Source organism: Quercus suber, unplaced genomic scaffold, assembly GCF_002906115.3.
Source record: "Quercus suber isolate HL8 unplaced genomic scaffold, Cork oak 2.0 scaffold_1006, whole genome shotgun sequence".
In the NCBI taxonomy this organism is placed as follows: domain Eukaryota; kingdom Viridiplantae; phylum Streptophyta; class Magnoliopsida; order Fagales; family Fagaceae; genus Quercus; species Quercus suber.
The window spans coordinates 22,065-94,153 of NW_027070421.1; the positions used below are offsets into that span (position 1 = coordinate 22,065).

Below are 72,089 nucleotides of genomic sequence, written 5' to 3' on the forward strand. Positions count from 1 at the left end.
AATTTTTAAATTTATATCCACCAATCATAATTTTGAAATTCAAACGGTAAATTCAAACTTAACTGTCATTTTTTTTTAAAATTTTGACCCAATGATTATAATTTTGAAAATGTTTGGGGGTCCATTATAGGATTTTCCAACACCAACCTTCAAGATAAGGAGCAATATCAGCCTCAAGAACAATCTTGGTATTTCAAGAACGCAATTCTTACAGCAACACAATTCTTAAAGCAATGCAATTCTTACAACATAATCTACTCCAAATCCAACAGAATTAAGCTATATTTGTTTACAAAAGCTCTCAGTAATTTCCACATTACTGGCAAGGTATATTAGTTTATGAAAACAATCTGATATTTATATGAGCTAAAAAATGATTATGTAAAAATGAAATGAATATTTATTACGTCCACATGGGGTAGAAATGCACTATTTAGTATTTTCTATCTTCTCTTCCCCTTTCATCAACCCCTTGTGTTGCCTCCCTCCTCTTGCCCCCCCCCTTTGTCTCTTTCACTATCTTTTTGCACAACTAGAGTTTTTCACCAAAATGGTGAGTCTCTGCTCAACACAATAAAACCTTGTTAAACAATATGGGCAATCGAGCTATCTTCTCATATACAATTTTAAACAAATAAAACTACACAACAAAGAACTATTTATGTCAAGCTAATCATTGCAGCAGTCACCAAAGGCAATGCTCCTATCTTCAACAGCATTGGTGGAGGCAAAAGTCAAGATCAAAGCTGCTTTGGCCCCTGCCTAAGTTGCTAAGTGCAAAAGGTAACAGCCTCTTCATCCCTTCCAATCAAAAAATCATACACTAAGGCAAACCAGTACATCCCAAGGACCAAGCTATCTCCATACCTTGAGAAATTAGCGACAATTAGCCCCTCTGGATTCTAATACCATACTTCTCAGTTCTCACCTAATCATCAATAATAATAATGTAAACTCGATCTCAAGGTAAACACAAAGACATAAATAACAAACTGAAACAATCTTATGTTTTTTCCTTTTTTTTTAAAGTATCTTCAAAGTTCTTAACCTGGAAAACTATAATTACCCTCTTCACATTCACTACTGCACATGAAATCTAATGTCTTGTTGAAAGAGCTGCCTCCACAACAGACCTTGAGAAATTAGCGACAATTAGCCCCTCTGGATTCTAATACCATACTTCTCAGTTCTCACCTAATCATCAATAATAATAATGTAAACTCGATCTCAAGGTAAACACAAAGACATAAATAACAAACTGAAACAATCTTATGTTTTTTCCTTTTTTTTTAAAGTATCTTCAAAGTTCAACCTTGAGAAATTAGCGACAATTAGCCCCTCTGGATTCTAATACCATACTTCTCAGTTCTCACCTAATCATCAATAATAATAATGTAAACTCGATCTCAAGGTAAACACAAAGACATAAATAACAAACTGAAACAATCTTATGTTTTTTCCTTTTTTTTTAAAGTATCTTCAAAGTTCTTAACCTGGAAAACTATAATTACCCTCTTCACATTCACTACTGCACATGAAATCTAATGTCTTGTTGAAAGAGCTGCCTCCACAACAGACCTTGAGAAATTAGCGACAATTAGCCCCTCTGGATTCTAATACCATACTTCTCAGTTCTCACCTAATCATCAATAATAATAATGTAAACTCGATCTCAAGGTAAACACAAAGACATAAATAACAAACTGAAACAATCTTATGTTTTTTCCTTTTTTTTTAAAGTATCTTCAAAGTTCGTAACTTGGAAAACTATAATTACCCTCTTCACATTCACTACTGCACATGAAATCTAATGTCTTGTTGAAAGAGCTGCCTCCACAACATAAGGTTAAAAATAAACTGATATTACAATCAAAGATTGACTCATTAGAAGCATAATAAAACAACCTTGGAATCAAAATATACTCTCTAAGCATGTGATTGGATGAAGAAATGGTTAAACACACAAACCAGTTAGTTAAAGAGTTGCCCTATCACATACCATTAAATTTACATTCAAATAGCATATAGAATCGATAAAATCAGTACATGTTATTTCATAAGTAATCAAGTAAGAGACTAAAAGAACTGCAATAGTAAAGCCAATCTTCATCAATGGCTTCAATTGCAAGAATCCAGCCAACATACAAGTATAAGTACAACCAGACATACGCAAACCATAAACCATGGCAGTAAGTACAAGTACAGCCACCTTCAACAAGCAAAACAAGCAAAGAGAATGACAAATTATTCAAGTGCTATTATCTTTGCACAAATTATCTTGTATAGAATGACAAAAATAGAGTCATTGCTTCACCTAAAACAAAATGACAAGAACAGAATCACAAATTAAATTGAATAATCAAGTGTTATGGTCCATGCACGATACAAAATTTACAACACTACTATTTTCCTTGTACAAGTGAAGACTACAAAAATATATCTAACATGATTAGAAATTGAACAATCATGCTCCCTACACAAGTAAATACTACAAAACAGATGTCTAACATCAAATCATTTATGTCAACCATGTGCTAGTATCATTGCACTATACAAAAAATTACTTGATTAGATATTGTCAATAATAATATTCAAATTATGATGGAAATTTAGAACTTAACCTCTCCAAGATTTCTAAACGACATAGACGAATATATTCTTTTTGCTTAGGATCCATGGTTCTTGTATCTTTCATCATAATTTCATCTTCCACTTTCCTCTTTTCTACTTCATTCTTCTCTTCCTTTATGCAAATCAACTCTCTTCGTTCTTCGGATGCAATGCACATTAACTCTTTTTGTTCTTTTAATGCAATGTGCATACTTTCATTTTTCTCATCATGCATTCTCTTCTTTTCTTCCTTGATTTCATCCAATTAGGAGGAAAGTATTGAGACCACATCATCGCAATTCTTTCTTTTCTTTAATTTCTCCTTTTCGACCTTCTTGCCTATGGGTCTCTTCAAGGTTTTGCTAGAGTTCGTCTTATCATTATCTTCATCTAGATTTATTAAGCTTGCAAAAGTATGACAAGATTGTGTGACTAGCTGTCTTCTGCAAACCTTCACATTATCTCTTAGATTCAATCACTTAGCTTCATTCATCAAAATTCTCCAACAATGTTCCAATTGAAATGCATTTTTGCTATTACTTTTATACATAATTTTTACATCATTAATCTACAAAAGTATAAAATTGAAAATAATGAGAATCATAAAACTAAAAGTGCAGTGATATGTACAATATATATTAGATGTTGAGTCGAAATACCTTGTCATGCTCAGTTTTACCACTTTCATTCCGGTTCTCAATTTGAGCCAAGTATCCACAAAACTTGTTAGTCTCCCTTTGAATTGTTAACCACCGACTATTTAAAGAAACCTTAGAACGGTTAAATTTCTTGTCATTGTGGAAGGTGGGTCAAATTCTATCCCACAATGTTGTGTTTTTTGGTCTGTCGATGTCATGGCATCTAAGCTAACATTGAGCCATGCCGACTCTAGCTTAATGTTTTCATCTACGGTGAAGTTGTTTCTCCGTTGACTTCTTTTAGTAGTTGATTTTTTTTTTTTTTTTTGCAATGGGGAGTGTAGATTGTCCCATTTCAACTTGGGGTAGAGATTGATGAACATTCACATCTGAATGTGGAATAGACATCAAAATACTATTATCAAAAGACTCAAAACCTTGTTCCTTGCCTTGTAAAATGTCAAGGAAGAAGAGATTTTGCAAGTCCATCACCTAACAAACAACAAAGTAATTCAGTAACAACACTAATAAGCAACAAAATTGGAGTTGAAATTTATCTACTAGATAATGCAAGGGAAAAGAATTGACAGAGGTAGGTAAGTTACTAGGACTTCTAAACCAATCAAAACATACTCATCAGGGTGTGAACCATTGCTCCACAAGCAAAGACATACTAGGCAGTTCTTTCATGGCCAACAAACAGTATATGTTTCTCAAGTATATCCCAAAAAAACATCCAAAATCAATGTAAAACCTTTAACATCAGGTTGAAGTAGTTTATAACTAAGTAATATGAGACTCCACCAAATGTCAATGCTAGCCATACATTCAAGAACCATTCCTTCCTACAGTGACAGGACATGAAGAAGGAAAATGAATTTTTTTTAAAATAAAATAAAAGAAAGCAATATGACCTGATTATCCACCTATTTCCATATTGGAAGAAACACCAATATTAGCGTATAAATAGCACTTGGATTAGCTTCTTTCTGTTGGCTTATTTGCCTATGTACAAATTTTTAAAGCATTTTTTTTAAAGTACAATTACACTTTTATGAACTTTCAAAAAATCAGTAAATAATCTTTTAACGCACTAATGTGCCTAAGATCCAGTATCGTAGAATTGGAGACTTCCAGTAGAACTTTATGCAAAAAGCCAAGTGCAAATAAATTTCCAACCTAAATAGTAAGACTCCCAAACAGTCCTTCAAGAATTCAAACCGAGTTAAATTCTGAAACATAAGGTCCAAATGTGAATTGTCCACATCCCAATCTTCAATAAAGACTAGCCTAAGTGACAACTGCTGTATAGAGTACTCCATACATTGAAGACCCAATAATTTATTTTGAAGGAAAAGTTATCTTCAGATTTTTTACTACATTCTATTCAAGCTTTTTTAGACAAGCAAGATTAATATCTAACACAAGAATGGATTTTATATAACTTAATCTATTATAGCATAAGCAAACACACCCCAATCCCTCGAGAGGCCCAATGAAAGAAACCTTGTTTCATGCCCTCACTTGAAACAAGAAACTCCCAAGAAACCCTAAAAAAAAAAAAAAGGTTTAGAGAAACTCCCAAAAATCTTGCTTGAAACCTTTTTTTTTTTTTTTTTTTTCCCTAAAATCTCAATGAGAAAACTCATACATTTTTAGAGAAATTTGCCCCAAAGTCTGTTAATAGAGATACTTCCAAGTTGATACACCCTCCTCACGGGGGCTGTAAAACCCCTAAATCGGTCACATTATTTCCCGTGGTGATGTGAATGAGCAAGAGTTGTCGAGAAGCAGACGAAGAGAGAAGATGAGAGGAAGAACTCAAGAATGAAACAGGGAGAGACTATTGAGAGGCGTTGGTGTTGCTCAGGTGAGAGGAGAGAGGGAAATAAGAGTGAAATATGTTTTTTATAGTATATGAAGATAATATTAAAATAATAGCTAAAAAAACTCCAGTAACCGTGCATATATGCATAGTTATTGTAGCAATTGTGCATAAATGCACAATTTTACATCCACTAATGTGGGTGTTTTTTTTTTTTTTTTGTCAAAATGTGTAAAATGAGTAACTTTTTCTATTTTGCAAGACTTTACACGTACTGATGTGATTGCTCTAGTACTAGTGTACATGTTGACTTGGATGCTAACAATTGCTACACACCAAACATGGAAAATAAAACTTCAAAAGGGGAGGAGGTAGTAAGGAATCCAACATACTGAAAAACATTCAATGCAACAAACAAGTGTCAAATGAAAGAAGGTTGCTTGAAGGGACAAGCTAAGCGAGATGATTCAGACAATCAAAAACTACACTGAGATGTCGAACAAGAAGTGGATGGCTAGGCATGGAAATACAATGGGTACCTCTGAGAATTGTGCTCAATTTATAGTTGGTGATGACAAGCTTTCATAGTGTTATAACGATTCTTAATCAGTATGAATACCTTGATAATATGACATACATTAAGATTAGTGAAGAACTCCAAAGGTGTGAGTCTAGGATTTTGTTCATTAACATGCTAAATGGTAGGAGGAGGGCTTAGATGAATTACATTGCTTGGAAATGAGATTGAGATCATTTGTTGTTGTAGTGTGGTGTTTTATGAGGAATTTGCAGACCATGTATAGGTCTTAAACAATCATCGTGTATTGTGGTGTATCAATTATGGTGTGTGGTTAAAGTAGCTTTTACGTTTCTTAAATTATTTAAACTTGTTGTTATGTGTAATGAAGTTAATGTGTAATTAAGAGTTTACGCGTAATTGGAAATTGTTGTTAGTATTGTTGTTTTGTTTCCGTATTACATTATATCAATTTTCCTTTATTAATGCATATTGATATGTAATGGTTGCAAGTTTAACACACTATCTTGCATGTCCACCAAGGATGACAAGGATGAACACTTTAACTTTGGTTGAATTAGCTTTCAACTCTTAACTCTAATTCTAAAACAGACTACGACTAGTCAAATACAAACACTAACAGCAACAATGATGAAGAATTCGATTTGATCGAGCTTTACATTTATGCTTGAATTCAATATGTATATTGTCATTATGATAAAAAAAAACCAATGCGTATTAGTATGCTGTTTGCAAGTGATTATATGGATGAAATCAATAATGGTTTTTCAAGTGTTTGTCATGAGATATTACACATGTCCTTACCATTATTTCTTCACTTAATCGATGAGTTGAAACAACATAGGTTATTGAAGGAAGGTTGTGGACGTGTGTGTGCAAGAGTCTGTTGTCATGTTTTTGTATATGTCATAATACTCCCATGAGATGTGTCATAGATCATTTTCAACATTCTATTAAAATGGTATGCCACTGATTTCATAAGGTATTATGGGTTGTTCATACCTATGGAAAACATGTTATTAAGCCAAATGATAATGCACAAGGTCTCCCTGTACATGTTCATGTAAACAAGTACTTTCCATGGTTTGAGGTATGATTGTTTATTATTATTTATGTCATAAAGATGATCAATATGTATATTATTATCTGAAATTGTGTTATATCATGTTTTAGAAATGTGTAGCAGCTATTGATGGCACACATGTTAGTGTCAGGCTTCTTTCAAACAAACTAAGTGCATTTAGGAGTAGAAAGAGTGTCATAACAATCAATGTGATATGTGCTTGTGACTAGGACATGCAGTTCACATATGCCCATGCTAGATGGGAGGGCAATACAAATGACTCGAGGGTGCTTAGTGAGGCTATCAGTAATCTGAAACACAGATTTCCATGGTCTCCAACAGGTTTATGAATAATATATATTATTATCTTGTAATGTGATGGTGATATATTCACTTGTTTGTATTCAACATTTTTTGTACATGGAACTAACTTGTAATGTGACTTGAACTCACATTTACAACCATGTAAATAAACTTATAATGTAACTTGACCATGTTATTGGTAGTGGTGGAGCTAGGAATATTTTATAAGGGGGCAAGCTAAAGAGTAAATACAATAAAGTTCTTAAGTAAAAAAAAAAAAAAAAAATTCATAAATTAACTTTAACTCAACAAAGTTGTGACCTATATTTTTCATTGTACTAAAATCATTTTTAATTTATTCTAAGCTAAATTTTTAGTAATATATATAGTTAAAAAATTACTCATATCTTATTTTCCATCTTGTACACTAAGATGATCCCATATTGGTCGTTAATACACAACACTAGTATGAAGAGTCAAGCATAAACTACTATCTATAGTGAGATAAACAAACAATTAAGCAAAAATATATATAACTTGGATAGAGGAAAATCTTAATATAATTAATTCTTCTTTGGCTTTGTGGATGCCTGAGGACCGAGGATGAGTTTGAAGAGTTGCAGGTAGCTTGTGGGGATATCACAGTCCATGGGCCCGAGGAGGAAAGCCGCCCGAGGAAAGGAAGAGATGAGTCAAAGTACTTAAGGCATTCCAAGTAGGAGCGAGTCACCTTCACATTAAATGGTGGGCAACAGCTTTATCAGCTGCATTGATGAGGAAGTGACCTGAACAGTGCAAGTCACAGCTAAACAAACTCCTTCCACCACCTTCTTCAGATGTAGAAAGAGACAAGTGTCATGAGAGGAAACTAGTTAGGTAGGGCTGGATGGTTGAGATATAAAGAAAGGAAAAGTATATAAGAAAATGGGGGGTTTACAGAAAAAGGGGATTGAGACAGTAGTGTAAAAAAGAAACAAGAAGAGCATTGAGAGAAGAGAGTGAACAATATAACTTTTTGTAGAATCTTAACCTCCTCAAGCAAACTTGTGGAGGGATATGCTCATCTATTCTATAACATTAGCTCTTTCCTCTTTATTTTTATCCTTGGGCAAAGCCCTCTCTTGTTGTTCGTTTCTTTCTCTTACAAATTTCATTGATTTGGGCTAAGGTTGAACTATACAACCCACTGTTCTAAGTGGGCTTGAATTGCAAGATTTTTTGGTCCTTATAGGCTCAAAATTTATTGTTTTTATCTTCTTCTTAATAAAAATTACGAATTTCTTATCAAAAAAAAAATTATCATACAATACATGACACTATTATATATTTTTATATATATATTATATAACATTCACTCTCAATAACACATTCACTCATGACTCAACAAAACGGTAATATTATTAATATATTATATAAAGTTATAAACAAAAATATAAAGAAATCACAGCCTCAAGATTTTTATTTTTATTTTAATTTTATTGAGATTGTCAGACTCACAAATGAAGCTTAGCCAAATGAAACTTGGCCAAATTAAAATTGCTAAAGTACAACATACAGGGTTCCTGAAAAAAAAAAAAGTACAACATACAGTTGTATAGCACATTGTAGTAAACCTATTACACTAGTTTACTCTTTAGTAGTATGTTACTTGGTGTTCACAAGTTAAATACCAAGTGAGAGAGAGAGAGAGAGTTTGAGAGAGAGATACCAGTGGTACTGTGACAGAGCTTGGAGTTGATGGATGACCACAGATTCATGGCGAGGTGACTAGCGGCGTGATGGGTTAAGTGCACAACACACACTAACTTAGATTTTTTTTTTTTTTTTTTTTTTGGGAAAAAAATTGTTCTTTGGTGATTTGGAATGTATTAAAAAGGAGAATTTTGGATTTTTTTTTTTCTTTTGGTACTTGAAAGGCCATGATGGGCTACAAAATGGGCTATCCTGGTGGTAATTTTTTTGGGGGTCTATTTTGTATCAATTCAATTTATGGGTTTTTTTTTTTTTTTTTTTTGCACTAATTATTATTTTTGTGATTTTTAGAACTACTTGAAAATTTTGAGGGACCACTTATAAATGCTTAAGGTCCAAATTTTAGATTTTGAGGGACCAAATTCCGAAATTTGAGAGGGGGCTAGTTAGTTATATTTTGTATAAATTCTAATTGTAGCACCCATACTAATGGAAATTGGAAAAGCTAGGGGGGGGCCATGCCCCCACCCCACTAGCGCCGCCTCTGGTGATTTGTATTGAGCATGATGTAACTAAACTAATTATCCACTTAATATTTACTATGACAATGGAATATGTTTATTTAGTATTATTTCTACAAATCTCTTGAGTTGTATTACTATTTGTATATCAATAAAACATTAACATCATGTAATAAACCATGTGTTATAGAGCTAGAGATTTACATCTGATGTAATAAACCATGTGTTATAGAGATAGAGATTTACACCTGATGTAATTAAACCATGTGTTATTAATTTTACATATCTCCATTTTCATCAAAACTCATTTATATCAATCACCAAAATAACATCAAAACACATATATACCAATAACCTAATTAGCAAAACACATATCCATGTTTATACAAATGCATATATAATATCACCAATATAAATAATAAGCCCATTCGGCCAACGTAGGCAGTCATATCCATGTTCATACAAATACATATATACTATCATCATCATAAATAAAAAAACCACTCGGCCAATGTAGGCAGTGATCTTACTAAGTTAGTGTTTACACATTAGTTTTAGCATAATTCTACAGTCATTGTGGTAGGTTCAATTGTCTTCGGTCCAACTTTGCCAAATGAGCCAACAAAGAAAAGTAGCACAAGGAAGAAGACCCATGACATAACTAGTGCAACTTTCCACTTTATCTCTTTCTCTCGAGCCATTCTTTCTCATCTGATTCGCAACCCCCAACTCATTCGATAGCCTATTCAGCTGTTGGATGATCCTTCTAGTAAGTTCACTGCCACGCACGTAAGTTTTTGGATCCATCCACTCAAAGAAGCCACAAGTCGTACCAAACTGAGAAAATAATAATAGCAAAATTTCAGCTTAGAGCTAAAATAATATAGAAAATAATCTCACTATGAAAATCTATTGGTACCTTATATTGGTTACAACCCCAAAATCTCCTCACAAAATTATGTATGGTCCAAGATGTTCTCATTACAGAAGTTTCACAGCTGCAGATATGCCCAATTGCACTCGAGTAAAAACTACTTGAGAAAGACATTGTAAGGATGTTTTAGGCCTCCTTCAAATATTGTTCCAACATATTAAAAATTTAAAATGGCTAAGAACCAACAATAAATTACTCAATGCTTATATATATATATATATATATACTTATTTATTTATTATCCCACAAAAGTCCTAACAAAGAATGAAAAATGTATCATATTTTTTGTTAAATCATTTAAAAGTTAGAACAAGTACACCTGCCAACACTCTGAAATGAAGCATCATAACAAATAAAATTGTATGTTAACATCACTAATCTAGTAGCATGTACATAACCATGGAAGAAGCATTTGACATTACAAAGAGAATACCCTAGGCACTCAAAAATTTGAACTGCAGCAGAGAGATGAGAGACGAGAGCAGCTTGTCTGAGTCGATCTAGCCTAGAGCTGAGAGCTGAGAGCTGAGAGATGTGAGTGCTCTGCTATTCTTGGGTAGAGATGAGAGATGTGAGTGCTCTACTCGGTTTTAACAATTGAGACTTTGTTACCGTTCTGACTGCATAGTAATTGACGTGACCCGTGCAGCTGAAAAAAAAAAACACTTCTTTTTCCTAAAAGAGGGAACATTAGCCAAAACGGAGAAAAGTGCATTTCATACTCAAATTATGAACTCAAAATAGGTTTCCAAACAAACTCAAATATGAAAATTGGTCCTTTTTTTTAATATTTAGATTCTTAAAATGAATACAGAAAAGTGAAAATGAAAAGTGAATACACCATTTTTAGAACCAAGCATCATCTAAGAGATTTTAGTTTTCTCTTATAGTGTTTATTTTGAGGATGGTAGAGTAAAGAGATAACAAACTCTTTTATTTGGTTGAAAAAAAAAAAGATGAAAAATGTAATTTGTATTACACTTATATCCCTATTACATAATAATTTTTTTTTAGATAACATTAATTTTTTTAACAATATATAAAATAGATACACACAATTTATTATATATATTTTTGGATAAACACAAAAATTTAAAAAATTTAAAAAAATACAGTGTCAATAAAAAAATAAACAACACATTGAAAAAGAATAAAAGGATAAGTATGACTAACTCAATTAACCACAACCATATCCAATAAAACCGAGACATATCCTTCAATTAAAAAAAATAATGGAGAACAAAAAAAGAAGTAGAAGCAAAGAACAGACAAAAAATAAGGAAGTAGAATCAATGATAGAAAAAAGAAAGAAGGATAACAAATCAGGTGTTGTAACAGTAAGGGACCTAATGGTCTTTCACATTCTTTCCAAGTTTTCTCTCAAATTTTGAAATATTGTGATTTGGTGGGCCCGGGAGAAAATACATTAGACCACTAATTTTCCCTTCCAACAAAATAAGTCAAAACTAAGTTTTTTCCCTACTTTCTCTCCCATTTTCCGTCCTCTCAGTTTTCACCTTAACCAAAAAGGATCAGCTAATGTGAGAGTTTCAACTCAAGCACCTCTTTCTTAATTAAGTTTTTTTTTTTTTTTTCCTAAATTCCTCTCTCTCTCTCTCTGTGATCGTGAACCTCATTGAACGAGTCTACCATTTTACAAGGATTGATATAGCTTTTAGATTCCAAGATGAACTGTGATTTGGATGTGGATTGACATGCTTCTGTGTTTGATTTGGTTGTGTGGAAATGGAAATGCGAAACTACATAGTAAATCCCTAAAGTTTATTTGCTGAGCACAATTGGTTCCTAAACTTTTAAGTGAGTGCTATTGGTCTCTAAAGTTTTAAAAATGAGTATTATTGATCCTTTTATTAACTTCTGTTAGTTTTGCACAATTGGTTCCTAAACTTTTAAGTGAGTGTTATTGGTCTCTAAAGTTTTAAAAATGAGCATTATTGATCCCTTTGTTAACTTCTATTAGTTTTTTTTGCTTATGTGTCAAATGGAACAATGATGTGTCTTTTTTTAATGACATGGCAACTGTTTTCAGTATAAAAAAATTACTTGCCAACAAACACACCNTTAAACATAATAATTTTTTTTAGATAACATTAATTTTTTTAACAATATATAAAATAGATACACACAATTTATTATATATATTTTTGGATAAACACAAAAATTTAAAAAATTTAAAAAAATACAGTGTCAATAAATAAAAAAATAAACAACACATTGAAAAAGAATAAAAGGATAAGTATGACTAACTCAATTAACCACAACCATATCCAATAAAACCGAGACATATCCTTCAATTAAAAAAAATAATGGAGAACAAAAAAAGAAGTAGAAGCAAAGAACAGACAAAAAATAAGGAAGTAGAATCAATGATAGAAAAAAGAAAGAAGGATAACAAATCAGGTGTTGTAACAGTAAGGGACCTAATGGTCTTTCACATTCTTTCCAAGTTTTCTCTCAAATTTTGAAATATTGTGATTTGGTGGGCCCGGGAGAAAATACATTAGACCACTAATTTTCCCTTCCAACAAAATAAGTCAAAACTAAGTTTTTTCCCTACTTTCTCTCCCATTTTCCGTCCTCTCAGTTTTCACCTTAACCAAAAAGGATCAGCTAATGTGAGAGTTTCAACTCAAGCACCTCTTTCTTAATTAAGTTTTTTTTTTTTTTTTCCTAAATTCCTCTCTCTCTCTCTCTGTGATCGTGAACCTCATTGAACGAGTCTACCATTTTACAAGGATTGATATAGCTTTTAGATTCCAAGATGAACTGTGATTTGGATGTGGATTGACATGCTTCTGTGTTTGATTTGGTTGTGTGGAAATGGAAATGCGAAACTACATAGTAAATCCCTAAAGTTTATTTGCTGAGCACAATTGGTTCCTAAACTTTTAAGTGAGTGCTATTGGTCTCTAAAGTTTTAAAAATGAGTATTATTGATCCTTTTATTAACTTCTGTTAGTTTTGCACAATTGGTTCCTAAACTTTTAAGTGAGTGTTATTGGTCTCTAAAGTTTTAAAAATGAGCATTATTGATCCCTTTGTTAACTTCTATTAGTTTTTTTTGCTTATGTGTCAAATGGAACAATGATGTGTCTTTTTTTAATGACATGGCAACTGTTTTCAGTATTAAAAAATTACTTGCCAACAAACACACCACCCTCAGGTCAGCCATTGTCTCCGACGCACCTCTGGCTCAAGCCAGCACTTAGTCCCCCTCCTCGGCTCACCTCCCCAAGTGCTCCTTCTCGTTGTGGAAACATCCTGCGACCTCATATGGATTATCTCTAGTAAGTCTCATCAAACAAACTCAATAATTTCTTCAAATGGTACCCAGAGTCCAATCTCGAGATAGATGGTGGAAAATCCATTTTTCAATAACCCCAGTTGCAACAAAATAGATGGTGGAAACCAAGAGGTGGGTCTATTAGAGAACACATTTAAGCTCACGAAACCACAAAACAAAGAGGTTGGTCTTGCTTTATTTATTTATTTATTTTGGGCTACCTTGGTCTTACTCTGTTAGTTTTTTTTTTGCTTATGTGTCAAATGGAACAATGATGTGTCTTTTTTTTAATGACATGGAAACTGTTTTCAGTATTAAAAAATTACTTGCCAACAAACATACCACCCTCAGGTCAGTCATTGTCTCTGGCGCACCTCTAGCTCAAGCCAGCACTTAGTCCCCCTCCTCGGCTCACCTCCCCAAGCGCTCCTTCTCGTTGTGGAAACCTCCTGCGACCTCATATGGATTATCTCTAATAAGTCTCATCAAACAAACTCAATAATTTCTTCAAATGGTACCTAGACTCCAATCTCAAGATAGATGGTGGAAAACCCATTTTTCAATAACCCCAATTGCAACAAAATAGATGGTGGAAACCAAGAGGTGGGTCTGTTAGAGAACACATTTAAGCTCACGAAACCACAAAACAAAGAGGTTGGTCTTGCTCTATTTTTTTTTTTTTTTGGGCTACCTTGGTCTTGCTCCTAATTGATGGTGTCTAGTTTAGTATATTGAAAAATAGCAATATTAATAGACGTTATAGAACAAGATTCGAAGGAATAGGAAATGATTGGGTTTTTGGCTTTTATTTTTAGGGCCAAACGAAGAAATGTGTGGTAAGCAAAATTGGGGTTATAGGGATTGGGTCCAGACACTGCCGATGTAGGTGACAAGGAGGACGGGTTGGGGTGGAAACCCAAGGAGGAGGGAGATGAAAGTATTGTCTAGATCTAGCAATGGCACTTGAGACTATGGCGGGCTTGAAGCAGTGGCAGTTTGAGGAGAGAGCTTGGCATGAGGTGAGTGGTGTGTTTGCTGACATGTAATTTTTTAATACTAAAAATAGTTGTCATGTCATTATAAAAAGACACATCATTATTCTGTTAAACACATAGGCAAAAAAATTAACGGAAGTTAACAATGTAAGGTTGAATTTAATCAACCATCTTGTTGGCTTTATTCCGTGCCAAATTTGCTTGTATTTTAGCATTTAGTAACCCTGTATTTAGGTGGGAATCTTGTAAGGGTAGTGAGTGAGAGAGTGTGAAGAAATACTCAAGATTGTGCAAAGAAATAGGGACTCGCGATTGGATCTCGCAGGTGGCTTGCGGCTTGCAAGTCGCTAGAAGTTGCACACGTGCCAAGCATGCCAAAAGCTGAAGAGACGCGCTAGCTGTCGCACTAAGGACAAAAGTCCCAGGCTGACCAGGCCGTTAGCTCGCGGCTTGAACTCGTGACTCAACCAAGTCGCGAGGCCAGGTCACCAACTTGCCCTATTTGGCAAAAACTGACATTTCACATTCCACTCTCACCCTAGTATAAATACCCCTCATTCTCACGAAATGTAGAGAGTTTCCAGAGAGAATTTTAAGGGAGAAACCCTAGAGAAAACAAGATTGCCTCATCCACAATCTTCACCCAAGAGACTCTTCAAATTCCTCTACTCTTTTCCTCACCATTGATACATCCTTGAGAGATTCTTGACCAAATTATTTTCTCACCATACCCACGTCTGTAAGAAGGTTCTTTTGGTGCTAAGGGAAGCAGTTTGGAAGGGACCAATGACTATTAGTTGATGTTATGGTTTATAGTAGAATCTGGTAAGCTAGAAAAGAAAAAGGTTCGGCACAACCTCGTTGGAGCAGGAAGCTTAGAGGGGCTTAGGTACCTGAGTAGATTAGGCTTGGAGGGCCTATTGCTGTTCATGTATCCCAACTACATTTTCTAGTGGATTATTTACCACTTGGAGGGCGGTGGATAGGTTTTACACCGAGGACTTCGGTTTCCTCTTCGATAACACATCGTGTGTTTTCCTTGTGTTTGCATCTCTCTTCTCTTTATCTTTACCATTTAATTATTGCTGTGATTGTGATTATTTATGGTTTAGATTGTTTATCGATTCTGGTATAAGTTTGTTTTCATCTTCCGCACATTTATTGTTTGATATAAAGCTTGAATTGGTAATTTGTTGTTTGGGGGTCTAAACGTTCATAGTGTTTTCAACGCTATTTGAACTTTCAAACAAAGGGATTGATAATGTTTATTTTTAAAACTTTAAGGACCAATAGCACTCACTTAAAACTTTAGAGACCAATTGCACTCAGTAGGTAAACTTTAGGGACTTGCATTGTAGTTTTTGCCAAATGGAAAATACTAGGTTGTAGAAGAAAGAAAGGAGAAACAATATTTAAATGAGATATATATTACAGAAAAAATAATCACCTATTAATTTGAAAAGTGATTAGCTAAAATACAAAAAGTAATTTCTTATTCTACAATTAAGAGAAAATTTTGGATAAACCAATGTGAATGCTCTATGCTCTTATATGCTAGTGATAACCAAAAAAAAAAATATACATATATATACACACACACACATTTCTCTCCATAGCTAACATCAGTTTATTCAAAAAATAAAAAATAAAAGAGATAACATATTTTTTTGTTTATCTAGAGATAATGTCAATTTATTCAAAGCAAAATAAAAGAGGAATAGCTTCAAGGAAACACAATATAATTGTGCAACAACTGCATCAATTATATTGTGATTTCGGACTAGCAAAAGTGCATTCACATGAATGAGAAAATAAAATATTCACAAGAGACAACAATATTTAATGTGGTTTGGCCAACTTCATGCCTACATCCACAAGCAATGCCAACCAAAAATCCACTATCAACGATATGGATTACAAAGACATTAATCAACACTCACAAACCTCACCAACATGAACTCACAAACCCAAGGCCTCAAAACACCCAATAACTTTCTCACAATCACAAACAAACAAACTCTCAACACAAAACTACAAGTAATCTTTCAACCCCAAATAATCTAACAACTACTCTTCAAAGAAATCCAGTCATGTTCTTTTAGGAGTTTTTCCACTCTCTCCATGTGGGAGGAACATTGGGCAAAATCCACCAAACCCTTTGTAACAATGCATATTTATAAGACTTCAATTCTATTTCTTGATGGATATCGAATACTCATTACTTCTTTAATAAGGAATACTTTTCCTTCTATGTCAAAGAGAATCCTTGTCTTCCACACCACAGAAAAACCTTTCCTTCTGTGCCAAAGAAACTTAAACCAAAACTAATTAGGAATTTGAGACAATATTTAACAATACTCCTTTCTCTTTGCAGCTAATGTCAGTTTATTCAAAAAATAAATAAAACAGAAAACATCTTTTTGTTTATCTAGAGATAATGTCGATTTATTCAAAGCAAAGTAAAAGAGGAATGGCTTCAAGGAAACACAGTAAAGACTATGAATGAGCAAGTGTATATTCTTCCAAAAATATCCCCAATTTATTTTATTAATAAATATCAATAAAACAATCCTTTTAAAATTTAATATAAAAATTAAAATTTGAGAGAGAGAGAGAGAGAGAGAGAGAAAGGTGTTTGTTTAAAGGAAAAACTAAGGAAATGTATGAAAAAACTTGAACAATAAAAATTTCATAACAAACTACAACACCAAATAGTTAGAACAAATTAAACAAGTTTTTCTTTCAAACTTTCTCACCAACCACCCAAACACAGTTCAAAGCCATACAAAATAAAATTGTCTTTCAATTTCTCACAATTTCCATCCAACCAAATGAATACAACCCATTCAAAACCTTTTTTTTTTTTTTTTGGTAATAAATTTTAACTTATGTTGAAGTTTGTGAGCCCTAACCCAACCTCAAGCAAATGCCTCCTTTGTTCTCTAATTTGGCCACCACATGAATGGCAAGCCATGAACCACCGAAAGGCCAATTGTGGTGGTCAAGAGTCTCATTACTACCCGATCAGTTTATGTTAATGACAAATATGATTTGGTTTTTGATTTGCAGAGCGTGAGTTTGGAAGTGTGGTTGTTTGGTTGGGTTTTGGCTGGTTGGTGATGGCATGGGTATATGGGTTGTGGGTGAAGCCAATTTTTGTAGGGAAAGGATCCCCTCTTATTGAATCCTCAAATTCCCTCTTATTTTTAGCCTGTTGTGAAATACGTGACATTTATTTGATTTTTAAATGCTACATATCTGACATCTAAATAAATATTTGAGGATTCAATGAGAAGATCTTATCCCTGTATGAGGTCTTGGACATGTACAATTGATTTGGGGAGTAATTTATTATGTGACAAAGTAGTAATGAGAGGAGGTGCACATTGTAGATAAAGAGAGGAAGTGGAGAAGATGGATTTTTTTACATTTCTAGACCCTTTTTTTCTTTATAAATTAAATTAAATTATTTATTTTTAAAAAAATTATATAATTAAATTTGAAAATAAATATTTTATTATAAAATGAGTCAAGTGTAGTGCGCATGATCATTTTTTTTTTTGTCAATTATAAGCAACATAAATTTAAAAGGGATCAATTTTGAATTTTTCAAATAGTTTAAAAATGATTTTATTTTTTTACTTTTTTTTATACATAGGTTTTTTTTTTTTTGAGAAAGTTTTTATACATAGGTTAAAAAAGGAATAATGACACTTAATTAAGAGTATGTTGTGGGGGGGGGGGGTGTTTGCAATTGAACTAAATTCAAGGGGTCTTTTTCATTTTGGCTAGCAAAAGGAATAGGTTAATATGGCCCTAATGTCTTCTATAATACCCAAAAAATAGAATGCCAATGAGTATAGTGAGACACCAATAGAGTATAACACAAAAATAGCACCACTTTTGTGAATAATCTAAGATTAGCCTTATTCTTGCACCATTTATACATGCAAATAAAGCAATTCAAGTTTCTACATATAGAAGATCACCATGATCAATTGATACTGTACCGAAGGCCATTTTGAGTTTATTAGAGGAATGAAATATTTCTATACCGGTGTATCGTCTTGATGTTACCATTGTTTATATATAATATATATATATTATATTTATATAACCCAAATATTAGCACAAGTACATTAACCCAATATATTAGCTTAAATAATATATTTATTTTATAGTATATGTTCTTTTAAGTCTATATTTGTTCTTATTACTATTTCTTAATATTGTACTAGTCAAAACACTTAAAAAGACCTCAACACAACCAGTATGGTTCAATATTTTTTCCAATACGTTTCAAAAGAGTACTAGTACTAGTTTAATGACTTGTATAGTACATACCCAATGTGTCTTTTACAAGATCTAGATGACTCTCACGCCATTGTGTGTGCTTTAAAGGTTTTAATGGTGTTTCTTTCTATCTCCATAGGGTCAATACAACTTGGCTCATGGATTTGCTCATTTCATCAAGAGGAATGTTGAGAGCTTGGTTGTCATTGAACAACATCCTTACCCATTAAGAGGCTTATATAGGAACTATGTTATGATAGGTCAGCCTAAGAGAGACCAAACTACTTGAGCTACAAATCTTGAATTTATTATCTCTTTTTTTTTTTTTTTTTTTTTTTTTTTTTTTGTTGGTAAACATGAATTTATTATCTCTCGACTTGGAAGAATATTCAAACTGACCTTCTCCATACGAAGAGTTTTGATCGATCTAAAAAATAAAAAGTTTAGTCGATCTTGAAATTAGTCTTTCTACCGTTTGTTCTATTATGGCCTCAACAAATCACTATCTAATGTGAAACGCTGAACTTGGTCCCCTCTAAAAGCTAATTTAGATGAGATTATTATTATTATTATTATTATCATCATTATTTTGTAACCTATTAATAGGAGAATTTACCATAAGGTGATAGATTTCTAAATTCTATCCCTCCCTATCATTTGGGATTTGGCACATACACTTCTTATTATCTTAAAAGGAAGTGTTGTTGATTATATGGACCATATTAGATCTAAATTCTAGTCTCTATATTTTGAAAATGATTGTATATAATTTCTACCCCTTCACTTTAAACAATCGAGTGATTTTCACAATATTGCTTTACCGTTGTGTTTGGTTTGACAGAAAATGTTGGCCAACCGAAAATTGCTTTCTCGTTGATTATAAAAGAAATGCACTTATTAAGAAAATTAGTTTACGCTTTTATTTTCCATAAACCATTTTCCAACTCACCCAAAATTTATCAACAGAACCTCCACCCTCTATCCATGGAACCAAACACAATTACATATCCAAAGTAAGGAGTAACATTGTAAGAACTAGGTAGAATTATGAGATATAGAACCATTGCAAGAACTTCAACCGGAACATGGTTTGAACTTCCCAAGGAGCAATGACTCGTCGGTTTATGGACCTGCAAAGGGGAACAAGCTTATTAATTTGGTTGGTCTAATAAGTAAGATTAGCCAAAGGCACTCCAAAAATTAAGTTAGCAAAAGAATTATGTGATGAAACCTTACAAATTAACCATAAACAAAAGTGCATAACTTTCCATTTCTTGCTCAAAATGCCGTTTAAGAGAAGGAATATTTATTTATTTTTAGTTCACTCTAGTTAACACGCGCTCAAAGTGGTTGGTCTGATTTCCTTAATTACCCAGTTCAGGTAAGCGGGGCCCACACAGTAACTGGGTTAAAAAAACACAACCTCTATCTATCAATGCTCATCATCGGTGATCACCAGACACCAACAACAGCCGAGTCGAAAATAACAAGATAGATCGAACGAGAAAGCAATGTTTTGGATAACAACCAGAGAAAATCGAGTCATGGGATTTTGTCCCAAATCCACATCATTCACTCACTCACACCCAAACCCAACAACAAAAAAAAGAAAAAAAACAAAGGCAACAGTACTCATTTCATTTGATGTTGTTGTTGTTGTTGTTGTTATTGTAATAACATCCGCATGTGTTGGGATTTGGATGTTTTTAGAGTTTGTGGAATCAAACAAGAAATGGGATTTGTTCCTTTTTTACTATATTCATTCATTATTTCCTTAATTTATAAGTCAGATTCTATCTGTTTATTTTTTGGTTGGGTTATCACTTTACTAGTTCGTCAAAAAAGATGGATCAAATAATTCAAACAACTCTCATTCCCAATACATACGCTAATAATAATTACTATAATAATATGTCCTCATTGTAACTGTAGTTAAAAACTGACACTTTTTTTTTCTTTAATTAATTGCGCGACTTAGTTTTTTTATGTACATGATTTTTCAATTTTTTTTAAAAGCAGTGAGTGAGAGAGCGAATTGGATTTTTATTAGAGAGAGAGAGAGAGAGAGACATACCCTTTGCGGTTTCGTTGAGATTTCTTTATTATTCTTCTTATCATTATTATTATTATTATTAGTCCTAACCTTAGGGTTCCTTTACTTTATACTTTACTTTTTTTCTTCATTCGATTTTTGTGTTAGGTCTCTGATCTCTCTCTCTCTCTCTCTCTAATCTCAATTCTTTGAAAGTTCTGATTCAATGATTTTTTGTTTATTTTTTTGGATGTAATGATTAAATTGTGAGAAACAAGGTGGTGGGTTGGGCATTTTTTTTTTTGAATTTTTGTTGTGGTTTGGGCAATTGGGTATGCACATACATGATGTTTCATGCGGCACAAGGGCAAGGGCTTTCAAAAAATCAGTGTAGTTTGCTAGCAGTTGTGTGTGGAAAAGTCTCTGTTTCTGATAAGAAGCAAAAGCTGAAACAAGTGGTTTCAGTTTCAGATAATAAACCCAGATACCCTTTTCCGGACCTTGCTTATTCTGGTCGTCTCCAGGTATGTAATTTCATCCATTCTTCTAAATTTCCTGTTTCTGATAATGGGTATTCTTTATTTTTTTTTTAAAGAAGCATTGTGTGTGTGTGTGTGTGTGTTTTTGACTAGTTTGTTGAGGATTCATATGCCAAAATTGTTGAACTAAGGCTTAGTTACATAGTAAATAATATAATATAATGTTTGCAACTGAAGAATGAATGCAATGCAGGTTCAAGTTCTGAGCAATCCTAGTACTGATGAGTTCAGGAGAGTTGTTGAATCAACGGAGCCCAATTTTGTTTATCTGCAAGGTGAGCAGCAACCAGGTGCATTTAGTGAAGAAATTGGGTCTCTTGTATGGGGAGACGTTGATTTGTCCACCCCAGAAGCCTTGTGCAGACTATTTGGTTCCACATTGCCCACCATTGTGAGTTTCTACTTCTTTATCATTCATTCTATGATTGTATTTGTCAGTTCTAATCTAATCTGCTATACTTTCTAACTTCAACTTCTTTATCATTAGTTTTATGGATTGTATTCATCAGCTCTAACCTAATCTACTATACTTTTAAACTTCAACTTGAGTTCGGTGGATTATGTTTGAACTCGTGTAGCTTATCAAGACATTGTATTGGGGCCATGTAGATCAGATTAGAAATTGATTGTTAGTTTATGAATTTGACAAGTTTCTGATACCACTTGCTATAATTAGTTTGTGAGGGAGTCAATGAGATAGAATATGAAGGCATGGCAAACGGGCAGAGTTGGGTCAGATCAGGGGTGCCCTCTTTGCGGCAAGGAAAACCAGTGTGGGAGGGGTCAGGGCTGGGGCTGGTTATAGGTATTTTGCCATCCCTAATGAAGTAGTTTCAACATTAATGATGTGGAGATGAAACAAAAAAAAGTAGAGACAGGAGAGAGAGAGAGAGAGAGAGAGAGAGAGAGAGAGATTACAAGTGTTTTTGGGGATGATAATAGAATATGTAAAAAAAAAATTATAAATAGGATAGGCATAAAAGTATTAGATTATATATATGTAAATAATTTAAATATATATTAAATAAAAACATATATATACACATTCAGGGTGAGGCTGGATGGGGAGAGCAAGACCTATTCCTGTTTCGTCACCTTTTCAGGGCAAGGAAAATCCTTGTGGTTTGCCATCCCTCTTGTGATGGTTCAAATTAAGATCCATAAATTCTAAGTCGCATTTTTGTATCCAATCATCTTATTTGCTACCACAAGATTGATTGTAGTTTTTTTTCCCTAACCAATTAAGTCTAATAATTTCTTTGTGTGTGTGATGCAATTTTTTTGTGTTTATTTGACACAATTATTTATAGTACCCCCTCTCAAATGATTGTGCAGGTTTATTTAGAAATACCCAATGGTCAAAAATTAGCAGAGGCACTTCATTCTAAGGTTTGTAGGCAATTCAATTGTCGTACTACTACTACTACTGATATTGTCAACTTGGGGGAAAGAGAGATGGTCTGTTGGGATTTGAAAGTTGGAACCTCTACCATACGCACTTTTAATGCCATTTCAATTAAGGTTTTTTTTTTTTTAAATTTCAGTGTTTTTCTTTTGCAGGGAGTTCCTTACATCATATACTGGAAAAATGCATTTTCATGTTATGCAGCATGCCATTTTCGCCACTCACTTTTGTCAGTGGTACAAAGGTATAATCATCTACGATTCTATGTTTTCATTGAAGATAAACACAATATGGCTTATGTATCCTTAGTGCGATATAAGTATAATGAATGAGTAAATCAGCAATGAGGTAAGGATAGTACTTGGATTCAAAGGATTTTTCAATTGTTTGTGTGTTTTGGTCTATGGACTGAATTTAGTTGATCTTGACCAGTGAATCCATAATTAGGTTTATCCATCTCCTGGAAAATGTCTAAAATTTTTCCTGGTATGCCAATATGACCTGTGTAATCTTAGGCTCTATTTTGCATTGCAGTTCATGCAGTCATACATGGGATGCATTCCAGCTTGCTCTTGCATCTTTTAGGCTGTATTGTGTACGAAACAGCAATGTGTTACCTTCTAATAGCCAGAAGACTAATGGTAAGCCAGGACCTTGCTTGCTTGGGGACCCTCCCATGATTGATGTTGCTCCAGCGGAGGTAGATGTGCAGGAGGAAGAAAGCTCTTCTGGGACTCTTTCTGCTATCAAGATATATGATGATGATGTGACCATGCGGTTTCTTGTTTGTGGAGTTCCATGCACACTGGTAAGCGTGGTTTCATAGTTTCCACTTACATGTTTTACTTGTCACTTGGCTCAAATGCATTCTGAATATATCCTTGGGTATGTGTTTACAAATGGTTTTCCTCCAGGATGCATGCTTATTAGGATCTTTGGAGGATGGACTTAATGCTCTCTTAAGCATAGAAGTAAGTATCCCGCACCAATATTTTATTTTTTTCCAAAGTCCTATATCTTGCATCTTCACTTTTTCAGACTTCATGTTATTATGGCTTTGCATTAGGCTGGTTAGACCCTCACTCCCCAGACACCCCCACACCCCCCCCTCCCCCCCAAAAAAAAAAAAAACCAACAGAAACCCAACCAGATTGCAAGAAAGAAGAACACAGAAGACCTATAGAAGTAAAATGATCTTGACACCAAAAGATTCTTGCCTTTTAATAGCCAGTCATCAATTGGAAGCGGGCAAGATGGTGATGAATTGTGATTGGTCTAAACCTTCGACCAGCGACTTATTGTGACCCGCCCAAAATGCCCATACAGACTAAGACCTTATTCATACAGCGAAGAAAGGCCGAGCGGAAGGGGCAGTTAGCTGGCTGCTTCTTGGCCACGTCCCCCTGCTTATATATACGAGATACTTGATCTAAATTATCAAATAGGAAATTGCATACCATTAACCGATATACGTATAGGAACATGGGTACATGATATTGAATGTCATCCAGGTCTCACGAGCTGGGCAAAATTAATCATCCCCAAAAATTTTACGCGAAACTACACTATTGATCCCTCAAGTTTGCCTAATAAGCACTATTGGTCCCTCAAGTTTAAAAAATGAGCGCAATTGGTCATTCTATTAACCGCAGTTAATTTAAGTGCCTATTTGGCTAACAGATGAATGATATGGCAAATTTTGACTGATGTGGCATCAAATTTAATATAAAAAAAATTCAAATTCAAATCTGACTCAAAAAAACCCATCAATCCATTAGAAGCCAACCCATTTCAAACTAATCCATTAGCAAACAAATTTTCCAGATCAAACTCAAAATTGCTAACGCTCCTTGCTTTTTTGTTGAAATTCTCTTGTTTATATGGGTGGACTGAAATTTTCAAATGTGGTTTTGTTAAAATTGCTAACCCTAATCATTGCTTTGTTTGAATTGGCTGAAATAATTTCCTAATCGTGGATCGAATGGTTTGAATGGGGAACGAAAATGGGACCAAATGTAGAAGACCCCGGATAAAAAAAATCTTAAAAGTTGTGCATCATTCCCTTAATATCTTGATTTTAGGGCTGGCATTTTTTAGTTTGATTTGGGAATACTCATTTGTTAACAGGTCAATTTGAAATGGGTTGGTTTTTTTTTGAGTTAAATTTGGGTTTTTTTTTTTAATATTAAATTTGATGCCACATCATTCCTCCGTTAGCCACGTAGGCGCTTAAACTATCTGCGGTTAATAGAAGGACCAATCGTGCTCATTTTTTAAACTTTAGGGACTATTAGTGCTTATTAGGAAAACTTGAGGGACCAATAGTGTAGTTTTACCAAAATTTCATGTTTAATTCATCAGGTGCTCCTATCATATGTAGTTGGTAATCTCCAAATACCATACAAAGTTAAATTAGTACAGTTATAACAAGTCATTACCAATATACAATTTGATTCTTATATATGTGTCTTTAATATTATAGTATATGTTGGTTTGATGTCAATGCCATTGTTCAGTTTGCATTTGCCAAGTAGCCTATCATCATATGTATTTCTAGGATTATATATTATTATACCATTTCTATTTATAAAATAAATAAATATATATATATATATATGTATTATAGCATTTCTTTTTTCCAACTGTACCTTCTTTAACGTTGCTAGATGCATATGTCTTTATTTTCTCTTAAATTTTCCTTTTCTTGTTTCCTTTCAAATCTCACCTTTTGCCCCTTATTTTTCAGATCCGTGGGAGTAAACTTCATAATCGGGCAAGGTATTAAATAAAGTAGACCGGTTACGCAGCTTGAACCCCTTGTTCTACAGTATTATAACATACATCTGTTTGGTTGAGAGAGATGTTTTTAGTGACTAACAATCTCAACCCACATACTGCATTTTATTCAGTGCTATGAAATTGGTTTTTCACTTTTTATGTTATATCTTATTAGTTAATTAATTAGTTTCTTACTTGCATCAAATTTTATTGAGCATTTTCAGATACTGATGGATTATTATTTGCAGTGCTCCACCTCCTCCTTTACAAGCAGGGACATTTTCTCGTGGTGTTGTGACTATGCGGTGTGATTTATCAACCTGCAGTTCTGCCCACATATCACTTTTAGTGTCTGGTAGTGCACAAACTTGTTTTAATGATCAGGCAAGGAGAATTTCTTTTGACAAAAGTTGGGTCGTGTTTATATGTTTCCATTTGTGGGCTCTTCAAGTTCACAAGTACACATGAATTTATTATGTAACTTTTTTTATTATTATTATTATTGGATCTTCTCAGATTTTGGAGAATCATATAAAGAATGAGCTCATTGAGAAAAGTCAGCTAGTCCATGCACTGCCCAGCTCTGAGGAAACTAAACTTCCTCTGTCTGAGCCACGAAAGTCCACCTCAATAGCCTGTGGAGCAAGTGTTTTTGAAGTCTGCATGAAGGTTCCCACATGGGCTTCACAGGTTACGTTTCTGCTAAGCTTTTGATTTTAACATAGTTATTTCATGTTGATTTTAACATAGTTAATTTCTTTGTTTTTTCCTTTTTGATAAGTAAAAGATTTCATTCAATAAAAAAGAATACATACATCGGATGATTATAATACATTAGCATAGTTAGTTTCCTTAGTGAGGGTATGCTCCTGGCCATGGTAAAATATATTCTCGTTAATTGTTAGCCAAGATATTGGTGTCTATTGATTTTTATTTTATTAATGTAGATTGCAAAATCTTGAGTGTTTTTTGGTTTCATAGCTATTTTTATGGGTTTGTTTAAGTGGCACAGTGAAGATGCCACCTAGGCTGCTCTAGCCTTATTACATAGTAAAAGGTACTGGGTTCAAATCAATCTTCATGCTGGCTCACTATCATTCCAGAAAAATAAAAAAAGAAGATAAGCCTAAAGTGGTGCATGTGATAGTTAAATGAAAGTGTTCCCTTCATGATGTTTGAGAAAATAGTATTTGTTTGCCTTATATTTTCTGCATTTGTGGCTTAATCAAGCATTTATCTCTTGCTAATATCTACATAAGCCCCAAAATGTAAGAATTTGATTATATAATCTGTGGTTAAATGAAAAAGGATGTGGACTTGATAACTAAGGAGTTTTACATTCGATATACTTGATTTAAGCACATGCCATGATGTGAGTTAATTCTTTTTACTGATATGACATTTTTCTTGGAATGCTTTCTGCAGGTTTTGAGGCAGCTGGCACCAGATGTTTCCTACCGCAGCTTAGTTATGTTGGGCATTGCCAGCATTGAAGGCTTGTCAGTGGCTTCATTTCAAAATGATGATGCTGAACGCCTTCTTTTCTTTTGTACGAAGCAGGGAAAAGTAATCCATCCAAAGAATTCTATTTTTGCTGTGTCTCCCAGCTGGTTGATGCCTCCTCCACCTAGTCAAAAGAGATCTAAACCATGCCAAGAAACAAAACCTGTCACCTTTACTAGCCTGGAAAGGAAAAATGGAGATAAACGTAATGGTAGACAAAAAATGAATATTGCTGCAATGAGGCCAATCCCACAAAGTCATCGTCAGAAGATGCTTCCTTTTTCTGGAATTTCTGAGCCTGAGAGATTAGATGGAGACCGAGGAAAAAAAAACTTTCCAGTTGCCCCGGCAAAGCATAGTATGCCTGGCCCTACTGTTGTCACACACCGGAAATCAAGCTCTTTTCAGGCCCAGCAGATAATTTCTCTAAATCCTCTTCCCTTGAAAAAACATGGCTGTGGCAGATCTCCAATTCAAGTATGCTTGGAGGTTAGTCATTTGGTCTCCAGTTCCAAGAGTGTGGTTAGGCATTGCTTTCCATGTCACTATTGAAGTGGTTTAATATTTCATTTTCTTGGGTTAGAGAACCATTTTCTTTTAAAGTCACACACACATGTCAAGTTATTAAATGTTCTTAAGTTTTATATAAAATTTACTCATTGATCAAAACATTGTGTCATAAAACTTCTTTTACTCAGCAATATATTCCTGTCCTGGAATAAAAAGTCATTTCCTGATCTTTAATGTGTATCCAATGCTTATGTACAAGCGTTCAAGAAGTATCAGGTTTTTAAGTACTTGTGATAGTCATATTACTTATAAAAATATTATTAAAATTTGATTTTTCCCTTAAAATTTTCTATACATTTATGAGGTATATTATATACCCCATATCAGTAAGGATTCCTTGTAGAACTTATGAAGTATCTGTAGAAGTATCTGTGCTGCATAGGTTTAGTCTTTACAACAATAACAACAAAACTTTAGTTTCAAAATGTTGGGGTCAACTATGGATTCTCAACAGGCTAATCAGGGTTGGCCAAATGTATTAACCCGGATGCCAATGTTGCCTGTTGCTTACTGCTCACTATTTGTTACATCCTGGATTCAATCTAGTGCTTAGTTAGTAGGGGATGCTCCAACTTGTGTATGTAAAGGTTCCATTCGTAATAAAATGACTAAATTTTAGCTGAACGTCAACCTATCGCAACACATTACCTTTTTCCAGGCTATCTCAACTTTTAATATAAGTTGCATTCTTGTGAATTTATGTTTGGACATAGACAAAGAGTGTGTGTTATCTCTATTGTGACTTGTAAAACTAATTGGCAAACATGTCTGAGTTCTTGGGACTGCCATAATAGTATCAGTAATTAAAAATATAACACGCATGCTATATGGCCAGATTGTGCTCATAATTGCAAAAACAAAGCCATATGATTCTTAGCTGATGATTTAATCAATAGTTTCACTGTCAGTTCCTTGTGTAATTCCAATCAGCTTCGGTTTTATATTTTTGCACAATGTTTTTTGGAGCCAAAACCTACTAGTTTGAATAGATTTTGGCAGTAAGATCTTGTAAGTGAATTAGCTATTTGTGCAAATGAATGTTCTACCTTGAATCAAAATGTTGGATCTCTCGATATACTTGATGCAATTTATGTGCAAGGAGTTGTAATACTTATATGTCAACTTTCTTATCCTGGCAGGAGGAATTTTTGAGGGATGTAATGCAGTTTCTGACCCTTCGTGGACATACTCGTCTCATTCCTCAAGGTGGGTTAGCTGAGTTCCCTGATGCTGTTCTCAATGCTAAGCGTCTTGACCTTTTCAACTTGTATAGAGAAGTAAGTTCTTTACCTTATTAAAGGTTATTGAAAATATGCCAAGAATTAGCTTTTAAAAAGTTGGTCCCTCAGGTGGTTTCACGAGGAGGCTTTCATGTTGGGAATGGCATCAATTGGAAAGGACAAGTTTTCTCAAAGATGCGTAATCACACATTGACCAATAGAATGACTGTATGGTTTTTCAACTTTCATTGTTTTCCTCTTTTATTCTTGAGATGCTTTATGTTGCATGATATGCAATTGAAGGTTAGACCTTAATTGCAAAATTAATATTATGTCACATTGCGTAGTAAATGCCTTTTGTGATTGCAAGCTTATCTAATTGGGAACATTTGAAGTATCTGGGAGATGGTGTTTTCTAATGATTTTTTACTATTTTTTTTCAAAATATTGTTGACACAAATTTATTTTCAATATTTTCTGTTGAGCTTTATGACTTAACTTGAGGGGGCTAGATAGGCTGAAAGTAACTCTGGCAGTTTAAAAAAAAATAAAAAAATTTGCGATATTCTCTTGGGATCGGTTTCATATGATGTTATTGTTTCCTACTTCAAATTTCATTAGCCTGTTGTAAATTACAAGGATTTTGGAAAACTTTTGGAGGACTCAAGTTGTATTTCTGCTGATAATTAGGGTGTGGGGAATACACTAAAAAGGCATTACGAAACTTATCTTCTAGAATATGAATTGGCTCATGATGATGTAGATGGAGAATGCTGCTTGTTGTGTCACAGGTCTCTCTCTCTCTCTCTCTCTCTCTCTCTCTCTCTGTGTTGCTGTTTACTGTATGCATGCACACAAAACTGAATGCCTTACTAAACAATTTGAGTCTGCATGATATAACAGTAGTGCAGCCGGTGATTGGGTGAATTGCGGAATATGTGGCGAGTGGGCTCACTTTGGCTGTGATAGGCGGCAGGGGCTTGGTGCTTTTAAGGTATGATTGCCTCATTTGATTTCTTATACAAAATTTGGGTGAATGCTGTGGTAATTTACATGAACCCTTAGTAAGATTTCTTTTAATTTAATGGTGCCATGAAGTGCAAATTTACCTTAGCTTTTGGTTTCCTTCCATTTGGCTTTCCCTATTTGATCCATCTGCATGAAGATACAGACAGCATGAGTAGATTCAAAAATGTATATTTGATGTCTTGATGTCTTTATGATGATTGGCAGGACTACGCTAAAACGGATGGGCTGGAGTACATTTGTCCGCACTGCAGCATCACAAATTTCAAGAAAAAATCTCAGAAAATAACTAATGGATATTAATAGATGCCGGGAAGACATCTCAGGAAATTGCTAGTGAATATTGATGAGCCTTAGCCCACAACCTGCATGCCCTCCCCATGCTCTTTTTGCTCTAGAAAATCCCCCTAACCCTCTCCCAAATATAATCTGAGGGAAGGTGGGTGTAGGAATGTAATTATCATTTTATATTCCCATTGTTTTTAATTATAGATAGATTATGCTCAACACAAGCCCCTTAAATTTTCCCATTGTTCCTCTGTACCCTGCAGAAGGAGTCTCAAAATAGAATTGTAGATGTCAGTTTATGCAAATTAATTCAATAACATAGTTTTGTAGCTGTATGATATTGAAACAGTCGAATAATTTCCTGTGTTAAGGTGTACTCCCTATTGTTACAAATCATTTTTCCCCATTGGGCTAGGTACGCTGTCTATATATAATACAGCCCGCTATTTAGTCTTAGCAACGACAGTTCTATCACATTTTAGATTTCATTTTCATGTGACTTAGAACTTTGCTAAATTTGTGTAACTTGATCGTGATAACAATTTGATATGTATCCGATATGACATCAAGAGACTTGATAAGTTATCATAACTTTCACATGTATTCTCCTTATTTATTTCTCTACTAGTGTGGAAAATACTGAAGGCTATATTGGTGTATAAATTAATCAAGTGGTTATTGCTTGCTTAGCATTTTCAGGTCCAAACCTGTCAATGGAAGCCATATCCTTGAAGTCACGTACAAAGTTTATAGTTATCACTTTGATCCAATTGCCCTGCAGAGTTCAATTGTAGATGTGATGGCTGAAGTTGCTCTCGGTTTGGCTCATATTAAGGCTTGTAAAGAAAAACCAAATGCCAGCTGATCTGCAACATGTAACCTGGTACCAATCTGGCGAGGGTCTTTGGAGACCTTCCATAACACATGCCGATACAACTTATAGAGCACATGCTCTTGGGCATTTTGACATTAATCCACAACAAAGTGAAATAGACATTTTACTGTTTAAAATATAACAACATTAACCTTATTATTCACCTAGATTGAAACGTCTAAATAGTTCTGTTCATGGTATTTACATTCATCTTTACCTTATGTACAAGTTCTTTAAACCTCATCTTTTTTGAAGTATTAGAAAGAAATGCAACTTATAATATACAGGTAGTAGCCCACAAAATCTGTTGTGCCATCTCTAGACTCAACAAATACCTGTCAAAACCAATGAGCATATGGTTAAGGAATTCTATCAAACACTTTATGAGTAACCCACAGCCAATTCAAATGTAAGATTTTCAATTCTTCACTTACCTTTAACCAGAGTCTAGATTGATTGTTCTTCCAAGAAATTGACTCCAATTTCAGGAACAAATCGAAAACTGGCTTGATGAGCAAAATAAAAAATCGTGCAAACACCTCAATTTCTTTAAGGCTCAGGTCCTTATATCCAATTTTGGAGAATACGCATCAATTCAAATATAAAACCACTTCCAAATTCCAATGATAAAGTCACGTGAAAAGAGTTCCAAATTATCAACTATTGCCACTCACCCTAATATTCTTAGTGATTCTTTGCAGGAATCAAGCAATGATGCTTGGATAAATACCACTAATAAGTGGGATAATAATAATATTTATACTTATATCACTAGTAAGTAGATTATTATGGCTCCTTCGACTGAGAGGAAAAATAAGGGAAAAGCTCCTGCACAGGACTATTCTCAAAATAAAAGGTTCCCAGTGGAACAACCTTTTAATATGCATGAAGGCACATGTCTGACATGTGAACAAAAAGACAACATGGTGGCTCAAAGAATCTACGTACAAATATTCTAGTAGCCATAGTTGTTATAATGCTCCTACCCCTACATGCTCCATTATTTGTTCTTTTTGCTTTTTGTCATCTCCAAGTCAGAAACTCTTCTTTTGACTATGCCAAAATTGCTGGAGATTTCAAGACAAAAAGTGGGAAAAATTTATATATATATATATATATATAAGTAACGTGAAAAGTGAATAACGTGCACAAATTGTAGAATCAAACTTTTACATGTAATATTTTTTGAAATGCATATTAAGCTATTAGAAAATCTTCATTTAACCAAAAAAAAAAAACTATTTGTGTGGGCTCCACCTTTTTTAACTTAAAGGTGACTTCTTAGCAAATATTTGAGCCAAACACATTGTTAGGTAAGTCAAGAGAAATAGAAAATAAAAAATGAGATATGGGTTAGAGATTTGAGTGACAGGCATTGAATTTGAAAAACTGAGTTTTGACTTTTGAGCAATGCTCAAACCAAACACCCCTAAGCATCTTCACACTCTTATTATGTCATTAGTAGACAACTCTACTTTTACACAAATTATTTTTCAAACAAAATAGACCAATGAAAATGAACTCATCCAAATACACTAGACAAACCATTTGATAAGTACTAAGTAATATTTGAACTTAAAATATTTGATTCATGCCAACTAAATTTAATTCTTATCATTCTGTTGCATATATACGTGTAGAAGTCCCAATGAATCTTAGTATATTTACATCATATTATACTTACCGGTTTGACAATCACAGATGAATAGGATTAAGATAGAAATAATAGACTAAGTTGCCTGTGGCATTAAGTATATCCCTTTATACAGATAGAAGACAAAACAATCCGAAATAACTTTTTTGCAGAATCCAAACATGTCTGAAAAGTGATCTACACCAATGCTCATGGGGATGCTTCACATGCATCAAAAAGATGCCAAATTGCAAACAATTGGAATTATCACCATAGACTGGAGCCTTTGGTCTGCTCACCATCCCAAGAAGAATATCTGATGTGGTGAGATAAGGATCACCATAAAAACGTAAATTGGTATCCATCCTTGTTGCAGCAACATTCCCTTCCAATGACACTCCCACAAATGCACCTGCCATAGTTTGCAAGTGTCAGCAGTTATCAACTTTCAGGCTACCGCAAAACTACTTTAAAATGCACAAATCATACTAGAATGCGGAAAAGTACAGAAAACAACATCCTTGAGTAGCACTACCTTGCAAAATGAATATTTATTTATTTATTTATTTTAGGCTGATCTCTAAAACTAAAGATTTTGGTATCTTCCTCTAGTCTCTTCACTATTTGCATTTATTTTAGGCTCTCAATCTTTAAAAAATCCTTACGCTTCCAATTTAGTTCAAAACTTTAAGATGTTGACTACTATTAAAACAATCAAGAAGATTTAATCTTAAAAGAATCAAAGATATAAACCAAACACAAAACAACAAGAATAAATTAAGTAATGCTGTTTTGGTCGCATAGGAGAATACAAGATAATCCACAATCTATTGAAATTAGAAATATGATGTTTTTTTTTTTTTTTTTTTTTTTTGATAGGAAAATTAGAAATTTGATATATATCTTGCCTCCCTCACCTGAAAGAAATTGTCCAAAAATAATCCACAATCTATTGAAATTAGAAATATGATGTTTTTTTTTTTTTTTTTTTTTTTTGATAGGAAAATTAGAAATATGATATATATCTTGCCTCCCTCACCTGAAAGAAATTGTCCTAACAGAACCATGCCTTCCCCCACCCACCCCACTACCAAATGCCAGCAGAGAAACATGTGGACATCTAATTGTTGTAATTCTACCATAAATCACTAGAATACAGGTAGATTAGTATCGGCTAATGTGCTAGCATCCACTTAAGATATTTTTCACAAAAATTTCCTTTAGTTTTAAGTCCAACAATTCATGCAACCAATGCCCAACCTTAATCAACTGGATTAAGGTTTAGTAAAGTCACTAATTGATATGAAGCCATAAACAGGAAACATATGAGGAAGTGAATTCCAATGTTCCCACAATTTTTCTCCCTTTTCAAGAGATTGCAAAATCAACAAATAGCAGAAAATGATTGAACAAAAGAAGCCTACGGCATGCTTTCAATAGCCCAAAGAACAATCCTTAGCCATTTGGATGTCAACTGTCAGTAGATTCCAAAGATTTGAACAAGATTTTAGGAACATTCGGTGTTGCTTTTCTCTCTCCCCCTTGTTTTTCTCTCTTACACTTGTTTGATCATTGTATTTTATATTGATTGTACTTCTCTCTTAGTACACCACCAGTGTGCTAGGTTTGCTTTTTTCTAATAAATTTTTTCCTTTATCAAAAAAAAAAAAAAAAAAAGATTTTAGGAACATTGAGATCACAGCCAATGATACTATAATAAAAGGTTCGGAGTCTGTAACCTCTATAGATCTTCATTTTTTATTTTCATGTTAAGCCATCATACACAATAACACGTTAAATACATGTATGATTCTAATTATTCACGTAACCAAAAGTTACAGACACACACAAAACTTTAATCATGACACAATACCTTTGCTACAACTGTATGTATAGCACATTCCAGAACCTCTATCTCCAGCACGAAAATCTGCTTCCAACACTCTCCCTACAGGTCTTGCTGCAGCACTACAACCAGCACCAAGAGAAAAATGCATGCGACTACAAAATGTCTTCACATCTTTTGATTCATGAAGCACAATTATGAAGTCCATGAGCTCTCCTCCAATCTGGGAACACATAATAAGTACAATTATTAGCTGAAACGTAAATTGAGGAAGTCTTGATAAACAATTAGAATTTCACAAATAGTTAAAAGGAATTATTGCCAAACTCGTGCTTATCCTAGATTTTTTTTTTTTTTTTTTTTTTTTTAAGCCTTCTACCTAAGATTGACACTTACAGACATTATAGTAGTAATAATAACAAAAAGAAATGAACACTAGAAGTAACACGACAATTTTGTTGTTACTTGAGCACCCCATCCTAAACCAAAAGAGAATATGGCCGATGGGGCAGACCATGATCCATCTGACCTTCAAGAAATGACCAAGCCTGTGCCAAGTTTGTAAGCAAGTAGAACACCAGCTTTAGCTACAGTCAAAATTGCCAGGACTTTTGCTTCTTTCAAAATTGCTAAGGGTATCGACTTGTCAGGATTCAACCTAGCAACCTGTCAATTCCAATCAAAACTATAAAGTCAGGAAAAAAAAAGAGAAAAAAAAAAAAGAAAAGGAGAACCGCTTTACAAAGGACTGCATATTTAGAATGTTGATGCAAAATATGAATTTCTAAAATACCATTATAGTCTAGTTGACATGTAGGTGAAAAGAAGCAAAGAGTAAACAGAGAAACAAAGCTCCAAAATAGAATCTATGACCTAGCAAGAACTACCCATTAGAATTTACAATCCTATCTCTTTGACATTACAAAGCAGGAAAGAGATGTTAGTTTTACAAAGATAAAACAAGTTGACATGTAAAAACAAGCTGAGATGCAAATGAAAATCACACCTGGCAATAGCTTCTCAAAGTATTGGAGGCCTTGTTTGTATATCTCATGTTTCATAGACAAACCAAGTGGAAGATTCAACCATCCTCTTGTGCAAGTCCAATCTATCACATCATGCTTTGCTACTTGCACGGCATTGCTGATGGAGTTAATAAGAACACCCTGTAATGGATCAAGCCTATAATAGCAGGCATCACAGACCCCCTGGGGATCCCTCTCCCTGAACTTAACAGGTAACAAACACCTCCCCTTGGTACATGCTCTGCAGAAAACTCCTCCACAAAACCGACAATGATGTCTGCCACAAGTAAGTGCAGTGAAAGGAGCAGTGCACTGCATGCAAACTGTAGTAGAACTATCCGGCAGCCAGTTAGGAGGCTCAGCCTCCAATACGTCGTTGTAAATACTATAATTAACCCCACTTGATCCAGTGGGCTCAAGGAGTGGTGGGGCACTAGGTATGTAAACAGAGGAGTTCAAGAAGGTATCACCATTCTTTGCGGACCCAAGAAATCAAACATTTGAAGTAGGGAGTAGCGACTACTGATTTGAAATGAAACTCGGAAGTTTGCTCCGGCCAGTCACCGTGGCAAATATACCATTGAGCACATTCTTCAAGTTAACCTCAGGATGATGCATACTATTATTATTATTATTATAAGGTTGCACCGAATTACGAGTGTCATCGCCTGACTCATATCCTTCTCCATCAACAGCAAAATGATTATCATAAAACGTGTGATCCCCCAGTGGAGAGGACTTGAGTTTGAGCCCCATGGAGAGTCAGTGTAGTCATCAACATAGTGGAATCGGGCCTTATTATTATCATTTTCAACACCCTTAGAAAGTGAAGAATAAGAAACTCTGCCTGTATCAAAGTTTGCCATGGCCCATAGGTCCCATACACACGCTTTTCTTTTTCTACAATTATAGGCAACCCCACCAGACAGAGCTCAGCAAAGGCCTAAGCAAAGCACTGAAATTTGAACATAGATGCCCCTCTCAGCTACAAATATAAGACAAATTATACAAAAATTAACAGTAAAAACAAAGCAAACCCATTAAATTCATTAACCCGATTATTCAGATTAGCTTGGCAACCATATCAAAGTCCTAGCCTAGGATTGGAATTATAAATTAAAATTTCCATAACATTGGTGCCCATCTCAGCTACAAATACAAGACAGATTCAACAATAAACAAACCCCATTTAGAATCTAATTTCTTTCGTTCTACACTTTCGAGAGTACTATTTTGGTTCCTCACACGCTAAGCCTGAGTCCTTGCTCCTTGCTCTTAGGTCTAGGCCCACTTTAATGCTTCCTGGACTACACTTTAAGGGCCCATTCCAAGGCTTAAAAAAAAACACACTATTGCTATTGCTCCGTTGCTAGGGTCCGGGTCCTGGGTCTGGGCCGACATCTATACCGGGCCGGGATGCCCAGCAAATGGAAAACGGTCACATATAAGCCCAATCAGCAAATACTGGTTCTTTAAACCCCTAAACCCCTAAATTGATTTCTGCCGTTTATTCTTTTTTTATAAAAAAAAATAAAATAGATTCAGCCGCTTATCTCCGTCTCTGTCTCCTTCAGTCGCGCCAGAACTCTGTTATCTCTAATCTCATCCCTCTGCTATCTCCCCGAAATTTGTCAACTTCATCCTCCTTCTCATCGATGGAAAACACGTTTGAAATTTGTCTTTGTGGCAAAGGAGAAGACGATTTTGGTTGTGATGATGACATTAAGTTTTATGTCATCAAGGTTCCATACGCTGGTACTTCTTCTTCTTCTTCTTCTTCTTCGACAGTGAGAAAGAAAAAGGAAGATGGGCATCTCATACCCGTTTCGATACAAAAAGCACAGACATGCAATCACTTTGCTGCGTTACATGGCAAACTTTATTTCGTTGCCAACGATCTTTCCTCGGACGCTTCGGAAGATTCGTTATGTCGTGAGGTGTGGACCTTGGACCTTGCGCGCCCTGAGGAGGGATGAAGTGGTGCACCTCGGTTGAAAACTGGGAGATTCAACCCGCATACCATCGTTCTAGGTGGTAAACTCTATGTTTTAGGTGGTTTTGACCTAAAAAAGAGTACGCGCAATCGTTTTCCCTGGATAGAGGTTTTTGACCCAGTAAAAAGAAAATGGGAACCCTTGCCGAATCCTGGACTTCGCATTAGGCCGGATCGTGTGTTTACTGCACCTTTAGAGGATGAGGATAGTCAAAAGATTCTCGTTGCTACAATGTCACCTGGTTGGGAGATTGCTCAAATCTATGGTTATGATGTTGCAGCATGTCGTTGGACAAAACTTCTGGCTGATTGTAAGATGGGTTTTCATTTGAGGGTTGCAAGAACAGTAAGATCAATTGAAATGGAGTACTTTGATCTTGGAAGTTTTGTTACTGCTGGTAGCACCCTGTATTGGGCTTCTAATCGGGTGGAGGATCAATATATTTGCCGTATTAATGCATTTGATTTAGTCAGTCAAAAACATTATGAAGAAAGCCTGCACACTGATTGTATTTTTGGGAGGCGAGAACGATTTGACTCTGTACGTCCAGATCTTCTCAATCTGCCTGATGGGAATTTTTCCCTTATCTTGCAGTCAGAGAGGAGAAAGAAGATGAAGAAGAGTAGGAGATTTCTTTATGCTCATTATATATATTGTGTAGTGCTTAAGGTGGACAAGGAAGAGGAAGAGGAAGAAGAAGAAGAAGAAGAAGAAGAAGAAGAAGAAGATGATGTTCACAAACACGGGTTGATAGTTTCCATTCTGTCAGTCCGTAAGTATTCTGTGGATGACTGTATACCCCTTCTTGAAAGTGTGTTAGTGTAAGTTTCTTGCCTGCCATATGTCTAATGAGGTTTATTTTTTTATTTTACCCTTTGATCTAGCCCAATAATTGCATTAGGAAGAGTTTATCTCATTTGCAGCTAATAGTAACATTACCTTTTGTCACTTATTTGTATTTTCCATCTTGTAGGGATAAGGGATCTTATACATCAAAGAAGAGGAAACTAAAGTCATCAAATGAATGGCCTTCTAAAAGAGCCTGCAGAAACTTAAGTCATCAAATGAGTGGCCTTCTTTAAGAGCCTGCAACCTATTGGAAAATTTATTAAAAAAAAAAAACAAGTATTCTCTATTTGTTCTAATTCAATGCACTTATTATATTGATGAGACTTTTTTTTTTAATTCATTTTTAAAATATTAGTGGTAAGTTCTTGAGCTTGTGAATATTTTGGATATGCATTGTTACAAAAACTTTATAGTTTGAGATTATGCATGTACATTTTTTTTTTGTTATTTGTAGTTGCTTTCACCTGCAAGGAGATTATGACAAATCATTCACAATACACATGAGATAAAGTCCAATAGAAGTAAAGTTAGATGAATAGTCTACCTATATTTATTATGCAGTCATATGAATTTAAATGCCTAACATAGACATAGTATACTTGTTGGATTTGCAATTAATTTTGTTTTTGAATTTGGTTATTAATGTTGATGGCTTTTAGGGATTTGATTAGATGCTTTCCATATTAGTATAATTCCTAAAATTATTTAACTAGCACTCCTGTAATGGTGAAAGACAGATGAATTTGAATAAGAATAATATTATTATGGGTTGAGAAATGTCTCCTCCTTTGTTTCTCTGCTTGATGGTGATGCCAAATGCCCCCAGGTGGTGATGCGTAGGGTTGGCAGGCAAGTTCTAGGTGGTGAGGCCTAGGGTTTGTTCTGTTCCTTTTGTTACTCTTTTATTTCCTGTTTTCTACCATGTGCTGCATCAATATGCATTATTACAAGAACTTTATAGTATGAGATTATGCATGTACTTTTTTTTTATTTTTTTTTTATTTGTAGTTGCTTTCTCCTGGAAGGAGGTTATGACAAATCATTTACTATACACATGAGATAAAGTCCAATAGAGACAAAGTCAGATGAATAGTCTACCTATATTTATCATGTAGTCATATGAATTGAAATGTCTAACATAGACATAGTAGATTTATTGGACTTTGAATTCATTGTTTCCTCAGGTTTTTTTTTTTTTTTGGGGTGGGGGAGTGGGGAGAGGAAGAGTAGGATTTGACTAAGATGAAGAAATTGAGCATCATTGGTATACCTCCCCAAGCGGATGACTAGGGTTTATACATGAGTCGCATGAGATTTTAATAGTAGTCATTACATAGGTTGTTAAAAGGCTAGTCTTATAATAGCTCACCGGCTTGAGCAAATTAAACTAATTGTCACTAGTATTAGTCACAACATATTGACAGATTGTAGTGATTATAGTTTGAGATTCATACTATAATTACAAACTAATTATTACCATTGACACATTAGATTAATTAGAATGTTATTTAGATGCCATTAGAGCATTGGCATCAGGTGTGCCAAATTTTTGGCATTTGGCACACCAAACACCAAAACCATGCCTCATGAGGTGTTAGGGAGCTATCCGTTTGATAAGCATTGCTAATAGCCATTTGATAAGCATTGGATGATTAGCATTGTTAATTGAGTAGTGGTTGTGCTAAGTTGTATTCAGTTAGTTAGCTGAATTCTGTTAGTCAGTTAGTATTGATGTTCTTAGTTAGTTAGTTGCATTGGTTGGGTAGTTTAGGCAGGAAAATGGGATTCAATTGTATAAGAGGAGATTTCAGATGTTGAATGGGGATTATCCAAAAATTAACCACTTGCTCTTCCTATTTCTCTCTAAGTCTCTCTTTTCCTTTCTTTAAGTCTTTCCTTTGCTATAAGGTGGTTACCCTCAAAGTAACCAAGCTTTCTTTCCCAAATCCATTTGTGGGTTTGTTGAATTTTGGTTGCTTTTATGTGTGATTTTGGTTGGTTTTTGAGATGGTTTTGTTGCAAATTTGGTGGATTTAGTTGTGGTAATGGGGGCCAGGGGGCAGTGGAGGTGGCTGTGGGTTGTGGGTTTGCTAGTTGTTCTTCAAATCTTCATATGAGAGAGGGAGAGACAGGTAAAGTGACAATTAGACCCTTTACTTAATTCTCTCATATATGCTGCTATCCACAATTCCAAATTCCTCATCATTGCCATACAATTCTTCAGGAATTAACATGTTAAATGGTAGTCTGGCTTAGTTGATGATTAAAATATTTATATTTTTGTACATACGTGGTAAATAAGTCTGGGGAGGGCTTATTCGTTTCTCTTTCTCAGTTATGTTACTTTTACATTTTTTAGAGCATTCACATCTCAGTATATTAGATTGTTACTTTATTTTAGGTTGCGTTTGGTATTAGCTTAAAAAGTCAAATTTCTTCACAATTTAGCTTATTTTTACTACTTTTCAACTTATTTTTATTACTATTCATTGGTCCCATTGCACTTTTTAGTACTATTTATGGGTTGCAATGTACTATTTTAACTACCCTTTAGCTCTATTTATAGTACTTTCAGTATAAAAAAAATAAAAAATAAAAATCAGTTTCAACTAAATAAGTTATTCCCAAATGAACTTTTAGTATAAAAATCCTTTTTTTAAAAAAAAAAAAAATTACCTGACCACTTGTCAAAAACTTACATCAAATTATCTATTTGGATACTTTATTTCATTTAAATACTAATTTTCTTTATTTTTTTTTAATTATTTCTCTCTTCACCCACAACAATCATCATTCACTCTTTTTCTTTTTCTTTTTCTAAGGATAAGCAAATAAATAATAAAAAATTATTTTTGCATAAATACAATAACTTGTAAATTTACACAAGCATGGTAGTTAAAATCTGATTTGCCCTATAGATACATAAGCTGATGTAGGTGGGTTCATTAGGAAAATTTTGGGTCTTATGCTAACACATTGCAAAACACTCGCTATTCTTATTTTCACAATTTTTTTAAAATGATTTGTCTCTCTTCTTNATTTAGTTAAAATTCATAAATTATTTTTTGTTTTTAAAAAATGACGTGGAATTTTTAAAATACTAAATAATATATTATATTATTATTTTAATGCTGACGTCAGCATTTAGTGTGCCAGCAATGCACTCCGTCTGCCACCTAGGATTTTGCCGTTAGGGCACTGACGGGAAGGACTAAAATAGATGGCGTTTTTCAGAATAGGGACTAAAAGCGGTAAAAATAAAATTTATGGACTAAAATGGAATCGCCTGAAAATGTAAGGACTAAAATGTGTTTTTCGCCAAAAAAAATAAAAAATAAAAATCAGTTTCACTAAATAAGTTATTCCCAAATAACTTTTAGTATAAAAATCCTTTTTTTTTTTTTTTAAAAAAATTACCTGACCACTTGTCAAAAACTCACATCAAATTATCTATTTGGATACTTTATTTCATTTAAATACTAATTTTCTTTTTTTTTTTTTTAATTATTTCTCTCTTCACCCACAACAATCATCATTCACTCTTTTTCTTTTTCTTTTTCTAAGGATAAGCAAAGAAATAATAAAAAATTATTTTTGCATAAATACAATAACTTGTAAATTTACACAAGCATGGTAGTTAAAATCCGATTTGCCCTATAGATACATAAGCTGATGTAGGTGGGTTCATTAGGAAAATTTTGGGTCTTATGCTAACACATTGCAAAACACTCGCTATTCTTATTTTCACAATTTTTTTAAAATGATTTGTCTCTCTTCTTTGTGAGTACTTCTACTAACACATCAAAATTTCACAAAAAACTTGAGTTATCAACTGATCATATGTCAAAATAAAATAAGATTATATTAGAACTTACTATAACTCAAAACAAGATTGTTGTAAAAATGTTACTAGATTTTATTGTATCTCTATACTGTCTGTTTCTTATTCATTTTTCACATATTTGGATTGCGTAAAAATAAGGGATCTCCGAAGGCAACTCAATGGCATCTTTTCTTCTTCATGCGCCCCTATAATGGTACATGAATGATTGATGATTGACAACCTTTAACATAATCTACAAACACAACACGACTAGTCACAGGGGCGAAGCCACTTGCATGGCCCCCCCAAAATTTTTCAAATTTCCATTAAAGTATATAAAAAATTGACATAGGCCCCCCCAAAACTAAATATCCGGCACCCCCAAATTATTTCAACCATTCTTCTAGAGTTCTAGTCCAATGCAACTTCAAATAAAAGAAGAACCTTGGCCCACATCTAGCCCCACTAGCCATCCCCAAATCCCTAATAAAACAAAATTTTTCTCCTTTAAACTAAACACGCTTCCAGCCCAGCCCAACCCAAAATCTAAAATGCCTAATCAAACAAAACAAAGGCATCTTCAAATTTTAATCCTCACCGTTAGAAAAAAGGAGAAAACAATCTGACTGTTACGCCTATGCCTTGTTTTTTTCCCTTCTGTTCTCAATTCACGCCTCCATAGTGTCACGCATGATGCTTGTCTTAGAAACAATCTTCTCAATCCTCGTCCGTTTGCTGTGAAGTTGCAAACTCCACTAGCCCGCTAACTTGTTCATCACCTCTCAAGCCCTCATCTTAATCTCAATTCCTCAAGATATCTCATTCTCATCTCACTTCTCTCTTTTTTTCTCTACAACTAAACTAAATACTAAAGTTTAAATAGCAGAATAGAAATATCAAATATGTGTATGTGAATATGTGATATCCCTTTGCCAGCAAAGCAATTTATGCTTATTTGACTTTGTCTTTTTGTGTTTATTGTTATTGTATTCTTTATTCTTGACCCATTGACTCCATTGGCTCTATGACTTTTGGCTTTTGTGTTGTTTGTCTCTTCAGTGGGGGCAGGGAGGGACTTGCATTGTGTAATTGGGTATTAAAGAAAGTAAATTATAAATGAAAAAAAAAAAAAAATCTATGGAAGGCAATTGGGGTGAGGGCCGTGAGTCTGTGTATTTTGTTTATGTTGTTTGTTTATACTTTTGATTGATTTGTTTATTTAATTTTTTTTTTCCCTAAAAGGTCATTACTTAACTAAAGGTGTATTTATATTATAATTCATGTAAGAAGGAATTTTATATGATAATTTATTATATCTCTCTCCCAAGTTAGTTATGAAACTCTTAAAAACAAGACTTTGCAATAGAATAGAGGATGAGCTTTTGGCAGATAATATGATAGTTTATATAGAGAAGGAAATTGTAGGGAATTTCACGGTAGAGATGATAATAGATGAATTTTATTCCATGAAAAATCGTCGTCGGGCATGATTTGATGTGAATGTTCTTTTTTGTATGTCTACATTGAGCTAGACAGTTTTTCATGTTCATTAATGTACAAGAATATGATGATATATGAAAGTTGATAATTTTGTATTCAATAGACTTATGAATTATATTTAGAATATCTCTACAACAACCTGGCCTCCCCAAGTAATTATTCCTAGCTACGCCCCTGACTAGTGAATGTTTATTATGTAAGTTCTTGAATCTCTTGCATGAACTGCAAGATGAGCCCTGATTGGAAACATACAAGACAATGCAGGGAGGACACGTAAAATCACAAAACAAACAAAAAACTGCATATGTTAGATCTGAATGATCAAGTAAAAGCAGTTGTTACCCAAGTCATATATTCCTCGCTCCATGACCTATTCTCCAACTCCAGTTTTAGTTTACCATGTTCGAACTAGTCAGCAAACTGGACTCAAACCTCCTCGCATCATCAAGCCCTTATATTACTCTTAACACTAATGGTAGTGTACTAGCCAATCCTGGTAAGGCGGGGGAGGTGGGGCATCCTTCAAAATTGGCATGATCAATGGATTACGGACTTGATTTGGCATAGAATTTAGGATATAATCACATTATTTTAGAAGTAAACTCAATGCTAGTAATTAATTTGCTAACAATTCGTGGCAATTTGGCCTCGAATATTATGTGTTGATTTGTGATTGCATGAATATTATGGAGCAAGACTAAGAGAAATTATTATTTACAATGGGATGACCACTGGTGTGGTCCTTCCTAACCAATGAGATGATGTCATATATATAAATGTATGTGTGAGCTTCCTAATCAACACAAAGAATAAAAAATAAAAATTACCAGATGATATCACATTTGCATAAATAACAGTATTTTATTGGTTGAAAGGTCAAGAAGGACCACATCAGCAGTCCTCCTGATGGACCTAATAATTTCCTCAAGACTAGACCATCCTTCGTGTTTGTGTAAAGGGGACAAGAGCAACAGAGCCACCTGGAAGCACATGACCCAAGAGCAACAGAGCCACCTGGAAGCACATGACCGATGCCCATTTTTTGTATATCAGTGTTATGCATGGGACCTAAGGCAAATGAGGACTTGCAGAGACTGCCCCATGAAACGATGCCCATTTTTTGTATATCAGTGTTATGCATGGGACCTAAGGCAAATGAGGACTTGCAGAGACTGCCCCATGAAACGATGCCATTCGTTTTTGTACTCCCTATATAAATAAATAAAACTCCTCTTTTCTACCAAAAACATAAAAACTACATTCTTTTCTGATTACATTATGTGCAGTTTGTCCCCCACTTCTCAATGGTTGACCCCATCAAAAATGTTTAGTCGATTCCTTGATGGCTCCCATCCTAAATTCCCATGACGATAATCAATTCAAATTTTCATCTTTACACCGACGTTCCTAAACTCCAATTACTTCTTCAGTATTTTGTCTTATGAACCAAAACAAAACAAAACAAAACACATGAAAATTCTACAAGAACGAAATATGAAAGCCCATTGTATTTGTATTAAAAAAATAAAATAAAGAGTACAACCAATTTCAGATTACAAAAGAAAACTTCTCTTAAACACCAGAACAACTATCAAATTTCATATTCGAAGCTTCTTTCCAGGTTGTAGGTCATCTTCATAGTGGTTGCCACCCTCACCAGAATTCATCTCCTTCTCCATCTTCTTTCTGGTAAGTATCTTGTTAATCTGGTGCAGCTCATTATTGAGCTTCTGGTCCCTGTTTTGTTTCCGTGTCTTTCGACCATCTTGCATCTTCACACCAAACTGAAATGCAGCTTTTGGCATTGCTTCTTTCTGCTCATTGTAAGTTGCCCATTCCTCCTCTGTCTCAAAGTCCCACCGATGAAGACGGCCCTTTGCCTGTTCAAAAACGTTTCAATAATGTAATAAGAAAGTAAATTATAAATGAAAAAAAAAAAAAAATCTATGGAAGGCAATTGGGGTGAGGGCCGTGAGTCTGTGTATTTTGTTTATGTTGTTTGTTTATACTTTTGATTGATTTGTTTATTTAATTTTTTTTTTCCCTAAAAGGTCATTACTTAACTAAAGGTGTATTTATATTATAATTCATGTAAGAAGGAATTTTATATGATAATTTATTATATCTCTCTCCCAAGTTAGTTATGAAACTCTTAAAAACAAGACTTTGCAATAGAATAGAGGATGAGCTTTTGGCAGATAATATGATAGTTTATATAGAGAAGGAAATTGTAGGGAATTTCACGGTAGAGATGATAATAGATGAATTTTATTCCATGAAAAATCATCGCCAGGCATGATTTGATGTGAATGTTCTTTTTTGTATGTCTACATTGAGCTAGACAGTTTTTCATGTTCATTAATGTACAAGAATATGATGATATATGAAAATTGATAATTTTGTATTCAATAGACTTATGAATTATATTTAGAATATCTCTACTACAACCTGACCTCCCCAAGTAATTATTCCTAGCTACGCCCTGACTAGTGAATGTTTATTATGTAAGTTCTTGAATCTCTTGCATGAACTGCAAGATGAGCCCTGATTGGAAACATACAAGACAATGCAGGGAGGACACGTAAAATCACAAAACAAACAAAAAACTGCATATGTTAGATCTGAATGATCAAGTAAAAGCAGTTGTTACCCAAGTCATATATTCCTCGCTCCATGACCTATTCTCCAACTCCAGTTTTAGTTTACCATGTTCGAACTAGTCAGCAAACTGGACTCAAACCTCCTCGCATCATCAAGCCCTTATATTACTCTTAACACTAATGGTAGTGTACTAGCCAATCCTGGTAAGGCGGGGGAGGTGGGGCATCCTTCAAAATTGGCATGATCAATGGATTACGGACTTGATTAGGCATAGAATTTAGGATATAATCACATTATTTAAGAAGTAAACTCAATGCTAGTAATTAATTTGCTAACAATTCGTCGCAATTTGGCCTTGAATATTATGTGTTGATTTGTGATTGCATGAATATTATGGAGCAAGACTGGGAGAAATTATTATTTACATTAGAAGGACCGCTGATGTGGTCCTTCCTGACCAATGAGATGATGTCATTTATATAAATGTATGTGTGAGCTTCCTAATCAACACAAAGAATAAAAAATAAAAATTACCAGATAATACCACATTTGCATAAATAACAGTATTTTATTGGTTGAAAGGTCAAGAAGGACCACACCAGCAGTCCTTCTGATGGACCTAATAATTTCTCCAAGACTAGACCATCCTTCGTGTTTGTGTAAAGGGGACAAGAGCAACAGAGCCACCTGGAAGCACATGACCGATGCCCATTTTTTGTATATCAGTGTTATGCATGGGACCTAAGGCAAATGGGACTTGCAGAGACTGCCCCATGAAACGATGCCATTCGTTTTTGTACTCCCTATATAAATAAATAAAACTCCTCTTTTCTACCAAAAACATAAAAACTACATTCTTTTCTGATTACATTATATGCAGTTTGTCCCCCACTTCTCAATGGTTGACCCCATCAAAAATGTTTAGTCGATTCCTTGATGGCTCCCATCCTAAATTCCCATGACGATAATCAATTCAAATTTTCATCTTTACACCGACGTTCCTAAACTCCAATTACTTCTTCAGTATTTTGTCTTACGAACCAAAACAAAACAAAACACATGAAATTCTACAAGAACGAAATATGAAAGCCCATTGTATTTGTATTCAAAAAATAAAATAAAGAGTACAACCAATTTCAGATTACAAAAGAAAACTTCTCTTAAACACCAGAACAACTATCAAATTTCATATTCGAAGCTTCTTTCCAGGTTGTAGGTCATCTTCATAGTGGTTGCCACCCTCACCAGAATTCATCTCCTTCTCCATCTTCTTTCTGGTAAGTATCTTGTTAATCTGGTGCAGCTCATTATTGAGCTTCTGGTCCCTGTTTTGTTTCCGTGTCTTTCGACCATCTTGCATCTTCACACCAAACTGAAATGCAGCTTTTGGCATTGCTTCTTTCTGCTCATTGTAAGTTGCCCATTCCTCCTCTGTCTCAAAGTCCCACCGATGAAGACGGCCCTTTGCCTGTTCAAAAACGTTTCAATAATGTAATAAGCATCAATTATTATGAATACCAGACCAGTCACTTTACAGTAACCATTTGTAAATATAAAAAAGAGTACATCTGAACAAGAATATGGCATTGCAGCACAGAATAAATATTCCATACTATTCAAAACCTACTAAAAGGTAAGTGATTAAAATTAAGCATCAATTATACCATATGTTCATTGCAAAACCAAACATGTTTCCACCTTGGGAAAGATCACTTGCTTCTAATTCCAAAATAATAATAATAATAAAATAAAATAAAAGATCACTTACTCGTCCACCCATATCCATTTTTGATAAGTCATCTTCATCATCACTGTCCACAATCTCACGGTTATACTCTTGATAACCTGGATAGCATTCAGAATAACTCTCAGAAATGAAGTTAGGATCCTTTTCTCGAGAATCTTTCTCCCTCAATTGTTGAAGTCTCTGATCATCCCGCTTAAAAACAGACCCTAAGCCCCGGTCCTTCTCTTCTTGAGTCATAAAGCGTGGATCTTGTACAATATTTAAATCTCCTTCCACTTCATAAGCCTGCATATTTTGCTGGAAGTATTGATCAGGGTAAGCCAGTTGTTCAGCATATTGGTAATCCTGCCACTCCCCCTGGTAGCCAGCAGCCATCGCTTGTGCTTGCATCGCATCATATCCATTCTGAAACCAAAAGGTTAATAAACATACGATTAACTTAGAAAAGGGACAAACATAGTACATTTCAAAAAGAAAAATATAGAAACTTAAGGGAAGGTAAAGTATAAATTGGAAGCTCAGTTACCATAGCTTCCCCACATCTCAAATCTAAAGGCGAATGATTACTAGGATCAACTTACCGTTCCTTGCCATTCCTGAGGCAGCCCAGAGGGTTGGACTGGACCATAAGCAGGTTCAGTGAAATAGGAAGGCTTTTCCTTATTTCGAGGAGACTCTTCCATGTCCTCTGAGAGGGGGCTCTGGCTCAAATCTTTACCAGGAATAGCATAGTCAACGCCTTCGCCAACAAATATGTCATCATCTTCTGCTCTAGCAACTGCTGGGCCTTGTTTCTCTCTTGAATCAAGATGATTTTTCCTTAGAGGAGGTGGAGGTGGAGGTGGTGGAAGAAGCTCGCTTTCAGTTGGGTTCTTTGACATCCCACCATTAGGCTTTGATGGCTTATCCTCTTCATCATATTCATTACCAGCAGCTAAAATTTTTACTGAAATAGAAAATGGAGGGACAAAAACAACCTATATTACATAGATGAATAAGAAAAATGATCTACCAAAAACTATGCTAAAGAAAAAGCAATGAAAAATGCATTTATGGAGTACCACAGTGGACCATAATATCTATCTCTTTATCCATCAAAAAAAATCTTCGAATTTATCATCTCAAATCACACTCAACATGAAACTTGGTGAGGCATATATCAAAGCACTTCAATTTATCTCCAGAATAACTGTGCTAACCAGAAATGCCAATTTGTAGAGCAGATGAACGACCACACAGGACATAAATGTCTATGCAGCTCAGAAGGACACATTCTCAGGTGTTTAGTCACAACATAAAAGCCATGTATCTTCTATAACAATGATTTCAATGAACTGTAATGCTTATCTCTTAGCAGAATGTAGAAATTACCTTTTACATCTCTCTCCTTTTTCTTCTTCTTAAGAACCTTCCCAGAAGAGCCAAGACGAAGATATGACATAATCTTAGCTATTCGATCCAGCACAGAGCCATCGACACTGACAGTAACCATTTCCTGCAAAGTAAGTACACGCCTAAATCAGATAAGCTGCCCATCATTAAAGACTAGATGCCAGAAAGGGATCAAGAAAATATAAACCTCAGGCACTGGACAATCAGCTTTACTCCTATGCAAGGTTGTTGGAATCTCGTTGGAGTATCCACCCTCCTAGCATGCAGGAAAAGAGACATTTCTGTCAGAAGATTGTGTTTACAGAGTACAGACTAGTGATTAACAACACAAAACTAAAATGATGTACCAGTCCTAACATATAAGTCCATATATATAACATTTAAATCAGCTTCCTAAACACATTACCATGGAATTGAATTCTTAATGTTTCATGTCTTTTTTTTGTTGCAAGTAAACAAATGTTTCCTGTCATAATTTACAATTCAACCACTACCCTCCATATATTCTAAAGCTTCACTGTTCATGCATTCTCAAATTGGACGATGTACCATATGTAATAAGAGTCCCATGATCTCATACCAATTGGGTGCAAGATCAACATGTATAACATACAGCATAACCTACCCTAACGTCCAAGCCTCTAGATAAGCACAAGGGCCATATGGCCTCTTACACAGAGGGATAGGCAACTCAAAGAAAATAAATCTGCTCACAATCTACAAGTTTCAGGTGTAATGAGATATCGCATTTCTTTGACTTCCTATAAACTATGCACACTAATATCTGTTAGTTAAACTGAATGAAGGCCAGAAAACCTAAAGTACTTTCAAATAAGCACACACTGTAAGTGGCATAAAAATGACAAAACAATCGAGCTTGTATCAGGAAGAGCCAACATTGGGCTCCCAGCATGCCCTAAGGTAATTAAGACTGCTATAAAGTAGACAAGCATAAGGTAATAAAGACAGATATAAATTAGATAAGAATATAGAAGCAACAAATATTCTTACCATGTTAAAAATAAAGGCCATTCGACCCGGAAGGAACATCTCATTCGATTTGTTATTAGTTTGAGGCTTGACTATCCATTTATACACCGACTGAAACGCAAACACAAGGCGTCAATAAACAATAAGCTAAAATCGCAACAATGTTCCATAGCCCTTTCCATTCTCAAGAATTCAAATCACCTTTGCAGTCGGAGTCCGAATTGACATGTGTTGATCCTCCTTAGATGACCTGTCAGTAAATAAGTAGTTTGTGTTAGTGCAGTTTACAATCAATAACAAAACACCATATTACATTTAACAAAGAAAATTCAATTTACCTAGACTTTCCATCAATATCATCTCCACCATCAGGCTTCTTGTCAATCTCACTTCTTACTTTGTTGAGCAAAGCATAATCCAAACCTTTGACCAAATGGGTGTGCTCCACATCACCTGAAATACAACATTGACACACCCAAAATCACCAACATGTTTGTGAAACTAAGCCTCCGTTAGGACACCAATGAAAAATAAAAATTATTTCACTATTCAACTTATTTTTGTTACTATTCATGAAGCACTGAAATAAGATTTTAATTTCAGCAAAATATGACGATATCCAAATAGACCCTTAAAATACATAAAGAAGACGATCACGAACCTCCAAGGTACTTGCTCTTCTCGATAGATAGCTTGTGTGCATCGGCGGCGCGGATATCAACTGTTCCAGGAGGAGCCACGGCATGAAAAGAACCCAATTCGGTGGCTTCATAGTCTGGATTTTGGTCCTCCCTACGCTCCTTTGCACGGTCTCTATATTTAGGTCCATCCGCTTCTTCTTGTTTCTCCTCTCTGCACAATCACAATATTCCCTACTTCTCACTCACAAGTCAGAACAAAATTAAATAAATAAATAAAAACGTATATTGCTTCTGAAATTTTAATGTCTATACCTAAAACCAAAAATTAATCACAAATCAGATAAGTTTCATAAATTGAAACCTAGAAAAAAGCTAAACAGGAGTTGTGTTCTACGAGGTCGGAATCAGATGGACTTTACCTGCGACGAACAACTTTCTCCTTATAATGTTTCTTTGAAGCAGATGTCATTTTGATTGCGAATCATAAAATTATTTCTGGTAGCTGATGATAAAATCTAGGGTTTTAAATTATTTCTGGTAGCGGATGATAAGCCTAGTTCTTTTTTTTTTTTTTTTTCCCGGTTGCGATTTGCATTACTATTTGAGAACCAACCAATAAACCAAACCAGCCATAACCGACAAAATTAATATTGGGGCTGATAATTTCCGAATTACTTAAATACCCCCCTCTTCTACTTATTCGACATGGCCTCGGCAAAGTGACAACACGGCATTCTTTTTAGGGTAAAATATCATTTTCGTCCCTAAACTATCACAAAAGTTCGTTTTTCGTCCCTAAACTTTCAAAAGTTCTATTTTCGTCCCTAAACTATCACAAAAGTTCGTTTTTCGTTCTTAAACTTTCAAAAGTTCTATTTTCGTCCCTAAATTTTCAAAAGTTCTAATGGAGTACTGACATGGCTTGACAGAGTACTGACGTGGGAGGGACGAAAATCAATACGTTTGGAAAAATTTAAGGACGAAAATAGAACTTTTAAAAGTTTAGGAACGAAAAATGAACTTTTGTGATAGTTTAGGGACGAAAATAGAACTTTTGAAAATTTAGGGACGAAAAACGAACTTTTGTGATAGTTTAGGGACAAAAATGATATTTTACCCTTCTTTTTATTCTAATCTCTAAACGGTACGCCGTTCTTCTTCTTCTCTTTATTTATTATTATTTTTTTTTTATGTTAAAGTAGTAATTAAAATTACACCTCTAAAATTTGAGCATATTTTAAATTTTATACCTAAAAATTTCAAATTTTAGATTTTATCCCCCTGAAGTTATATTCCATTTGTATCAGCCGTTCTTCATTCATATTTTCTGTTAATAACTACATATACTTGTCACGCATGTTTTTTTTTTTTTGAATCAGCCACGCATGTTTAATTTGTCCAATAAAAATATCACACCATTTTCATTATGCCACGTGGCATTATTTTTATTTTTATTTTTATTTTTTGACAAACTAAGCACACATGACCAGGGATGAACCCAAGATTTCAAGCAAAGGGGGGCCAAAATATAGGCAAAAAAGGCATTTATATATATACGCTCCGTTTGTTTCGATGGAAAACCTTGTGTAAAAATAGTTTTCCGTGTTTTCCAATATTTGGTAGCATCAGAAAAAATCAGTCAAAGGAAAACTATCTTTGGTCAACAGAAAAATTAAGGCTTATTTTTAGAAATTGTTTTCCACTAAATTTTTTTTGAAAAATAACTTTATCTCACAGCAAGCTAAATGAAAAAAGTTAAGAAATTATTTTTCATCTCATTTAAGGTTGCTACTAAACATTATTTAAAAAAAAAAAAATGAGATAGTTTTATAGAAAATACTTTTTGGAAAATAACTCATTTTCTAGAAAACATTATCGCCAAAACAAACAATGCGATAGTATGAACAAACTATCATGTGCTTAAATCAAAGCACTGGATCAAAAAATATAGTCAAATCAAGATTTTAAAGGTTTGGGTATTCTCTCGAATATGATGATCATATGTAATTATGATTGGTTCTTTAAATAATCACTTTTAATTAATAACATGTAATAATCTTATTGAGTTAAACTAAAATAATCATGAGGATGCATGCATTGAATAATGTCGAAATAGATAATTCCATTGGATAGTGGGCTAAATCTAAATAACTAGTTAATCATCTTTAATTTAAGATGATTAATTAATATTTAAAATTCATAAATGATCCTTAACATCATTTGACTCTATGTTGGGTAAAAAATAGATCTAAGGTCGAACTAGTTTCAAAGGATACTTAGAAATATAGCAAATGTCTCAAAAGAAACAAAACATAATTGAATCAAGACTCAAGGTTTAACTACCAATCAACACTTGGATTTGATCCTCAAGTGCAATTGGCACTTGGTCACCCATAGCAAGTGTCAATCAGCATTCAGAGCTAGCCAATCAATACATGCAACCCAAACCTTCAATTTTCTTCTCATTTTTAGTTGTTCTAATTTCTAACTCCTATCCAATTATTATCTGAGATAACCATCTAAAATTATCATCCTTTGAGAGTTTGAAACTCACTCCAACACATCAACCAAGGGATTTCCCCTCTATAAACAGAGGAGGGATCCTCACTTCTAACCACAGTAGAGGAAGGACCCCCTTAAAAGCCTCAATTTTATGACTTTCTTAGCATAAATTTGAGTTAAAGCAAACTTCAATCAATTTGCATACTCAAATCATTCAAAATACGTTGTTGCTTTGCCGAAATCTTCAAAGATTTGAAGGAAATTTCAAGAGAACCTTGAAGGAAGAAGGTGTTTCCCAAACTTTTCCAAGCTTGAATGAAGGAGGTTTTGCCCAAACCTCAACCATCCAAAGGGAGAGGTGCTAATAGTGACTTGATCCCAATGAAAACTCACAATTGTTCATAAAACTAATTGTGCATGCAGTTATAAACCTCAAACTAAGTTAGCTAGGTTAGATCTTCATCCCTATTGATTGAGGATTGCAAACATGTTTATATTTGATGACAAAGGATGAACATGATGAATGCATGGAATTAGGGCTTTTGTATGATATTATTATGTTCAAAACCATTTTATTGAACATAATATACTATTTTCTTCTTCGTGACATGTTTAGATGATAATTGCATGATAAGACCATGGTCACCATATTCTAAAAGATTGACTCATCGACCTGGGTGAGTGTTTAAAACCTTCTCATTCCATAACTTAGCATTTAATCTTAGATTAATGGTTCCAAAGTAGGCTTTATCTTGTAATTTTCACTTTTTATAATGTAATTAGAACTCAAAGCTATGTAATTATTTTTTATATTGAATCTAGGAATAAGGTGATGAGATTTTATTTTTTTATATTCTATTGATGGCTTCTTTTGCTAATAGTTCTAAAAACCCATACAAAGCAAGGTCTGATTCCTTTTGGGGCCACTATCTCTAATTGTTATATTTTATTTTACATGCATAGCCCCAACCTATGTATTTTTTATGAAAAAATTAAGAGAAATGTTATATCTACAATATTTTCATGAACTTAGAATAGTAAGCTAGGAACACTTGTAAAGTCTAAAGGTCGAATAGCAAATCCATGTATTGGCCACAAGGCCCACAACACATGAAGAAAAATGCTAAAACGATTTGATTTACTTACCACAAATTTCAAATTAATCACCTTAGGCAAAGAGGAGTAGGCTAGCTACTTTAATGCCAATTAACTAGTTGCCACAAACTTAACAGGTTCTATGGGTGTTTTTCCTTCAATAAACGACCAAAAAAAAAAAGACCTAGTCAAGATTACATGAAAATATCATAAGATCTAATAATCCTAATATTCAAATAAGCACAAAGCTCAAGGCTTCCATTCTTCTAAGAATCCAGCAACCAAATGATTTGATTCTACGGAAGATGGATAATAGATGCACTCCTTTTTTTTTTTTGATAGTAAACTACAAAAATTTATAGCTAACTGAAAGCAAATAATACATCATAGAGAAGAGTTTGCTCAATAAAGCAAGGAGTCTCTTCAATAAATACAGAAAAATTTTAAATGCCAAGGGCATGTTTTGCTAATAAGTGTGCGGGCCTATTGCCCTGCCTACCAGCATGGGAAACCTCTACACGGCGAAATTCATATGATGCAGCAAGGGAGTATACACCAGCGCAGCAACAGTTATAGAAGGAGGCAATATCTCCTTCAAAGCGCTAACCAAGGTCAGAGAATCTGATTCTAGAATAAAGTCCTAGATGAGTAAGTCTTTTACGAACTACACACCAAGCTCTATAGCCTTTGCTTCAGCCTCAATCGCGCCAAGGGAGGCCAAAATCTTCTTGCTACAAGCCCCTATCACTCTGCCACCATCATCCCGAATGAGGACACCCACACCAGCTAATCTCTAAGCTGCGAAGACCGCCCCATCTACATTAATTTTGTACGAATTTGTGGGAGGTGGAGACCAAATAGCAAGGCACTTTTCTTCCTGCCTAGTCGTGACAACAACACTAGATTGTTTTTCCCCTAAGTAGTCAAGGGCCCCTTAATAACTGCCATCTCATTTTTTGCTCTCCCCACCATTCCTAACCTTGTTTCTATTTGCCCATAGTTTCCATGAAATCATAATTATTTTCTCAACTATCTCTTGGTCCCATTTTGCCACCATCACCGCATGCCACAAGAGGTCCATGAAAGAGTGAAAATGGAAATCCTTCTTCATAGGGAGGATATTCAAAAACACCCAGATCTCTTGAGCCCTTAGACATTCCCAAAACAAATGGCCCGAGGTCTCCACTTCCTCCTAACACTCCTCACAACAGCTTTCCACCACAATCTTTTGTCTCATCAAATTTTCCTTTGTGGGCAAAATATTTTTACATGCTTTCCAATTGAAATGGCGGACTTTGTGTGGAACATTCACCTGCCAAATGTATTTCCAAAATTTCCTTAAATTGCTATCATCCGATACTGTCCTTCAGTCAAACCCCAAGTGCATTTCCATAGCAATCTTGTATGCACTTCTCGCCGTGAACATTCCATTTGTTGTTGGAGCCCATATCTGCTTGTCCTCTAGCAGCTTGGTACTCAATGTAATTTCTTGTATTATATCCACTTCATGGGGTAGGAATAAGTGTTGGTTAAGCTCTGTTTTCTATGTCCCCTCCCCTGCATTTATTAGTGTATCAATTATGTCACTTGAAGGTAAGCCTGAGGGAGGAGATGTTACCTTATATGTAGACAGAGAAGGCAACCACTTGTCCTTCCAAATTTGTATGCATCGGCCATTTCCCACCTGCCATCTGACCCCCTTCTTCACAACTTCTTGAGCTGCCATTAGGCTTCTCCAAGCAAAGGAGGGATTGCACCCCAATCCAGCATGGATAAAGTCACACTTTGGGAAATATCTCGCTTTCAAAACTCTGTATAGTAGAGATTCTCAGCCTGATTGCAACCTCCATCCTTGTTTGGCCAACAACGCCAAGTTGAACTGTTTAAGTTGTTTGAACCCCATGCCTCCACAAGCCTTCGGTGCGCACAATTTTTCCCAACTAATCTAAGCCATTTTTCGCTCCTTTTTGCGTTGCCCCCACCAAAAATTACTGATCAAACTAGTCATCTCATCACAAAGAGAATCAGGGATTTTGAAGCACTCATGGCATATGCAGGTATGGCTTGTGCTACTGCCTTAATCAACACTTCCTTCCTAGCTTTTAAGAATAGCTTTTCTTTCCAACCCACCAACTTTCCCGCCAACTTTTCCTTTATTTCTCTAAAGGAGTTCTTTTTATTTCACCTTATTAGAAAGGGAAGGCCTAGGTACTTTTCGTGCTATTTTATCACCTGTGCCCCAAACCTAGACTTGATTTCATTTTTGATCACTTCTGATGTATTTGGGTTGAAAAACAGAGAGGTCTTGGCTAGATTCAGTTGCTAGCCCGATGAGTTTTCATAAGCATTCAAGATTTGTTGTAAGGCGTTGCATTCCTCAATGGTTGCTTTGCAAAAAATAAAACTATCGTCTGCAAAAAAGAGGTGAGAGATACTAGGACCACCTTGGCATATGGCGATGCCTTCCATCCTACCCAAAGACACAGCATTTTTAATCATTGCTAACAAGCCTTCAACACACAGCAGAAAAAAAGATAGGGAGAGAGGGGATCACCTTGACGAAGGCCACGAGTAGGGTGATTTGACTACACGGCTTATCATTGATTCTAATAGAATAGGTGACTATAGAGATACATTGTGACATAAGGTTTCTCCATCTTGGGTGAAAGCCCAATTTCTCCATGATCTTGTCCAAACACCTCCATTCCACCCTATCGTAGGCTTTGCTCATATCGAGCTTCAAAGCCATCTCACCATTAACCCCCTCCCTTTCTCTGATTAATGCGGTGCATTGTCTCAAATGCCATCAGCACATTATCTGTGATTAGCCTTCCATTAACAAAAGCGCTCTGAGAATCACTAATGATAGAAGGCAGAATCTTTTTAAGCTAATTTGCTAGGGTTTTAATGCCAGTTTATAGACCACATTACATAAACTAATTGGTCTATATTCAGTCACTTTCTTAGGGTTCTTTGTCTTTGGAATCAATACAATATGAGTATCGTAAAATTTTGGTGGAATAATCCCTAAGTTTAAGAAATCCAAAACAGTTTTAGTGACTATCCTACCCACCATAAGCCAAAAATGTTGAAAGAATAGGGGTGGCATATCATCGGGACCTAGAGCTTTCAAAGGATACATTTGCTTCAGTGCCCTGTATACCTCTTCTGCTTGAAATTCCCCGGTCAGCCTTGAATTCATTGCCTCAGATACTTTTGGTTGAACTACCTCCATCATTTCAGAGAAATTCTATAGGTTTGATAAGGTGAACGAATCCAAATAGTAATCCACAAACACCTTTTCAATATCCCCACTTTCTTCCTGCCAAACCTCATTGGCGTCAAAGACCCCTTCAATCAAATTCTTTTGAAACAGAGATGAAGCTTTGGCATGAAAAAAACTCGTATTGCAATCTCCAGCCTGGAACTAGTTCAATCTAGCCCACTACTTCCACATCACACTCTCCTTATTGTTTCTCTGAGGTTTCTATTTGTGTTTGGGGATAATGGTTGTCTCTCTATCCATTCCAACTACTTTTGTAATCGAGCGATTTTCTTGTCCACATGCCCAAAAACGTTTTGATTCCACTCTTCCAATTTCAATCTGCACTCCTCTAGACATCGCACCATTGGAAAATCAAAGCTAGAGATCAACCCCTCATTCATCAAAGATTACCTGTTCACATTGGGCATCATTCAGCCACATGGATTCAAATTGAAAGAGCTTCTTTTGCTTTTTCTTCTTCAACTTGTGAAGGAAAGATAGTAGCAAAAGGCTATGGTCAAATACCGAAGAGGATTTATGGAACAATCTCACTGTTGGAAACAAAACAAACTAGTCTTGGGTAGCCAAAGCCCTAACTAGTCTCTCTCTGATTTGGGAGCCATTTTGTTTCTAATACAACAACATGTATTTCAACCCCACGAAACCCACCTCTCTTAAACTGCAGAAGTCAATAGCCTCTTTGAAACAGGCCATCTATTTATTGGGCCTAATAGCTGTCCCTTCCTTCTCACTAGAGCATATAATCTCATTAAAATCTCCTATTACTAGCCACAGTAATGGATAAAGCCCATTAAGCTCCTTTAGTAACTTCCATGATTCAGCCTGTAGAGATGTGTCCGGATTTCCGTAAAACCCAATCATGTGCCATAATAGATGCTCTCTTAATCTGTTTATGCTATAAAGCCCAAGCCTAAAACGCCCGGAATTAATTAGTTTCTTACCAACCTCACAAACCATGCTTACTCTATCCTAAGCTTCTGAACCATAATAAGCAGCATATCTTTAAGGGTGTCTTGTACACTTGTACGTGTCAATAGTGCTCCCCCTTTCTCAATTATCATCTCCTCTATTTTCTTCATCTTGTTGTGAGCTATTGTTTTCGGATCTTTTTTTGCTATGCAACAAAAGCCTCTTTTTTTTTTTGGCATGAACTAAGGATTTATTGAAAAGTAAAACATAGATACAAAGACAACACTAGGAGAGCGATAAAAAGTGTGCTTAAAAAAAAAAAAAAAAACATTAGAGAGAGTTGTTGGCTTAATTCGTTTTTATTTCGAACCAAGAGTGATAAGCCCTATTTATTTTTCATTCCAAAATTGTCCCAACATATTCCAATGAGATATAAATGGAATAATTTCAACTAATCAAATTGATGTATTTTTATGTTTTTTTTTTCCTATTTGATAAAATAAGTAACGACTTCATATACAACCTCGATCTAAGAGTCAAATGACTTTAGTTGAACCTCCATTTTAAAAGGCAATTAACACAACATTAATAAACTTAAGGCGTAGTCTGTAACATCAACGCACAACAAAACGCTCAAATTCATTTATCATTTTTGTAACCATAAGAATCATAGAATATGGTGGATGCGGAATTTAAAAAAGTAAAACCCAATCCATAGGCAGGTGAGGTTGAAGCAATTAGGTGGGAAATTTTGGTGGCATAAAAAAAAAAAAAAAAAATCAACACTGTCATGGAAGGCAACACCAAATCATCAACCATCAATGCTAAATAAGCCAACACAAGTGAAAAAAATCAAGGTTGCATTTGGAAACATGAATTTGGATTTGGATTTGAATTTTAAATGCCTTAGTTTCAAATCTATTGATTGTAAATATAATTTCAAATACATTGATATTAAACGTTTAAAATTCTTGGTGGATTCGGTCAAATCCAAATCTTTGATATTTTAAAATTATTTAAACAAGGTATTTGAATTTTGATCACTCAAATCTAAATCTGTGTATCCAAATCATGCTATTCAATGGCACCACAAATAATTGAAGAATCTCTAGAATTAGCCATTATTTTCTATGCATGTTACTCCGACTAGGTCTAGGTGTATAGGGATGCCAACAATCGAAGAATCACTAGTCTTAGAGAATGTCTTGGATTTTAGATAAAAGATGTTTAATTATTTTTGGGTAATAGGACAAAAGAAATTTATTCCTATTGGTGCGGGCTTGAATGAGCTCCTTTTTAAAGTACATGAGAAAATAAATTAAAAAGAAAAACGAAAAATTAGAATTGTCATAAAAAAGGACTGTTGTTCTATAAATTAAACATGCACACACACTCTCTCTCCTCTATTAAAAGGCACGGATAAAAATTTCTTTCAAATCGATTTGAAAAGAATCTAATTCAATATATCATGTGATAATATATAAAACTATCCACATTTATTTTAAACAAGTCATATAATTAAATATGTTATATGATTAAAAGTACATGTGGGGAGTTTTATATTTTTTATTGATTGCCACATGTTTCGTCATCTAATTAGAGACTATGACTCTTAAAGTAGCCAAATGCCTCGTCATCTAATTAGTGATGCACATGAATGGATTAACAAGATTCTTACTATCTCTGTCTACTATCCAGCGAAACCATAGCCTTATTTTCTTCTTTAAAAAGAAAAAAGAAGAAGGATAGATATATTTTCTTCTAGACTTATTTAGAGGTAAACTTTTTCAATATTCTTAATAGTTAATACCTCTTTTTGTTTAGGCATCTCTGCTCTTTAAATTTTAGACCACGTTGTACTTATTGCTCAGCTAGAAGGTAGATTGGGTATCTGTTATGATCCTAGTATCTTACATAGATTAAGTATAAACTTAATCATGTGTTTATAAGCTCTTTGACACCCTTTCCTTGTAAATCAATTTTCAAGAATAAGTTCTACCCAAGAGTTTATAATAACATCTTATATATGCAAAGTCCCAACTGCATACAACTATCTGTGTTAGGTCAAGGAGGCCCTAGCTGCTTTGTTAGCAGCAATAGCAAATTAAAGGTCCGTTTAGATATAACTTATTTTGCTGAAATTAAAAACTGAAAACACTGTAACAAAATAATTTTTAAATATATGAATAGGGTCATAAGACCCATTTTTAATAAAAAAGTGCTGAAAATTAAAATTTGTGGGACTTGTAAACAGTGCACAGGTGCACTATTCACGAGAGAATTGGTCAAAAGTTGCGGCTTGGAAAAAAAAAAAAAAGGAGAAAATGAGCTGAAAAGCCAAACGTGAACGCAAATGTGTATCCAACCCTGCCTAAGTCTCGCCCATATGAAACTTGTGCGGAAGTGGTCAAAATCTAAACATTTATAAGTGTCAAAAACAAGTTGAAAATAATAAATAAATTGAAGAAATTATTATGTTTTCTTTTTAGGTAATTTACAAAAATATATTTGGTGAGGTGAAGAAATATATGTTTGGATTGCACTGAAAACAAGGTACTTGTCTGCGTTTTTTTGTGTGGGTCCCGTGCACTATTTACCATTGTTATTAATACCGTTTCGGACCCCGTTTCGGTTTGTCCAGTGGAATGGAATATTTCGGTACCGGCCGATTTCGGCGTACCGTTTCAGGGTGTTTCGGGGTTCTTAAAAAATAATTTATATATATCCTTGTTGAACATAAAATTATCAATTCTAATAAATAAATAACTAAATATCAAATAATACAAATCATTTAGTCTTAACTCTTAAGTCTTAAACATCAATATAATCACACAATAAGAAGATTTACAAGACAATAACTAAATATAAAAAAATACAAGATAATAGTTAATACCTCTTTTTGTTTAGGCATCTCTGCTCTTTAAATTTTAGACCACGTTGTACTTATTGCTCAGCTAGAAGGTAGATTGGGTATCTGTATGATCCTAGTATCTTACATAGATTAAGTATAAACTTAATCATGTGTTTATAAGCTCTTTGACACCCTTTCCTTGTAAATCAATTTTCAAGAATAAGTTCTACCCAAGAGTTTATAATAACATCTTATATATGCAAAGTCCCAACTGCATACAACTATCTGTGTTAGGTCAAGGAGGCCCTAGCTGCTTTGTTAGCAGCAATAGCAAATTAAAGGTCCTTTTAGATATAACTTATTTTGCTGAAATTAAAAACTGAAAACACTGTAACAAAATAATTTTTAAATATATGAATAGGGTCATGAGACCCATTTTTAATAAAAAAGTGCTGAAAATTAAAATTTGTGGGACTTGTAAACAGTGCACAGGTGCACTATTCACGAGAGAATTGGTCAAAAGTTGCGGCTTGGAAAAAAAAAAAAAAGAAGGAGAAAATGAGCTAAAAAGCCAAACGTGAGCGCAAATGTGTATCCAACCCTGCCTAAGTCTCGCCCATATGAAACTTGTGCGGAAGTGGTCAAAATCCAAACATTTATAAGTGTCAAAAACAAGTTGAAAATAATAAATAAATTGAAGAAATTATTATGTTTTCTTTTTAGGTAATTTACAAAAATATATTTGGTGAGGTGAAGAAATTTATGTTTGGATTGCACTGAAAACAAGGTACTTGTCTGCGTTTTTTTGTGTGGGTCCCGTGCACTATTTACATGACCCGCAAGTACGGATTTTTGCAAAAAAAATTTGGTCTCACAACACTATTCACACATTTAAAAATTATTTTGATACAATGTTTTCACTTTTCAAAAATAAGCGGCATTCAAACGTACCTGTAATCAACAAAATGTTGTATGTCATTGACTCATTGTCATTTTAGCCGACTTCTCTCTCTTTTCGTGTGGTCACCAACAACAATTTTGCACGTGCTCAACGAGGAAATCGTGTAAATATAGAAGTGGTTTACAAATAATAATAAAAATATATATATATATATATATTTTTTTTTTTTGGTAAAGTGGAATATATTAAACAAACTAGGAAGAACAAAACAACTCAGGACAAAGCCTGTTCAGGTACAACCCTTTAAAGTCAGAATCTAACAGTTTAACTAAGTCCACAGGCGGACACATGAACATAACAAAATCCGTGGCTTGGAGACCACCTAAACGAGCAAGACCATCAGCGCACCTATTGGCTTCACGATAACAATGCCTAAGGTGAATATGGGGGATCCGAGACACCAAGAGCCTGCAATCATCCATGAGAGGGGATACAAATACATTAGAGTAATTTGGGTTGGACATGGCATCCACAATAGCTTTAGCATCTATCTCTACTTCTACTGCAGAAAATATATATATATTATTTATTTAAAGAAATCATCAATAATAGTGCAAATCGTAAATGCTTCAGCTACCACGCAAGAAATGGTATATACTTCAGCTACCACGCATGACTGGAGTTCTTAGTCCCCTGCCCCACTGGCACTTATCTGATCGAGTAAACAAAAGGAAGCTAGAGAGGCATAATATTCGGTATATGACAAGCCTAAATTGTTTTGGTAGAAAACTTCAGGCTCATGTCACTTCTATTAGTTGCATATTACTGATTTTGAAATTTTTTTGGGGTTGAGCATTGTACCAACTCAAGCAAAATAGTAAATATATATATATTATTTATTTAAAGAAATCATCAATAATAGTGCAAATCGTAAATGCTTCAGCTACCACGCAAGAAATGGTATATACTTCAGCTACCACGCATGACTGGAGTTCTTAGTCCCCTGCCCCACTGGCACTTATCTGATCGAGTAAACAAAAGGAAGCTAGAGAGGCATAATATTCGGTATATGACAAGCCTAAATTGTTTTGGTAGAAAACTTCAGGCTCATGTCACTTCTATTAGTTGCATATTACTGATTTTGAAATTTTTTTGGGGTTGAGCATTGTACCAACTCAAGCAAAATAGTATAAGACCTCAAAATATTAATGAAATCCAAAAATCACCCACACGCGGTCACATCAAATTATGAACCGGTTATACAAGATGAAATTTTGCTATAGTGCTTGTGCAAATATATAAGTCACTACAGCTTATGCAAAACAACTTTTTATTATTTTACTGTGTTTCTTAAGGGTGAATAAACAAAATGAATAGTTATTTTTGTGTGTTAAGAGAGGAAAACGATTTTAAAAAATAAGAAAATTTGGTGTATTTAATACAATGGAGTATATAATAAATAATCAAATGTGAATGTTTTAAAAAATAATTAGTTAAAAAAAGTATATTCTTATTCTTAAAATAAAAAATAATTTTGACATAAGATAATGTGAATGCAGTATTACTTCTTGTGATTTGGCATGAGTTTTTCTTTTAATTTTTTAACACTTATATATATAATCTTAATTTTTTTAGTACAACTAGTCAACTATACTTTAACTGATTCTTAAAAATAAAAATAAAACTATACTTTATACTCTTCTAGAGTTTAGTATGGAGATGGGTCCATTGTACTGCAACGCAATTGGAATCAATTATTAGCAGGCTGCCAGGTAATAACTTTTGCAGTCAATCGTGGGTGCAACTGTGTGCGTGTGAACAAACATATCAGAGTGGTTTTCATTACATGACTGACTGCATTGCACATCACAATCTTATTTTAATTCCACTATAGATAAAAAAGCCAAGGCATATACATGCATGCATATGTGATATGACTAAATTTTAAATTGCACAACAATTTTCTGGGAGAGCTGGAGAGCCATTGAATTGAAGTCAAAGCTACGTGTCCACCTCGAGTCCACTGAGTGACTCATTCCATGTATGTAACCATCAACTCTGTATAATTTTTTGGTAGTTATACACTTAATAACTATTCTTATATAGTACCACACAACAAATGATGACTTTAGTGAGATTGCTCTATCAATTTGCTATTTCACACAGGAAAGAAAATTGTTAATATATATGAGCAAGGGCGGAGCCACATAGTTGCTTTGGAGAGGGGGGGGGAACTAAAAACAAAACTTCACTTTCTCTTCATCTCAAAAAATCCGCCCATTGACCCACGGAATCCCTTTCTTTACTTCTTATTCTTTTGTTTTGTCTTCTTTGATACATGTACTCCAAATAAAACAAGCTGGTCTGCTTAAGTCTAAACACTAAAAATAAAACTTCACTTTCTCTTCATCTCAAAAAATCCGCCCACTGACCCACATAATCCCTTTCTTTACTTCTTATTCTTTTATTTTGTCTTCTTTGATACACTTTCATTTGCACTGGTACAGTTGCCTACCCACCAGCCCCCAAAACTCCAGTCCTTTGTACTCACAGTTCGAAGGAAAAAAAAAATCCTGACCAATTTTTTCTTTCTTTATCAGTTTTAGTTTTGAAGTTTGGTGACTACTTGTTGACTGGTGAGTTTTCTTCTCTTTCTTAAGCATTAGACATTCATATCTTTTTAGTGTCTTTTTTTATTTTCTCAACTATCTACATCTAAATATTCACATGCTCTTTATATTTTCATAAATTTTTAGAGAAATACATGATTTAAGGCATGTGGAGATTGTTTGTGATGAGTCTTGAAGGGAAGATTTAAAGTTGGAGGCAGTCAGGCAGAGGCAGTAGGCATTGCCACACGGGTGACTCATTTTTGCAATTTGTGAAGACAAAGTTTCTAAGGTAAAATTGTTTTGATTTATTACTTATTTTTGATTAGTAAGATATCATGTGGCTGTGGGTGTTGTTAAATTGTTTGGTTTATGTTGTGTACCAATACTTGTGTGTTTAATTTTTGTTTTTATTTGAAGGGTTATTATTAATTAAAGTTGTATTAAAAATGGGTTGTATGTTTAAATTATAGTGAAAATTTTGTTTTTTCTTGAGTATGAACAACATCCATATAACTAAGCAAAAATTTCTAATTAAAATTTTATTTTTTAAACTTCTTTTCAAGTTAATTTTTAAGTCATATTCTTAAAGCTAAAAGAATTATGAGTAAACGAAAAACAATTGATGCATTCTTTAAGAAAAAAGATGTTAGCAATTCAGAAATTAGGACACCTGTGGCTGTAGAAACAAATTTTGATACTTCAATGCCTGATGAACACCCTGACCTCTCCAAATGTTCAAGAATTCAATCTGAAGAGATAGATCATGATTCAGGATCACGTAAACAAATATGCGAATTCCTTATTAACAAACAAGATGAAATTCGACAAGTTTGTCTCAAAAAAGGTCCATATCAACCTAAAAATATAGACTATTCATACAACGATGATATTCATCGTCGTCGATTTCAACCTTCATGGTTCGAATCGGCCCCCCCCATATAAAAATTCCTGACTACGCCCCTGTATATGAGCCACTCTTGTAATAAATTTTCGAAAGCTATTCTTATGATTGGACTTATAACGTAAGTTTTTAACAAGAAAAAAAAATTATTTATGCTTTCTTTGTTTCCTTTTTTATTAAAGTGATAGAGACTTATATAAGTTTTAACGTGGGCTACAGATTTAATTCATTGTACATAGTATGTACGTGTTAAATGATGCATGTATTGTAACCAATTCATGATTAGATTTACAATATATTTGGCAAAAATTATTTTTGCCTGCTTATTTTACTATTTAGTTTATTTTTGCTATTATTCATGAGTCCCATTGCACTTTATAATACTATTCATTAGTCACACTGTACTATTTCAACTAATTTTTACTAGTACTTTTAGCAAAAAAAATTTACTTTTAACAAAATAAGTAAATTATAAACAGACCTTTAGATAGAAAAATTTAATACAATCCTTCGACTGAAATTTTGTTGAAAAAGTCGGAGAAAATAGCAAACACGTTTCTACCTTTGTGTGTGAAATTATGGTGCGTGCGTATAATCTTGAATTAGCTAGAAAGTAATAATACTCATAGAAAGTAATAATAATAATAATAATAATTAAGTGGGTGTTTGTTTTGATTCTTTTGAAGCTTTTTGCTTCAAGGAAATGCGTGGCATTTGATGACCAAGTCAATCCTTTGCCAGTCATACATATCACATCAAATGTTTTATAATTTATATAAGTTTGAATCAACTTACGGATTTTCATATAACAAAAAAGAAGGTTGCTGCCCAAATTCAAGTCCAATGTGAAGCGGAAAAGTGAAAACGCTTAGAACTACATGGGCTTGCGAGTTCAAGTGTTCAACCATTTTGTCTGTATTGATATTAGTTTTATGATGGAATTTTCCTTTGAATAAGTTGGTAGTAAAGTTGTTTTGACAACTTGAATGGCTTGTTGGATTAAAATAAATTTATAGATAGACAAAGGAACTTGAACAATATAACGGGTAGGATAAGACTTCTTTAAGTTGGTTTGAATTTTTTTGTCAATAATTAATCCTATTCTAGATCACGTTAGATTGGTGAATTGGTAACTTTTTCATAGTTTTTATGTTTGTTATTTTGGTTAGAGGTTTTAAACTCAGGCCCTCTTGAGCTCTTAAGAACTACTAGGCCAACTCCTTGAGATTGTTATCCGCGTGATGTTGAATTAATTAATTAGATTGCTGTGTATCAATCATGAGCTTTGTTTTGATAGCTTAATAAGTCAATGGAAGAAAATTGTGTCGTTAACTCTATTTTAGATCACATTAAATTAATGTATTTGTAATGATTTAATATATATAAAAAGCCAAAATTGAAAAAAATTTCAATTAAGTTCTAAATTGGGTAGCTAATTTTGCGTAAGATGTCTTGTCTAGATTTTAAAATTATTGTGTTAAAGTAAATAATGCATTAACACCTGATACAGAAGCCAAGAAGACCAACAATAATGACACTCGAACCTCTTAAAACCAAAATTAAAAGAAAATCCAATTAGATTTCAAATTGATTTCAATTAGTGACTAGTATGATGCCAAGTGTCCAATTCAACATATTTCTTAATTTTGGTGTAGTTATTTACAACACTACAAGAACCTAAGAGTGCAATTAAAAATGCATTAGATAATGTAAACATAATTCAAATTTATTAGTCTTTATGTACACTATGAATGCATATAATTTGATTTGTATAATATTATATATTGTGTAATTGTGAATGTTCTTAATTTTTTCTATGTACATGCATGAGGTTACAAGCTAATATGCTTTAATCATAAGATTATGTAATTAGTTATGTGATTTGTTTAAATTACTTAGTGAATTATATGATTAAAATATGCACACCACTATGTTGATATGGAATAAAATTTTGTCTCTACCTCTATTTTAGCTCACATTACATTGAAAAATTTGTAACTTTCCCAAATTTGTCTCTACCTCTATTTGCTATTTTTTTTCCTTTAATTTTAAATCACTAGTGTATAATCCGTGCATATGCACGGTACAATTAAAAACAACACATGTACACATATGTTTACTCTTTTTTATTGCCTTTTTTTATGGTTTATTTATATTAGACTCTTTGTCTTTTGCACAATATTAACTCATCTAGAAATTAAAAAATATATATATATATAGATAGGACATGTGAGGAAAAATTATACTACAATTTGAATCCAATTTAAAATCTAATTGGATTTTCTCTCAACTTTACCTATGAATATATATATATATATATATAAAGAGAGAGAGAGAGAAGAGGATACTGTGTAAAAGCCAAAGGCTATAAATCGGTACATCCAAGGAACCTCACAATATGATTAAAACAACTACACTTCCACATAATAATTTGATATTTCTTTCGGTAAATTTGAAGGAAATTTTTGTCCTTAATTCTATTTTAGATCACATTAAATTGGCGGATTTGAAATCTTTTTCCAATTTGTTGTTTCATTCCATTAACCCAACCACAAAAATGTTATTTTTTTTCTTAGAATTTACCAATATTAAAAAGATATTTTTACCATAAAAAAGCTTTTTTTTTTTTTTGATAATTCAATAGTGTTTTTTTTATAGGGATAATTCAATAAATTTTTTTTTTGAGTTAAGAGATAATTCAATAGTTGAGAGATGAGAAATTTGACTTTATAGACGTTTTATTTAAAAAAAAAAAAAATCAAGAAGAGTAAGTAAAACTATAAAACTCTTAAAAAAGAAGAACACTCTTAAAATAAAGTAGAACACTCTTAAAATAAAGAAGAAATTTTTTAAAAGGTTAATAAATAGGAAATAGTGATAACTTTTTTTTTTTTTTTGGGATGAGCAGAAAAATAGTGATAACACTGTGCAGGTGGTCGGGTTGATTGATTCCTACAAATACTAATTCAAAAAATAGATTCCTAACATATACGTGGACAAGTTTGCCAAGTTACCAAAATAAGAAATAGTAAAGTCTTTACTCTTTCCATTTGGGTGAGCAAATAGGTAACTGCAAAGTGCAAAGTCACAAACACATTAAATATCAATTTTGTTAAAAAAAAAAAAAATGAAAGCAAGTTAAATGTCAATTTTCTCTAGTAAATATATTATAATTAAATATTTAACCAATTTCATCATTAAAAATTAAAGAATAATGACAGTTATACCCTTTTTGTTACGCATTCACTATTTACGTATTGGTATATAGATTGAAATCTTGTTTTTAAGTTAAAATCCTCAAATCTAGTTTTTCACAATTTTAACAAAAATCATATTTTAAAAATATAAATTCAAAATGATATTTGTATCAAGTATGCAATAGTAGTGAGTTTCAGTTTACTTAACTGATAAAATCTCTAATGGTTAAATAAGAGATTTGAGGTTCAATATCTGTTTGTACCAAAAATTGATTGGTGTCTTGATCTAATGACAAAAAGATATCATAAAAAACAAATACCATAAATTGAAACTTACTAATAAAATTATCTAAGTCTAACATTTTATTTTATTTTATTTTATTTTTTATAAGTAAATATATATATGAATAATTACATATACTATTATTAAAAGGTACTAACATTTATTGATATTAATAAATAAATAAAAAACGAATATTATTATATGTGGATGGAGCGGTGACCGAAGTTGTGGTTTTGATTTGATTACTACAGACTACTCTCTCTCTCTCTCTACAGCTTTTGGATCTGAGAGCTTCTCCTTTTCTCTGTTTGTCTCTGTTATGTTATCTTTGAAAAACAACAACAACACAAACACAGCTCCTTGTACCTTACATATAAAAATTAACATCGCCAATAATTAGCTTCCCTTTCTCTCTCTCTCATTTCTCTTTTTCTCTGGTTTCAAACTCTCTCGAACCTCCCAAAGCCATCAATTTGTTGCTCGATCTTTCTCTTCCAAAAACACCAAAAAAAAAAAAAAAAACCTTCAATTTCCAAACCTCTCTTCCTCCTCTCTGATCTGTAAAATAATAACAACAATATTCGATCTCTCAATTCGAGTTTTTCCTTCTTTTTTTATTTTTATTTTTATTTTTATTTTTTTAATATTCGATCAGAAAGCTCTTTTGCTTGCTTTGTGTTTCAACAAAACCAGATAGAAGAAGCATTTGGCTGTGAATGGAAAAAGAGAAAAAGTTTGTTATATTGAAATTATTATTATAGTTTGTGGTAATAGTAATAATAATTTCAATATTTTTCCAAAAATATACAAACAAAAAAAGAAAAAGAAAAAAGAGTGAAGGTCACGGACCATGTTGTATTTGAAGCAACCAAACTCCATTGTATGCAAAGGAATCTCGAAGCTCAAGCTGCTGTTATTTCTAGAAGACTGTTAATCGTTATCATCATATTCGGAGAAGATTGAATGCAATTACGATACCATCCCTGAGCTCGACTCAGCTCGGGGCTTTTGAAGTTTAATTTTTTTGTTTCTCTCTGTATCTGTATCAATGGCGCGTGGTGCTTAGAGAACAACGGAGTCTCTTCTTCACAGTCCTCCATCACTGAAGAGTCCCCCGCTGCCGCTTCCTCCAAGCTTGTATGCAGAAATTCAGGCTCTACGAGACTCGATCGGTAATCGCATTTCTTTCATTTCTCATTTTTTTTTCTCTAATATATATATATATATATATTAGATCTCTTCGTTTTTTTTTTTTTTTTTCCGAGTTTGTGGCTTGAATCGCAATTTCTAGATCAGTGTATCCTCAGCTTCACTTTCTGTGTTCAAGTTCAATTGCCAAGTTTCACTTTCACTAGTAAGATCACAAAATGAGCTAATTCAAGTGTGCATTGAGGTCACTTGTACTTGCTGCACAACTCTCTTTATTTTTTTTTTTATTTATTTTTTTTTTTTGGTTATAGAATGCTTCTATTTATACTAGAACAAGTTTTAGAGGTCTATGGCCGAGTTTTCGCTACGCCTACTTATTTCTTCTTTTTTTTACTCCTTTTGCAAACTATGTTCTATGAAATACAAGTTGCCACAAATGTTTCATTTAATTGAAAGAATGAGACGACCGTAGACCCAGAAATCTGGGTTCAATCCCCACTAGGAGTTCCTCGGATTACTTGATATCATGTGTCTGTGTTACTCCCCAGTGAGTCCAAAGGACCTACCTTGGTGAGGTTCCACATCATCAAAAAAAAAAAAAAAAAAAAAAAAAATTTGAATGAGCGCCCTAACTGCTCTTGTTAGATTGAACAAAGTGTTGAGATTGCCGTGTAAATGTTATAGGTCTCTCTCACTCCTTTTGATATTTTTATGCTATAGCAGAAGCTCCAATACCAATTATTGGGATAGCGGAGGCTCCTATAAATCTTCTTCTTAGATAACTAAATTAACAAGCATACACACTGGAACTTGAGAATTTACATGGCTCGGCAAATATTTAATGAGTATTACAGCACTTTACCTCTCTTACATAGCTCTCGCTTGTGGGTATCCTTTGCAACCCTAAAGAGCTATCAAACTACTCTTCTTCTAGGAGTTTTCTCCTTGATCAAGAGAATTCTTCTTGTAAGAGTTGTCTCCTCTCTTAAGAGAAATCTTCTTCGAAGAGCATTTCCTTCTCTTTGGATAATTCATGTGAGATGACCCTTGGGTCAAAGCCACCAAAAACCTTCACAGGACTATCTATATATAAGCCTTCAAATCCTATTCCTTGGTGTACAAAAAATATTAATTTTTTTTTTGTTGGGATAGGTAAAATAATTTTATTGAAATGAGACATGAAGTAGCCTAAAGAGTTACAGTGGAAAAATATCTACAAATGAGCATCTCTATGAAGGAATAAATACAATTACTATCAGTGAGACCCGAAACAAGGCCATTCATAAAGAGAACTAACGAAGGATGCTTGAATTTGAGCTGACATGTACTTCACATCGCTGATTTCTCTCCCTCCATATATTCCACATCAAACATAAAGGAGTAAGATTCCAAATATTTGAATTAGGACCCC

The 72,089-nt window shown here is 34.0% G+C and overlaps 5 protein-coding genes, 1 long non-coding RNA gene and 1 pseudogene across 6 annotated transcripts in view; 3 read left to right on the forward strand and 4 right to left on the reverse strand.

Annotated features, from left to right (window-relative positions):
* Positions 1-9,570: 9,570 nt before the first annotated feature.
* Positions 9,571-10,295, reverse strand: LOC136065534 (uncharacterized). Its single transcript, XR_010627155.1, has 2 exons — positions 10,110-10,295; positions 9,571-10,027 (listed from the first exon to the last, which is right to left on the reverse strand). It is a non-coding gene; the product is annotated as an uncharacterized LOC136065534 (long non-coding RNA).
* Positions 10,296-20,146: 9,851 nt separating this feature from the next.
* LOC112020103 (AT-rich interactive domain-containing protein 4) lies at positions 20,147-30,533 on the forward strand. Its single transcript, XM_024052669.2, has 15 exons — positions 20,147-21,272; positions 21,481-21,678; positions 22,623-22,676; positions 22,848-22,936; positions 23,227-23,500; positions 23,607-23,663; positions 25,439-25,470; positions 25,719-25,854; positions 25,987-26,160; positions 26,896-27,462; positions 28,683-28,820; positions 28,893-28,991; positions 29,454-29,554; positions 29,667-29,757; positions 29,997-30,533. Exons 1-15 carry the CDS (start codon positions 21,093-21,095, stop codon positions 30,090-30,092), a joined length of 2,286 nt encoding a protein of 761 aa, XP_023908437.2. The 5' UTR covers positions 20,147-21,092; the 3' UTR covers positions 30,093-30,533.
* Positions 30,534-30,744: 211 nt separating this feature from the next.
* LOC136065532 (protein YSC84-like) lies at positions 30,745-34,832 on the reverse strand. The gene is made up of 5 exons (XM_065768847.1): positions 34,827-34,832; positions 34,458-34,653; positions 32,884-32,996; positions 30,936-30,989; positions 30,745-30,852 (listed from the first exon to the last, which is right to left on the reverse strand). Exons 1-5 carry the CDS (start codon positions 34,830-34,832, stop codon positions 30,745-30,747), a joined length of 477 nt encoding a protein of 158 aa, XP_065624919.1.
* LOC112020134 (uncharacterized) lies at positions 32,515-36,495 on the reverse strand (annotated as a pseudogene).
* A 946-nt stretch (positions 36,496-37,441) lies between these two features.
* LOC136065533 (uncharacterized) lies at positions 37,442-38,697 on the forward strand. The gene is made up of 2 exons (XM_065768851.1): positions 37,442-38,270; positions 38,423-38,697. The coding sequence occupies exons 1-2, from the start codon at positions 37,681-37,683 to the stop codon at positions 38,529-38,531; spliced, it is 699 nt and encodes a 232-aa protein (XP_065624923.1). The 5' UTR covers positions 37,442-37,680; the 3' UTR covers positions 38,532-38,697.
* An 8,606-nt stretch (positions 38,698-47,303) lies between these two features.
* On the reverse strand, positions 47,304-51,602 carry LOC112020144 (suppressor of mec-8 and unc-52 protein homolog 2). Its single transcript, XM_024052706.2, has 10 exons — positions 51,412-51,602; positions 51,013-51,203; positions 50,690-50,804; positions 50,553-50,601; positions 50,373-50,462; positions 49,549-49,617; positions 49,341-49,464; positions 48,551-48,915; positions 47,991-48,374; positions 47,304-47,690 (listed from the first exon to the last, which is right to left on the reverse strand). Exons 1-10 carry the CDS (start codon positions 51,459-51,461, stop codon positions 47,409-47,411), a joined length of 1,719 nt encoding a protein of 572 aa, XP_023908474.2. The 5' UTR covers positions 51,462-51,602; the 3' UTR covers positions 47,304-47,408.
* Positions 51,603-69,747: 18,145 nt separating this feature from the next.
* LOC112019822 (phosphoinositide phosphatase SAC3) overlaps positions 69,748-72,089 on the forward strand; it is a 19,835-nt gene continuing 17,493 nt past the window's right edge. Inside the window, exon 1 of the mRNA XM_024052369.2 lies at positions 69,748-70,701. Within this exon, the coding sequence (XP_023908137.2) occupies positions 70,669-70,701 (33 nt within the window). The 5' untranslated portion in view covers positions 69,748-70,668. The remainder of the gene's footprint in view (positions 70,702-72,089) is intronic.

Coding starts and splice junctions, on each gene's coding strand:
- LOC136065532 (XM_065768847.1), bottom strand. Junction 32,997..34,457: donor TACATACAGTTGTAGCAAAG/GTATTGTGTCAT, acceptor AAACTATGGCAG/GTGCATTTGTGGGAGTGTCA. Junction 30,990..32,883: donor CAGATATTCTTCTTGGGATG/GTGAGCAGACCA, acceptor GTGTTATGGAAG/GTCTCCAAAGACCCTCGCCA.
- LOC136065533 (XM_065768851.1), top strand. CDS start 37,681: ATGTCACCTGGTTGGGAGATTGCTCAAATCTATGGTTATGATGTTGCA. Junction 38,271..38,422: donor CTTCTTGAAAGTGTGTTAGT/GTAAGTTTCTTG, acceptor TCCATCTTGTAG/GGATAAGGGATCTTATACAT.
- LOC112020103 (XM_024052669.2), top strand. CDS start 21,093: ATGATGTTTCATGCGGCACAAGGGCAAGGGCTTTCAAAAAATCAGTGT. Junction 25,471..25,718: donor AAACTTCATAATCGGGCAAG/GTATTAAATAAA, acceptor TATTATTTGCAG/TGCTCCACCTCCTCCTTTAC. Junction 26,161..26,895: donor TTCCCACATGGGCTTCACAG/GTTACGTTTCTG, acceptor TGCTTTCTGCAG/GTTTTGAGGCAGCTGGCACC.
- LOC112020144 (XM_024052706.2), bottom strand. CDS start 51,461: ATGACATCTGCTTCAAAGAAACATTATAAGGAGAAAGTTGTTCGTCGC. Junction 50,602..50,689: donor GATATTGATGGAAAGTCTAG/GTAAATTGAATT, acceptor ATTTACTGACAG/GTCATCTAAGGAGGATCAAC. Junction 50,463..50,552: donor TTCGGACTCCGACTGCAAAG/GTGATTTGAATT, acceptor TTTGCGTTTCAG/TCGGTGTATAAATGGATAGT.